The following is a 64315-nucleotide window of genomic DNA, read 5'->3' as shown; positions in this document are numbered from 1 at the left end:
TAGCCCCACAGTAACACTTTCGTGCCACTTTTATCCTGCCTTTGATCTAATATCATCGTGCACGTTACAGAAATTAATGATATCTTTATATCTTATACGAAAGAGTCACGTGAGAGGTTTGGGGAAACCCTCTTTCTAACACCTGGGCTAAGTCGACCACCGAGTATCACCCAGTTTACGAGTAATGACAATCTACAGTCTACATATTTATGCTAATGTAGCGTTTGGTTCTTCAATTAATCGTATTTTTTGTGGTGGAGTGGCTGCTGGTGTGCCAAAGACTTCGCTGTAGCTTGTGGCATTGTTGAGCTGGATCGCATTATGCTAAAGTGTGTTTCTAATGTTTCTAAAAGTGAAGGAAGGATATTGGAAACAGAAAGAAAGAGCACCACGGATTCCAGTAGTCTCCAAACTTACCTCTAAAATTAGGTCAACAGAAAAACAAGTCCACAAAATCACTGCAGCTATTCCTTCTTTTATATTCAATAGTGGTTTTATTTTACTACTTTATCTTTTTATTGTCATTATTATTTTAAATGTGTTGTGAATCCTTTGCAAAAAAAAAAAAAAAAGTATAGTCCTATGATGGATTTCAAGGTGCGTTGTCGTCATGCACCACAAGAGGGCGACTCAGCTGAGCCACAGATCAGCAGCAGCTCACTCAGTCTTGTGTGATGATCTTGAGCTTAAGACTGAAAGATGAGGTTTTTCTTCCTCCCACTTCACAGCGAGAAGTGCACTGTAAAAAGGATTGATTTTCACTGAATTCTGGTTTCATGTGCTGCTGATGCTACGGCACAATTTAGTGCTGTGCGCACTTGAAGAGGAGCTTCCTGAAAGGGGTTTAGACTATAAATGTGTTTTTGATGTCTAGTCCTGAATTTTATCTACCAAGCTGAACAGTCTCTTTAATTCATGACTCATTTTCTAGTGCAGCATTTGGCAGTTTCACACTTTGACTGCATTTTGAAATAGTGCATTTTGAAACACTTGTTTGGAAACCTGCCAGACACGTTGAGGTTTATTGAAGTTTAGATCACATTAATCCCATTAAGTGCCATCTGCTTCATCTTTTTTTTTTTTTTTTTTGTCAAGATCATACTAAATTTGGCGAGACCACTCCAAAACCACTAATGCACGTCTAAGGATTGTAATTGTGTTTGATGCCCACTGAGGTACTTAGCCTTTACATTTAAGGAAAACCAGTGTTGATGGATATTGATCCAAGAAAACGTGGCAACGAACGAGTTGGAGTCACCAAAAATTGGACAGCTTTATCTGCTTCAAACCTCTCCCAACCTTTTCTTCTACAATCTCCCTGACACTAGCATTTCTAATTTTTTCCCACTGATCATCAGCTCAGGGGACACAGAGGCTGATGTCCCTGAAACAGCAGCAGCAGCCACAAGGCGATTCAGTTACACTGTTGAGATGCGAATGCTCTTCGTTATTGATCTCGGGACACATCAATTTTCCCACTTCCTACATCCTCCTTTAAGATCACCCCTGAATCGTCTCTATCTAACCCCCTTCTCACGACTTTGACAGCGCTCTTCTCCATCAATACTAGCGTCTTTGATATTGCATTCGTGTGATGGTCATGCTTGAGCCAGGATTTACAACCTATAATCACTACAGTGTCAGTAGAGCCGCTATAGAAGTGCAAGTAATCACCACGGGTCCTGCCATTCCTGCACATGTTAAATAAATGTTAATAATTAGCTCGTTTCAACCTTGTTGTTGATGCTGTCATCACTGTTCTAACGGTGTAACATAGATGTTCTACAACACGCAGAGGAAACAGCCATAAATAGAAAAATGCCCTCTGAATGTGAACTCTATTCGTGCTGTAACTGATATATGTTTACAAGGCCTTTGGTAGGATACATTCTTTTTGCATGTATCACGTTTCCGTCTTATTGCTGGTCGGCAAAAGGAAACATTATGTCAGCCGGCAAGGTCACAATTATAATATAATCTTGATGAAGAGGGCTTGCTGCATGGTAAAAGGCGTTAGTTGAGGGCAGCAACACCCCGGCAACACAGTGTTATTTATTTATTTATGTAATTGTATGTAATTTATTTATCTCTTCTTCTTTTAGTCAAAACCAGACCAAGGGAAACTTAATTTAACTGCACAATAAGCACAAATTATACTACAGTGAGCATTTAAACATCGCAAATAGCAGTTCAAGACACCCTTCATCCTCCCACCAAATGACCTATTTTGTCAAGGAGTGCAGTGTGGCAGGCAGGAGTAGGACCCAAAATGCAGGCGTTCAGACTCAAGGTGTTAACTCAAAGTCACAGCTTTATTGGCTGGCAGGAAAAAACATACAAACTAAACTCACAGGGAGATCCACACAGCAAGAGGGACGACGCGACACTGACTCAGAGAAACACAGGGTTTAAATACACTGGGAAGTAACGAGGGGAATGAGACACAGAAGGAGAGCACAGCTGGGAGAAATCAGAACTGACGAGACAAGGGAGCAAAGTAGGATACACTCACATGAGACACAGACCTTCAAAGTAAAACAGGAAGACGCAAACTAGACTAGGGGAGACAGAGCAACTAAGAAACACAGACAATACCAACAACAAAGAGACACAGAGGGCAGCTACTAAATACTCAGAGAACTAAACAGAATACAAGAAAACCAAACTAAGACACTAAAGAATAAGCTGGGACAACAAAGAGAACTAAGAACATAATACAAAAAACTCAGAGGCACAAGAAACTCAAAACACTGGGTCACTGACCCAGGACCGTGACATAATGGAAGAGCAAATAATAATTATATGGTCAATAATAATTGACCATATAATTTTGATGTTTTTGTAACCCAGCTGGAGGCCAAATTAAGCATGTTTTATCAAAACAAATCCAGTTATTAAGACAATAATGAGCAAAGTGTGTGTCCTTCCTTTTATGCACGTTCATACCTTCCTATTGGTTTTTACCTATGTGAGAAAAACTTTGGCTTGTCGCAACCAGTCTACCAAATACTTGAACATCCAAATACTAAGAGTATCTTTTAGTGCATTGAGAATTAATGCTGCTTAAATATGTGAGTAATAGTAAAATTCATTTGTACTGAAGAGGACCCAGCACCAAGTTACGAGTCAAAGAACAGCATTTTCTGTCTTTCACAGACAAAGGATGTCACTTGGTCTTCAAGTAGTGACTATAAAAACATTCCAATGATGACACTGTGCCCACATATAATCATGAAGTCCACCCACGCTTTACATATTTTCCCTTTTATGCAATTTAAAAGACTGCAGTGGGTGGGTGTAGTTTTGGCCTCAGCCACAAGAGAGGTGGAGCACTCATCCTGTATTGCTGACACACAAGTGGACAAGCGAAGCTGGTCCTGGACTGTGAACTGTGCTGGAAAGAAACTTTGAGTTAATGAGCAGAAGCTTTATGATGTGCAGTGTGTGCAAATAAAGTCGGGCGTTTGCGTAGCATTGACAAAAGCCACAAACGCATAACCAAGTTTGGGTTTTTTGGACAATTCTTTTCACTGCGAGCTGTGCAAAGTGATTTATTAAGTTCCTCTCCTAATTGGGTTAGTGATTAATGACTTCCACTACACTTCCACTACTGAACAGGATTTTCAGTTTCATCTTGTCTGAATCCCTGTGTGAAAGAAAACGCCGGAGTTCGCTGAGCATCACTATAACTGAATGCTGAACAAGACAAAACCGCACCCAACTCTCACTGAAAGCACCAACCGTCACAGTCACACCCTTAACTGTGAATAACTTTTGGCCATTCTACGACTTAAATATTTTGATGCTTGATCATTAAATAGATTAGTTACATAAAAGATTAATTATACAGTTGTCTTGAAGGACCACAACTTTTTTCCCTCCTCTACAGTTAGAAATATTTTTTTTTAAATGATCTCCAATGATGTAATGGTCTCAGATTCACTCAGTCTTGTTTTTTCCTATAAACTTACTCTCTGCATTCATTCAGTGAAGCAGCGTGTAGGGATGGTACCTTGCTCAGGGGTAACTCAAAGCACCCCTGAGCAAAAGTAACTCAGGGTAGCACGTTTAGTGGGTTTGAACAACTGACCTTCTGATCATGCCTACTGAGCTTTCCCCTCCCAAAACAGCTTGTGGCCCGTACGGGGATCGAACCCGCGACCTTGGCGTTATTAGCACCACGCTCTAACCAACTGAGCTAACGGGCCTACCTCGTATACCACCTCTTTGCCGGATATTAATATGTGCTGAACTTATTCTGGTCAAGTGTGAACATAATGGAAATGTTTTTTTGCCGTCCATGAATAGAATAAAATTATTCACATATTCTATCAATACTTGCCTTTTGTTCACAACCTGTGGGGAAAGCAGTGTTAAGGTTAATACTGCTCTGTCAAAAACATGGCATAAGATCTGAAAGAACGATGTAAACTGAGGGAATGGATTTGATTTCTTGCATACTGGTGTGGATATAAAATACAGATGTTGTGTTTAGACAAAGATAAGTCTAGTCGAGACAAGAGCCTCTCCTGTTGAGTCTAAAGACGGGATGACCCCTGTGTGATGTTTAACCACACTGATTTCTTATCTTTTTGCCGTTGAGGTGACACATTGTGCCTGATGTAACAGTTGGAGGCCCACTGTATACAGTTATGTCTCAGCATGCATTGGGAAACAGCCATACGGAGTCGGGAGAGTGGACGCCACATGTTTTTAACTGGCTGCCAAGTAGGGGATAGTACATCACCTGTGACTGGTTACAGATCTAAAAACAAGAATTATAGATGAGATTCAACGCAGAGGAGGAGGTGCTTTCACCCTTCACAAATCGTTTGCAAATATAAAACCGCAAAAAGTACACGCTGAAGACTGGAGCTGAGCCAGCGCTGTAAGAGAGCATACACTTTCCTCCTGACAGGCTGTCTTTAGGCTGTCATATAGATGGTGTGTGTGTGTGTGTGTGTATTTTTTTCTCCCTGGTTAACTTAATATCAAAGGTTCAAAGCAAAGAATAAAAACGGATCCTTTAGCGTTTAACGCACCATGCTGTGGTATTATTTCATGAAATAGAGAGGTTTTCTTACAAAAGTGTTCCCATATTTCAAATATATTTATGTGAAACAGATACTGTAAATTTCAACTGAATATTTCATCTCAGAATTTGTGGTCTGTTACAAGCAGAAATAAATGTTTTAAATATAAGGGTTCTTCTTCTCAGTAGCTTGGTAAAAAGACAGTATGCCCATTTCACTTCTGAGGTTTTACACATCAAGTAACAACCATAACACCCTCACTCCTTCCATAGGACTTATTAGGGTAAGTAGCAGCCAGCTGTTTATAATCAAATGCAATTAATTAACTGATAATGAGCAAGTGAGACCACTTCTATAAAAGTGGTCTAGACCATTCAGATGTTTCTTAATACAATGGCAAAGTGGAGGGACATTAACGATTGTAGGGTTGTAACATAATTTCCAACCAATTTAAAGTCTATTATTCTACAGTAAGAAAGATTATTCACAAGTGGAAAACGTTCAAGACAGCTGCCAATCTTTGCAGGAGTGCACGCCCCAAAAAATTCACCCCAAGGTCAAACTGAGTCAATCTTCAGAGAAACTGCAAACAATCCAAGAGCTACATTTTGGGCTCTACGGGCCTTTGTGAGGATGTCAAAGTTTACCACGGTACAATTAGAAAAAGACTGAACATGAGTGTCTTGTTTGTAAGGGTTGTCTGGAGGAAGCTTCTCTCTGAACAAGTTACAAGACTTTTGGACAGTGTCCTTTAGACCAGCGGTCTCCAACCTTTTTTGCGCTACGGACCGGTTTATGCCCGACAATATTTTCATGGACCGGCCTTTAAGGTGTTGCAGATAAATACAACAAAATAAAACTAGTACCGGAAAGAAGAAAATTTATTCATAACACACGTGAAAAGACCAAGGAAAACTGAGTAAATGATAAAAACGATAACAAAATAACGCTGAAAACCGATAAAAACCCTGAAAACTATACATTTCACACCTGAGCCTCAACTCTTGCGGCCCGGTACCAAACGACTCACGGACCGGTACCAGTCCGAGGCCCGGGGGTTGGGGACCGCTGCTTTAGACAGACAAGTCCAAAGTGGAGATTTTTGGCCATAATACACGGCACCAAATTTAGTGAAAGCCAAACAAAGCATATCAGCTCAAACAGCTCCAATTGTCAAGCATGGGGATAGAGGGGTGCTGATTTGGGCTTCTTTTGCAGACACAGGACTCGGGCACATTGCAGACATTGACCACGAACTCCTCTGTATACTAAAGTGTCCTAGAGCCAAATGTGAGGCCACTTGTCCAACAGCTAAAGCTTGGCTTAGGTAATGCAACAGAACCGTGACCCCAAGCACAGCAGCAAATCTCCAACAGAATGGCTGAAACAGAAAAGAATCAACTTTTGCAATGACTTAGTCAAAGTCCAGACCTCAACCTGATTGAAATGCTGTGCCAGAACCTTAAGAGACCTGTGCATAAACAAATGCCCTGAAAAAACTCTTGCAGAAAATCTTATTATGTCCTGATATTTAAGACCTTCAAACTGACAGAGGGTGTAATTTCTTTTTGCTGTGACTGTATGTATTTTGAAAAAAACAAAACAACAGCAGTACCAGATCTTGCACTCATTTACAGGCTGTTTTATGCATTTTAAGACACATGGCTGATGTTTTTAACAGTTCTTTTTCCCTCTGAGCAGTGCTAAGTGATTTACTTAGGCATACATTTTCTCCTCTTCTAATTACAGCGAGTGTGTGATTAATGACTTCAGCTGCATTTTTATCCACAGAGCACGACGAATCCTACTTTCTCCTGTTACTTCCTTTTTGTCTGAGTGTATGTTTGTGAAAGAAACTGTCCCCCTGGGAAATGTGCTTCAGTGACTCATGTTTACAGTGCATTTTTACAAAGCCAGATTTTTCTTTCTCATCTCAAGGCCAATTCATTGGAAACACACCAGCGTTGTCCAAAATCAAAGCAGAGAGTCAAAATGCAAGACTTTTCATCTTAGAGTTTCCTGCTCATCTGTTGTGCTTGGACGTTCAAAGCCGTGTTTTCAGCCATATACATTCCATAGTGAAGGAACAGGAAAGATGACCTGCCGCCAGCGACTCACACAAGATGCCAAGTTGGAGGCAGACATGAAAAGAAAGCTGAACTTGATTTAGCAGCAAACAAGTTTACAATACCTGAACAGTTTCCAAGGAACACATAAAAATAAAGCAGGACGTAAAGGCTCATTAACAAAGTAGCTCCTGATTAACTTGTTGATGATTAACTGTTAAATTGCACAAAGACATATTACGAAACACTGAACAAGTATCAGCTGCAAATTTGAGCTAATCTTTTGTTCTCATAATGACTTGTGCATATGAATGTAGTTGTGCATCCGACTAATTAGCCACGCAAGAGTTGGTATAAATGGACTGGCATAAAGTTTCATACAGGCATCGACTCAACAGTTCACCCTTCAGGATGAACTGTTGATCCCTTAACTTTTGATCTACAGCCAAAATGGCACTATGTGTAATTTGTACATGCTGGATTTGCGACCTGCAGATCGTATGAAGAGTTACATGTGAAATGTGAGCTTGTTTTGTCACCTGTGAATGGGGCAGAATAGGACAAACAATGAAACGGATGGATTTAGCCCAAGCCAACCTTTTTGTGATCACCCAAGTAGCTTTGTGCCTAAATGCAACCAAACAAAACATAAACTGTGGATAACAGAAAACCTGAAAAGCAACAACACATAAGTCTTTTCATATTAGAGAGGTTTCCTTATTGTAAGCCATGGGACAACATATCTCATAGCATATTTTCAGATAATACCTCTGAGAAAGAATTTATATTGTGCACAGTTCTGATTATAGAAACAGCCACATGACAAGTTAGAAAGGTAAAGAGAGAAGGTCAAAACCTTGCTTTTCCCTCACTTCCACACAACTTTACAATCACACCATGAAGTGGGTGTAAATGTCAGATTGTAGTATAGAGAAGGTTGCAGAAATGGTCAGATCCCCTAATGAGAGATTTGGAAGGTGCACTGTGAGGGCCGGGTTATGTCTTTCTTTTTTTTATTTATTTTTTTAATCTATTTTAGCATTACAGTGTAATCATGCTGTTTTTGTCCTGTGTCATAAATTGCTAATAAAAAACACAAAAGTCTTCCTCATCCATTGCATGTGTGGACATTAAGACCGTGTCCTTTTTTCTAACTTTATACAATAAAACTGGTGTTGCAGGGCTGGTCTGCCTCATTAAAAAATCTCTTCTAATGAGAAACAGTATAGATCAATGTTTATGTGTTTTCTAAAGAATTACTTTATTAGAAGTTGTTCTTTTTAAACCAGAATACTAATGCGGAAAAGATTGCATGGTGTATTTACCCCAAATACAACTGCACCCCAGGTCTCCAGAGGTTAACCCTTTTTCTGCGTGTGATAAGATGGTGTATTGCCTGAACCAAAACAGAAGGAAATCCTGTGGTTACTGGATAAGCACTGTTCAACTGAATAAATCATCAGCATTAATTAGTTAGAATGAGTGACTACAACTTTTTGGCTGGATGTTGCTATTTTTAACATTTCCCAGAAAAAGTGCCCCAATGGTGCCCTCATTCTTATAAGTCTGATTCACATGTGCTGGTTGACCATATCTTGCCAGAAAGCCTCTATTTCGTGACAGAGTGGATGAATTTCCAGGCAGCCGGACGATGCAGCAGAGGTGTAGTAAAACATCCGAGTGAGTGTCATATTGCTTCTGAGATGGTTCACCATATTTACAGTGACCCAACACACACTCGGCCACCAAATACCAGTCGTTTCATACTTGATAAACCTCACCGAGACGAACTGTACGGAGAATAGTGTTATTGAGCAGGTGCGACGTTCCCGGGCGGTCGTATAAAACGTGGCCTGTCTGTGCCCTCTGTCTTGACATGGCTGGTGGTCGGGTTGTGTTCACATTCAGATTCACCTGCAGATCCCCTGCTGTCATCGCGTGGGGAGGCAGTAGCATGAAAGTACCAAGTTGTAAAACATGTGACCCCTAAGTACAAATGGCCCCAGTGTAACAGGAACCAGACGCTGCGAGCGCAGGATCACAGGCTCAGAAAACGAACACATCCGTGCAAAGATGGCCGTCTTAACGAGTCGTTTCCTCTCATTTAGTATGAATTTTTTAATCGTCGAGCCCTAGCAGTACAGTGGTGCAGTGTTTGCCTCACAGAGAGTCCTGGGTTTTAATCTGCTGACCAGTTGGGACCTGTGACAGACTAGTAAGGTCTTCTGGGTGTACAGTGCCTCTTGCCTCATGACAGCTGGGATAGGCTTCAGCCCAACTGTGACCCTGACTTGAAAAAGTGAAATTAAATGTATGGAAGAATGTATAGCTATATGTACCTATAGCCATACTCTTTTCATACCCAGCAGCATTACTAATTAACCTAAATGTATAGTCACCCAGTTGTTTTGTCTCTTTTAATTAAAAACCATCTCTTGCTGTCTTTTTAAATCTGCCCTGCATTAATAAATGTGGTATAAATATTCAAACTAAGCTTTCATAATTCAAAACATTTATTTCATTTTTAACATTTAATATCTTTACTGTCTTACAATAAAGATAGACTTTAAAAAAATCACAAATACAATCATTTTCTTTCATTAAATTTTTAGCCTGCATTCGTGTTTTTCTGGAAACGAGGTTGCATACCGAATATTTGCCCCCCTTCACCAATAATTCACTGTAATATCTAGCATGATGATTTTGTGTTTAGGGCTTTAACCACTGTAAAACTTGACTGCGAGAAAAAGAAGAGTGAGATGAATTTAGCCATGCATAAGAGGGGTAATGCTATTTTATTATACTCATCTCCTGCCTTTTATTACTCCACATGGGTACTTAAAATTTAATTGTCATGTTTTATTGTTTATGAGATGCTGCTTTGATCATTTTGCTAGTCCTGAAAACAACATGAAAGTCTAGTTTTCTTAAACACTCTTGAATGGCTCGTATTAGCACAAATTCTTTACTTGTCACTCTCTCATCTCCCTCGTAGGAAGTGAAAGATTGTGTCAGATAAGATCTTTCTCTGATCCACTGTAAAAGGAGTAGTAGTTCTTATCTGGCTGCTTTTCTCAATGGCTTCATGGTGACGCTTCAGCTAACCACTATTATCCTCCAAATGGATGAGCTGTTTCACTCAAGGTGATGGTGATGGAATATTGATGGCATTGTTAAACCTTCTCTGCACCTTGAGATTGCATCGAGCACCGCCGTACGTAAGACTGCCGTTTCCTCTGAATCGATCAGAAATGTAATTATCATGGTGCACAAATTGATGTCTATGAATAAGGGAGGATGATGTCCTTTTTGTGTGCCTTTATGCGCAACCTGGGATCATAAAGGCCACCGATGGTCTTCTGATTTCTTAAGCATCTGGGAGAAAGTAGACGTCACATGAAAGGAGACGGAAGCGGTCGAGAAATCTGAAAAAGAAAAATCTGAAAAGAAGTGCTAGGAGCAAAGCGAAGGATAGATGTGTTGGCAAAAAGGGATTAGTTGACTGAGAGCAATCCAAGGACGTGCATTGACAGCAGGGCACCAAAAAGAGACTAATGTGATTAGCTGGGTGGAAGATATTGAATAGCAATAACACAAAACCTGATCCTCTTCCTCTACCTTCCTCCAATCCTTTACATCTAGAATTTGATCTTCCACAGCAGCTCAATACTATGAAATAATATTGAGTAATGAAAGTTTTAATTACTTAATCCGTTTTTGTGCGCGCGGATCTGGGTGTGCATTTTGTTTTTACGTCCTAATATGATTCAACCACTGCGTGCAAGAACAGCAGCAAGGCTGATAGAGGCGTTTGTGTTTCTCTGCTTGTGTGTGTTAGGTGTGTGGTAGCCTTGCATTTCAGCCCCATCATGCTTTCTGTTTCACTGGCAGTGATCAAAGGCCTTGTGTTCTCAAGTCGTGTCCCTTCAAACGGCATACATGGCTGGTTGCTAATGTGCTGGAAATCCTCGGCACAGAGACAAAATAAACTCATGTGTGCATGTGCATGTGTGTGCGCGCACGTGCATGCATGTGTGTCTGTAATGTATATGTCCATTTGTCATAATTCACAGCTCTGAACATTAAATCTGTATTCATTGGCGTGGTTTTCTTTCCTCTCCCTGTTTTTTCCATTATTTCATTTCCTTGTATCCTTCTTTTCACATTACACATTACAATAACCTCCTAACTTTACTATATGTTTTTTTGTTATTCAAGCCATACACCTCAGGCTTTCTCCACTCAGCCAACCATTTTATTGCCTAAAAAAAAAGACCAATGGCTGAACTGTCAAATAGCTGCACATGATTAATACTGTTTAAAATCCAGACTAAATTCATGGATCCTGCCATTTATAAAATAACCCCTATTAATGTGTTCGTGTGTCACAGCGAATAAGCACATCGGTATATTTGTGCTCTTGATAAATGGTTTCTGAAAAATGTTTCTTGTGACGCCTAAAATGATGTAAATATGATGTAACTTATTATGACTCACAACCACCCGCAGTCTGGATAGCTGCAGGCCAGGCTACACAAAACCACCCACAGCAGTTATTCTGAATGAAATACTTCCACATGGTTTCTTTCCAAGACCATAAAGAAAAGATTAAAGATCAGAAATCAACATCCAGTAAAAAAATGATTGTTTTCACTCATGAAAGCTGAAAAATGTCAGGAGAATCTGGTCAAGAGTTTTTCACAGCATGGACACAATATGCTTCAGACACGTTGTCACTAATGAAAACTGCAGTGGAGAAAAGAAACGACACCTTCTTCTAGGTTTTACATATCAGGATTGTTTTTAATCTTCTGTTAATTACCAAGTAAATACAACGGCATATGACATATTACACCGTGGTATTATTTATCTGACAAAAACCAAGCCCAAATGCTGAAGCTGTGCAGGGAAGACTAAGTGCTACTAGGAATTAAAAGGATACGTAGCGGCTAGGTACTAATAATCACATACACTTGATTAGTTGATTATCAGCAAGTGTGAATACCTCTGTATTCAGGTGTGTGTTAACACACTGCTAACGAAGAAACAATTCAGTATTGTCTTCCTCATCAATCTGGGAAGGGTTATAAGGCCACCTCCAAACAATTTGAAGTCAATTCTGGAGTCAAAAGTAAATAAACTGAATCAGTGTTGTAAAGAAAAGTGGACTAAAACTTCTCAATAAACATGAGAGAGATGGATAAACTCATACTGAGAATAATTTCCTCGAGTTATTGCTGCAAAAGGAGGTTCTGCAAACTTTTGAATCATGGGGTTTCCTTAGCTGTTTACCCACCACTTTTGCATTTTGCCTTAGTTGTTGCTATATAAAAAAATAACTCTGTGCGTCAAGTGTTGTTGTTTCTCCCAGCTTAAACTTACCTAATTCTAAGACCTGGTAAAGACAAGATGATTTTTTTTATTATGTTTTGATGCATAAAACATTAAAATATAGAAAGAGTGTGTATTCTTTGTCATGTGAGTCTGTGTCTACATATGTTAACAAGAGGGCGCTACCATCATGTCCTTGAAAGTAAAAATGAGCCTAAAATAGGTTAAAGTTGAGATTCATAATTTAAAGCTGTGACTTCTTGCACACCATTTCTTGAAGTAGCAAAGACAAAGAGAAAGTTGTAGCTTATGGTTAGGTAAGCTTAAGCTAAATTGAATTTACATTACAGGGTCTCTGCTCACTGCATTGGTGCCAGCCTCTTCCTGTATGTACATCCTTTTAGGCATGATGTACTTTGAGCTAAATTGCATTAACGTGATCACGATGATAACAGTAATGTTCTGGTGTTTGATGGGTAATGTTTACATTTTCAGCATCTTGAGTTGCTGATACTTAAAGATGAGAGTGATGGGAATGGCACTGGTTAACATTTGGGCATAAATTAAAGAATTTGGGTAAACTGAAATTTTGACCCAGTGATGGCGTCAGAAGAAAAAGTAAAAAGTGTTATTAGAGTTCACAGTTCATGGATAGTTACAGCAGTGTGTTTTGTCTATGAACTGTGAGTGTCTGTACAAAGTTTCATGGTAAATTACCATATCATCCAGTGGAGTCTCCAAGTTAAAAAACACTGGCCCAAAGACACACATGATGCTCAAAAGCTATTAAATAAAAAACGTTTTCATATGTATTTGGACTCCAAACTGCATTTCTATAGGAGTCAAGCTCCAGTGTTACACTGCAATCCTGCACACAGATAGTGGTTAAGTTATAAGAGAGCCATGATATATATCTTATTTAAGTGCTACTGACATGTTCCAGTAATAAAGTGCTGTGGAAGCATTTTGCCTGGCCAGAGTGGGAAGATAATGTCTAAAGGTGAAATCCACTTCAGGGTCAGACCACAAACCCAGTATGCCACCGCTGATTGATTTACAGGGAGCTATTCTCTCATTTCGCTCTCCGTAATAGGTCCTGTAATAGTCACTTGCAAAGCAGTTCTAAATTTTTAACATACAATTGTGTTACTTTATTGGTCTCCAGTCACGGGGTTAATGATTTAACGAGTGAGACTTTGTGAGAAACAGACACAAATTCAAAATGGAATGGGAATTTACTCAACTGGCGTGCAGTTATTTTCCTTAATTGTTTCCTGAACTTTGCCCTTGAGGTTTTCCCTGACCCGGCATATCCTGATGGGGCAAAATGACAGACATGAATTTAGGAAGATGGAATGGGGAGGCCTGGGTGTGAGTGTGTAAATGCGGCTGTTCTGGTCTGGGCCAGGTGGCAGCAAAGCCAAAAGTACCTCATTTACTTCTGACACAAACTCCTCCATCATCTCCATGTTTGAAGCCTGGATATATTCATAGTACTCCTGAACATTTTCAGTGAAATTCCCACAAGCTAAATGACATTTTAAAGAGGACTTAATGAGCACAGGGGTTCCCACATTAATGTGTTTTATTGGTTAAACTAGTTTTGAAACAGCTGAAGACTTTTGAGAAATGTTGTCGTGTGTCTGCAACAAAAACAAAGACAGTATTTGATTATCACACATCCCTTTATTCTCCATCCCAAGTCAACCCAATACTCCTCTCACTGCCTCTGTCACAACCTTTTCATCAAAGCTCTTAGCTTCTAAAGCATCCTGTATCAGGAAAGCAGTAAACAGTTATTTTAATGCATCATCGATTTTCACCAGAAGTATAGCAGAATTACAACTAAAGGAATGCTGTAAGTTAAAAATATGAATGTTATTTAGTATTTCTTTCTGCCTTTAAAAAACATTAAATTTTATATTTTGGCATTAAAATATCAATTACAGAGCTTGCATGTACTGGGGTATTAACGTTTTTTTATCCTGTTAACTTAGGGCAAGTCAATTGGGTGTTGGTCTAATAAATTTGTTAAGCTCTGTAATGAGAAAAAATAAAGAGGACAGTATTTATTTCCCTTATATATTTTACATTTGTTGAGGATTCAGAGCCATGACACTACTTATAATACATATAGAGCAAACTGCATATTTAGATATAAAAGTTCCTAGAGGTTTGATATGAAAGAGTTGTGCACTTGAGAGTTGAAGCCCTGTCAGACAAATCTAAAAACAGAGAATTTGAACTTTATCTATCCAACTTAATCAAGCAAAGGGTCAAATGGACTATCCAAAGTCCAGTGTCTGTAGATGTTCTGAATGGTCATTCTTGAAGATGGTGTTATCATCCAATTCCATAACCCTGTCCATGAAAATCAGAAATCGTACCTTTAAGTTTGGTTGATCTTGCCTTCAAGGTCATTTCTGTGAGCTGCACTGCTTCCAGCACAGCTGCTATTATTTTTAGATGGTTCTACAAAAGTCACATTCTGGATTTCTTCCAGTGGTAATGCCCTACAGTGGCCCTGAGAGGCCAAACGGACTGCAACTTAAGAAAACACCAGCAATAAGAAAAACACTGCAAAAGCACACAAAACACAACGGAAATTGGGAAAAACGAAAACAGAAATAGGAAAAAACAGATTTCCAAACGTGCAAGGGAAGTGTTTCTGGGGAGACAATAACCCGACGGACCAGTTGGAGGAACCAAAACATGCTAGGTAAGTGTGTTTTAATCTCATTATTCATATAATACTGATGATGGATTTTTAGGCTAATAGTTAGGCTAACACACTTACCTCTCATCTTTTCTTTCTTCACAAAACCGATAGACCCTTCACTTCTTTTAAGCGTCTCCTAGCGCGATTAAGTTACTGCAACTGGTCCGTCAGGTTATTGTCTCCCCAGAAACACTTCCCTTGCACGTTTGGAAATCTGTTTTTTCCTATTTCTGTTTTCGTTTTTTCTATTTCTGTTTCCTTTTTTTACTATTTCCATTGTGTCCTGTTTGCTTTTGCAGCGTTTTTATTATTGCTGGTGTTTTCTTAAGTTGCAGTCCATTTGGCCTCTCAGGGCCACCGTAGAATGCTATTCGAATTTCATTTTGGTAAAGAGAGAGAAGTTGAACCCGACAAAAATTAAATAGTGTGTGTGGTCAGCTATTGCATGGTGTGGTCTGAAACCTCAGTGCATTGTAATTTAGGCAACACTGACAAAGCAACAGTTTGGGTCATTTATGTAGCAGAAAGGTCTTCTTCACACACGTCAGCACATTACAACTCCACATTGACAGTCTGACCCCAGTGAGCAGATTTACAATGTGTAACCCTGTGACTGTTAGGAAGAAAATGTCTGACCATGCTGTTTATGCCTCCTTATGCCCAGTTTACTTTAACCTAAATTCTGATTCCAGGCACGATAATGCTACAGTCACACGAGGGGAAATGGGGGTTTGAGACCACACCAGAATTACTGCAATAAACAATAAATTTGCAGTCTTGTTTGTCTTTGGAATAGTTGCTTTGAAGATTGGGACCAGGTTCAACTGCAGTACGGCTGAGAATAATGGGAATGTCATTTGTTTTGGCAGATTAGATTAACAATTTCACTTGATTCTGCCATTGCAGAAAAAGTAATACTTTTCACGTTTACCAACAACAGGACCTCACTAACAAACAGGTAACATCACAGTGGCTACACCAGTCTTTTATACACAGTCTAGGATTTCTTGGTACTACAGTCAAAAGTTATAAAATCTTTCCGTTAAAAATTCCCAAAAGATTGGTGGCAAGTGAAATCGATCACGAAAACGTGGATAGCATGTTCCACTCCACCATCTGGCCTTTCTGTGTTGAGTTTGCATCTTCTCTCTAGCTCCATCCAACAGTCCAAAAGAGTTAGTGGGTTGAGTCTATGCGCGGCCCATAGGTGTTAATGTGTTAAGGGTTGTCTGTCTCTCTCTGTTACTCTTGCAACAGATTGGCCATCTGTCCACAGTGTACCCTGCTTCTCGCCCTGTGGTAGCAGGGATACTCTAGCCTGATAAGGATAGGTGGTAGAGAACAGATGGATGGAATGAGGATTCACAGAAAGTTACTACTGCAAGTCTATGACTGTGCTTTGCTAGAAATCATGAGTCACAACCATTGCTGGTTAACACTAAAATCTAACATTAGCCAAAGTATTTTTTTAAATTGCCGTGAACAGCCCCAAAAGAAAAAAAAACATAATTTAGTGGCATAACTGTGGAATTTAAAGAGAAAAAACAGAAAGAGAAAGTTACTATTTAAAATAATCCCTTAAATACCCTGTATGTCTCTGTAGAAAAGCCTTTGTTAATCACAGCCTTGATAGAATTAAGTGTCATCCTGTCGGATTAATGCTAAACTCACCATTTAGCTGTAGCACGCACGAACATGACCTGGCCTAATAGCAGCTGTTTCTGTGCTGTACTAGCTATGTAAGCCTAAAGCACTTGTGAGATCATCATGCAGACTTTCTTTAAAAAGGTAGAAAGTTTCAGTACTCCCGCTGAGGTGCACTGGTGGACACTGCGCCATGTCCCAGACATCACCCCCAGGGGAAGTCAGTGTATCAGAGCATGAAAAGAAGTGGAGGACGGATGATTTCTTTACTCCAGGTCTAAATCATTCCTCTTTTCCTTCTTCTCTAGACCCGTTCCCAGCATCTACCCTGCTGTCCCTCTGCCCGGCTTTCTCTTTCCACCTGGAAAAATAGCAGGCAGTGAAACGTGACACGGGGCAGCGGCTGGGGGGGGGGGGGGGGTCGTGCCGGTCGCTGTGCTGTCCCACTAATGGAGATGGATGTGGGCTCAGAATTGTCTCCTCAACAGCCTCCACAACGAAGAGAGAGAGGGGGGGGATCCATTTCTACTGCACTTCCTCCTGGGCTACAGAACTCCCTTAATGAGAGGGGAGGGCTGAACACTCACGACTTGATTTGAGAGAAGGAAGGGGAGACCATGAGATGGAGACCTGCAGAGAGAATGAGACGGCCGAGAGAAAAGACATGTGGAGAGATAGAAAAGGGAGAATAGGCTGAGAGAAAATGGGCAGCGGGAGAATAGAGTAGAGGAATGACATGTTGACAACAGAGGAAGATAGATGATAAGACAGGAGGGAGAGAGGATTGAAGGACTAATGATATTCGAAAAGGTATAATGCAAAGAGAGAAAATGCCAAGATGAAGACTGACAGAGATAAATAGACCATGATTGCCGACAAATCACTTCTTTGCTATTATGCCTCCTGTAACTCCATCCTCGAAAAGTCTCCATCCCTGTCCTGGATCCCCACATTTAGATTTCTTTGTCTTTTTTCATAGCTATCATAATAAGTACAAGTTTGAGTGCAGAGCTGAGGCTGGCCTGAGGAAAATCCATAACAAAATAAAATTGTGGATGATAGGAGAGTGAGTGATGCTGCAATCGGAGAACAAGCCCAGTAACAAGCACTGAAAAAACGTACTACACAGGAGTTCCACGACAGTTGTGTGTCTTTATGCACAAAAACCTTTACGCGAGTAAACGGCCATGACCATACACACAACTGTGCAGGTCATAGTGTGTTTAAAACCTTGCATCCAGAGGTTAATACCTGTCATCTTCCTGGAGACCAACATATATTCTGCAATGTCTCTCAAATCAATCTTTTTTCTCAAATGCAGTCATGATAAATATTTTGTAGTCTGGACCCCGTTGCTACACTGAATGCTCTGCATATGCCGACCATCCGTGGATCCATCAGGCATGAGAGCACCTCATAAGAGGTGTGCATGTGCCAAAAGTTCAAACAGACCCGTCTTCTCTTTTTCTTTTTTTTCACATAAGGTGTGTGCAGTCCAAATACAGAAAGTGTGCTGCAGGTGTAACCACTAAAGAGATACATTTTGCCCCACATTCAGCATAGCCACTGTGATATAAGGCTTGTTTTTCCCAGTATATATGTGCCACTTTCTCAGTAGCCAGTTTCACTGATTACAGAGTTGGAGCATCTGTTGCCAAATCATGGGTGCACAGCTTCAGTCCATTTAGCCTGGAGGCCAGCTGATAATTCCACTGCTTTCATCGTGACTGAGGTATCTCAATAACTGAAGACATTTTCCATCCCCAAAGGATGAATCCCAAATTCTTTGCTGATCCTGTAATTTTTCTTCTAGGGCCACAGTGGGGTCAGCATGTGCGGTTAGTGTGAAATGCCTCAAAAGTTATTGGATACTATCCCGTCCTGTAATTGAATTTGAGCTTTGGTCCACATGATCACATCCCTACATATGGCTTATCGTCTAGTTTCACATTCAAGTGAAAATGTTGGTTTGTTTCGACACTTTGCTAGTTTATGATCAAATAGCAGCAAAACTAGGGCTCTTCCCACCAGCCTTAGGTTACTAATATGAACTCACAGACTAGCTGATATGGCTGTGGACTTTTTTTTCTTGTCACTCAAAATAGGAAAGTGAGTCACCATGATCACTTTTGTCCTTACTGATTTTTCATCACTTGTTTTTTATCCTTTTTACAATAGGCTCACACAAAGACACCACAGGTAGGGGTTTAAATTTGTATCCCATGTCTCATCTAAATCCATGAATCCGTGCCCTGGCATCACATAGCTTTCTGCGCAGTAACATTGTAATAAGGCAAAAGTATAAAGCATTACCATGCCATGAAGGCAGCAGGTGTCTTATCTCTCACTACCATGTGGAGACACCTATTTGCAAAGTTGAATAATGCATGTTTAATAAAGAGAATGGAAACACAGTGATGTTGCTTGGGAAGAATGACCACACCAGACTTCAGATGTCAGATGTATCGCTGTTTCATATTTGCATCTAGGTTCAGAATACACATCCGTAATCTTTACCTACATCAAAAATTGCTACCCGCCTCCTGGTGTTGGCATACATGTATATTTGGAACAATCTGAGAGTTGGCCTTGAAAGCAGTGGACTTTCACAGCATTACTTTGCCAGAGCCCTATCAGCCTCTGCATTCTGTCTGTGTGTGACTCACTTGAAAGCCCTTGATAAAGACTGGAGGGGGGGGAAAGACTTTAAATGTAAGCTTTGCAATTTCTCTATTTTCTCTGCAAAGAAAGTAAGCAGGATTGACTTCCTGTTTGTTAACCATTGTGAGATTCTTGGATTTTGGAGTGTTTGAATATAAACTGGGTGAAGTAGACGTGGAGACACCTGCATAAGCAAACGCAGCAAATCTAAATCTTTGAAGGCTTTAACGATTCTGCAAGAAGCTATATTCTTTATTTAGACGTACAATCTTCTCTGCTTTCACCTACAACGCTGCAGAGATTCCTCCCTAAGTTGTGCTCTTATAGTATTATAATAAAAAGAGAAAGATATTTGGACAACATTAGGTTGTGATTATCAAGATCTTCAACTGTCATAATTATTTATTTAAAATGCGCTCACTTGTGGCATTGTCTACTAGACACATTTTTAAAGATGCCTGCTATAAATCTACAATCTGAACACTGTCACTTTATTATATAGAAGTTGGAATATTGTTTTAAGTAAGTAAAGGTATACTTAAGAAACAGCATCTTCATTTTTCCTTGATTTTATGACAATTTTCAATGTTTTTCTAACCATTTTTAACCTTTGATCTTTTTTTCTGGAGGTGTAGTCATCAGTGTGTTACATCAGATGTAATGAATGATGACAGAAACTATTTGTATAATCCATTTCTAATATTTTCCATGAAAAAAAAGTTAAATGAGTGAGAGGAACATAGTTTACCCAACCCTCCCTTATACAATAGCTCCATCTTGTGGATAAAAACCATAAAATCTGCTTTAGTTTTTCTTGTTATTTACAGAAACCTCCCAAAAACTGCTTCTGAATTTTTATTTCACTCGATAAAATACCAATTTCTCTCTTCCATTCTCTGCTTTTATTATTGATCTTTGTTTCTGTTATTACTGAGACCCCTTTATTAGCGTGTATTATTACGGCCCTGTTTGATTTCGTACGCAAGTTGCTGTATGATCCTCCAGATTTGCTCCACGCGCTGTCTCTGTTCTGCCAGATCCCTCTTTATCTCCTCAAGCAGCTCCAGCTTTGAAAGTTTCCTGTGAATGGATGTAAACACTTCCTCTCCAGCTTCCCCAACAGCGTTATCCTGCTCGGGCACGTCGTGGCTCAGTTCAGGCGGCTGACATGATCTCATGGCTTCTTCCCACACAATCTCAAAGTACAAGTCAACGAAGGCTTCCAGTTCCTCCAGGCTGCTGTTACCCCACTGATCAATGAATGTCTGCAGGCCTCCAGACTCAGAGACCCTCCTAAGAGTCCGCTCTATCAGTGCAGGATGGCAGAGTGATTGCACACTGATCAAATCTTGTTCTACACGTGCCTCGTTCTGTGTCTGAGATGAAACCAGATGCGTTGTTTCAAGTCTGCGTGGGATGGGATCCATGTGACCCTCCCTGTTCACTCTCAGGTGGTTGTGAGGAGCTGGAAATGGGACATGCTGAGTCACTTTTGGCAACCTCAGTACTTGTTTGCCAGAAAGCAGAGAGAATATATAGGACATGGAGTGATATTGGTCCACAATGACGCATTCAGCCAACTCTATGGTTCTTCCTGCTGGTAACGCTACTAACTGAGAACACTCTTCTGAGAGGTTTGGTGATCGATAGGGGAGAGATTCAGGCACTGTGAAGGAAATAATAACACTTGATGTGATTTCCTGTGAGCAACAAAAAGTCTACACTATTAAGACTATTATTTATTAACAGTATAAAACACATAGACCACATACTAAATGAATCTTTCTTTGTGTTTTCCTCTGTGATGTTTATTATGTGCACTTTTTTTACTTTCACTATTTAAATTAGCTCATACTGCTCTCTTATTTTCATTTTGTTAATAGTATTTAAACCCATTGGCAAATTCAAAAGACATATAAAAGAACGTCTTGATGCATTCTCAATCATCCAGGAAAATAAATCTCCAAAAGTTGATTCTGTTCATCTGGACGTAGCGTTTTCTGGGAGAAACGTTTCGTCACTCATCCAAGTGACTTCTTCAGTCTCAGCTGACTGCAGCGGCGAAGCGGATGGCACAACACAGAAGAGCTACCTCGTCAGGCCAGGACTCTGCAGTCTATTTACACCTACAGGCTAGTGGACACTCTTTCAAGGATGAGGATGTACACATCCTGGACAGGGAAGAACGCTGGTTTGAGCGTGGAGTCAAGGAGGCCATTTACGTGAAAAGGGAAAGACCTTCTCTGAATCGAGGAGGGGGCCTAAGGGTACATCTTTCGCCATCTTACAATGCTGTGATTGCAGCCATTCCCCAACTCTCTGTGAATGGTACTCATGGCCATTGATCAGTGGGTTTTGGTCAGTGGTTGTTGATCAATGGTCATGAGAATTTGCATAATTATGATTAAGGAACTGACCTCTCAGCCCATTGTTCCTTCAGTGGACTGGTTTCAGTCATTATGCAAATGTACTGTTCATAAAAAAAGAAATAGTTTCATTAGGTTTACTCACAGTTATTGGACTGCTCAGGTCTGCTACGCATGAAATCCTCTGGTCCCCCTTTGCACAGTGGCTCTGTGCCTATCTGCTGCTCTTGAGCTGAAGCAAAACCTTTCCACATGTGATCACCTCTGTGAAGAAGAGCCTGCCTCTCATCAACCAGCATCTCCTCCATCACATCAATTAGCTCTTTAACCTGAGCTCCATCTCCCCAGTTCTTATTGTCTAAAACATGATATCTGTTCCCACACTTCTCAACAAGCCATTGCAGTGGCTCTCCTTCGCTTTCAATGTGCTGCTCGATGCTTGTGTCACCCAGCATGTCACCATAGCTGAACAGGACCATACATCTGCTCCATAACTGCTCTCCGCCTGCCTCCAGGTCTTTTTGCAAGGTTTTCCTCCAGGTATCTTTGAACGACGAGCTAAGATTGACAACCAGAAGTATAGCACAGGATGCCTTCAAGAAGTCCGACGTCACAGAGAGGCAGCCTGGTGTGTCTACTACCACCACCATCTTGCCACAGATATTTCCCTTCCTTTCGGTGCAGGAAGTAGTTTGAGCAGCCGTGTCAAAGCAGTCTCTGCTGAGGATGGTGTTTCCACAGGAGCTTTTGCCTATTTTTGGGCCACCAATGAGCACGACTCTCAGCTCTGTCAAAGGGTCGAGGTTCTCTGGCAAACAGAAGTGTTATATACTTATTTATTTCTAAAAATCTAAACAGAAAGCAACCACACTGCTAAATTAAATATTGTTAAAATGAGTAAAACAAGATCTTGTTGACTTTGTTAATTATCCAACTCACCCAGCTGAGCTCTTGCCATCTGCCTTTGTTTCTTCTTCTTCATCAGCCTTTCTCTGGCTCTCTCTTTCTCTCTTTGCATCGTCCCCTCCAGCTGGTCCAACACTTTCCTCTCTAGTTTATAATAGCAGCCGTTGTCACTGCTAGTGATGATTTTCTCAATCTTTGCAATCAACTCCCTCACTTGAAATTCCTTATCTTTCATTTTACTGTTCAGAACATGATACTTGTTGCCACATCTGTCAACAATCCACCGCAGAGCTTCTCCCTCACTCTCAATGTACTGCTCAATAGGCGTGTCCGCGAGCCAGTCCCCAAAACTAAACAGCAGGATAACGTGACTCCAGATGTGTTCACCGATCATATCTAGATGCTCCTGTGCTGCTCTTCTGCAGGTCTCTGTGAATGCTCTGTCCACACGGATCACCAGCAGAAATACGTGAGGTCCCGGAGGACAAAAATATGAACTCAGCGCCAATTCCCCCCGATCAAAGTTGGAGCTCTCATCACAGAAGTAGTTCATCCACCACCCTGGTGTGTCCACCACAGTTACCAGTCTCCCAAGCACCATTTCTTGTCCAGCCTGGCAACGAACTGTCCTAATGGGTTTAGGGTTGTTCTCTCTTGCCAGGATTGTGTTGAGTGCTGAAGTCTTCCCAGAACCCTTAGCTCCAAGGAGCACAATCCTGATGTTAGTAACTCCCTTTGACTTATCTGAGAGAAGTGAAGAAGAACAAGGGTTGGTTAAGTAGATTGTGTTTATATTGACACAATAAACACACCTACACAGACACATGTTTAAGTGTATGTTCCAGATGACATTTGGGGTGGCGATGGTCGGCAAAGAAGCAGTCAAAGTAAGTGGAAGTTTCTTGGACCAACACGTTCTCACTCCCAAAGCGTAACATTTTACGCTAGGTGACAAATCGTCAACATATTACGTTTTCGGCTACCCACCACGTTCCTAAATGACGACCTCGGAAAAATGAGGAAATATGAGAACCGTCTGGACTCAATCTACACATGTGCGCTCTTTTTCTTCAAATCGCTTAGAAACACGCTATTTAACGTCATTAAAGTCCTGGTTAAGGTCACGAATAAGGTTATGGTTAGGGCTAGGGATAAGGTTAGGTTTAGGGCTGGAATAGAGGGCTAGAACGTCTATTACCGCGGGAGCGTCATTGCACTGGATTTCAGCCATAACCCGCCGCGTACCATAAGAACGCCGGAGGTCTCCTTTTGCGTTCCACAGGAACGCAGTGGGACGTGACAAAACGTCGGCATGTTACGCCTTGGACATATACTTTGTAGCCAACACTGTTTTCTGCTGTAAGCAGCTACGGATTGAGCTTTCTGAACTTTCTAGTTTCATCACAGGATATATAAAGGACCTCTTTCTTAAAGCTCTCAGCTGTTTTGGAAGATTACTGATACTATTACAGTTTTTTTCCTAATTACGAAAACACTTACTCCCACTGTCTAAATCATATTCTGTGTACACTAATAGCTCGCTATGACTCACTGGGCAAAGGGATTCACTCGTGATGCACAATGCATAATGTGAGGCAGAAGAGAAACACAACTATCACTAAAATAAATGTTCACACTTGCTACTGATACAGTTTAACAGTTGAGTGTGAGGCCAGAAAAGGGAAGTTAAGGGTTGATGCCAACTATGGTTAGTAATGAACAACAGGGTTATAGGTTTCAGGTGGTCAGCTGGAGCCTTTCTGTGTGGAGCTTGCACCGTCTGAACACCATGGCTTCCTCCCACAGACAAAAGATATGCTGCAAAGTTAACTCGTGATTCTAAATTTGCCGTAGGGAAATTTTTATTTCGTGTGTTGTAACTTTTGTACAAGCGGAAGACAGCACACGAATTTGGAAAGACCTCGGTTACGGGTAGTGAACACTGTGTTCTGTTTTTTTAGTGTGTAATCACTCCTCAGCACTTATGATTTTAGCTGGTTGTGTGCATAATCTGACTGCACTGTGTGATTTTAAGCACAGACAAACAGTTTTATTGAGAATGAGATTTTGAGGGTTATATAGGTTGCATCACAATTTAACAAACAAATAGAGGTAATTTGGAGTTGTTCAGTTGGAGAAATTACATCTGTGCATGGTGAGGGTTTGTTTTTTTGTTTGTTTTTTTAAACTTCTGCTTCTTGTGGTTTTGAGTTTTGCAAAATGGTTACATGACATCTGCCAGTTGCGTCAGGGGAAAAACTGCCCGAAGGGTTTTCCAAAACACACAGTTTCAGTAAACTGGGTTGCATGTTACTGTCAGGGTCTAGGTTTTGTGTTTTTGAGTTTTGGATTCTTGTTTAATATATTTAATTTTGTGTTTCTGTTTGGTCTTTTTTTTAATCTAGTGTTTGAAGATTTTTTTTTGCACTTCTGTTTTATTATTCTTTGTCATTACCTAATGTTCTGTTACACAATGACTTTTAGTCTCGGAATTTAGTTCCCACTTTGATTTCATTGTTATCCCTTCTGCTACACCTGCAGTGATTCCCTTATTATCTGGTTTCAGTATTAATTCCTTTTCTCTCCTGTCTTCCCTTTTCACTGTCATCTTGTTTAATGAGTCTTTTTGTCTCTGTGTTAGTACTTTGTCTTTTCATTACTTCCTCTTTCACTGACGATTATTCTTACTTTCTGTTTTCCATCTTTTAAGATTTCAACAAATGTGTTAATAACTTTCACACATATATACCTACATACACATCAACTCACTTTGTATCAGAGATCTGTGTTTTTTCATTTTCTTTAACCTCAGCCGAGTCCTCTCCTCCATCTCTCTCTTTTCTTCCTCATTCACCCATAAAAAATGTTCCTGCATTTCAAACACACTGTTTCCATTTTCTGTGACAAGTTTCTGTATCTTTTCCAGCAGCACTGTGCGTTGAGAGTTATCACTCGGGACAACACTGTGACACCTCTGGCTGCACTTTTCACTGAGCCAGCAGAGGGCCTTTCCCCCACTTTCTACATACTCTTCTGAATTTGTGTCTTTGTACTTCTCAGCACAGGTGAAGACAACCATGCAGTGACTCCACACCGCGTCACCCAGCAGGGCCATGTGTTCCTCCAAAGCCTTCCGATGCTTTTCTGACAAGACAGAGGTTGCCTTAATTATTATAAGGAACACATGTGGGCCTGGTGAGCAGAGAGCAACGCTGGTTATGAGCTCCCTCTTCACCAGCTTAGGTGTGTTCTGAGCACTGGAGTCACACCACCAGCCAGGAGTGTTCACAACTGTGACCCGCAGTTCGGACACTTTCCCAATCCTCCTGGAGCATAAAGTCCTCTCTTCTGTGCCAAACTCTTCTTTACCCAGGATTAAGTTTCCTACAGCATTCTTTCCAGAGTCTCTGCCACCAAGAAGGACAATCTTTAACTGTGATGTACACCAACCATCCACTAAAGAAGAAAAATAGAAATACACATTAAGGAAAAGAGGCAAGAATGAAAAGCTAATCCCAAAATCTTCTTTTTTACTTGTTGATGAATTCCCATCCATGACATAAAATATCGAAAAGACTGAAATCAGAAATGCATGTATCTCAAACAACAAGAACAAGGCAGACTAATTTAAAAGTATTTTTGTATATGAGATCCCAAAACATGTTTTCACCCTGATAAAGATAGATCATTTCAGACTCTACAACTAATTAGCTCCTTCTTGATAACTGTGCGGGAGTAAATTGTGATATAACGCATCCATTTTCTCTGTGATAGGGCCTTAAAGCCAAGCTTTATTATGGGCGCGGCCACTTTGAATCACACATGGGTGCAGCTTCTCCTGATTCAGCATTGCACTAAAAGACGCTTTAAAGACACTTCTTCCAAACAAAAAAAGAGAGAAATTAGCCAAGGATAAATGAAACAGCTATTAGAACATGAGGCAAGTATAAAAAAATGAGTAAATATGAAGCATGAAAGATTTATTAAAACTTATATACCTTATGGCTGACTATGGTTTTTTTTTTATCATGGCTTAATAGAAACATTTCAACACTGTATTACATAACAGCATTAAACTCCATGCTACTTATCAATGAAACTATAGTGAACAAACGTGAACAAAACAATGTGGAAACATCACTAATCAATCCATTGTGACCAATTTCTTTGTTAATGAAACATTAAGAAATCATTTCATGACACTAATAATACAGAGTCTTTGGGTTTCAGACATAATTGTGTACGTTTTGTGGTGAATAAGGAGAATCATATATTAACACTTACATGTTGACAGATTGCTAGTTGCCATCTCCAAATCTGTGCTGTCTATACGCCTGTAATGTATAAAACAATCATCATTTTCTCACATGTCCACTCCATGTTTCCAGCCTCTGTGCGAAAAATGCAGACACTGAAGGAGTCATGGTAGTGTGTAGAGTCTGAAGGTCATCTGCAGTCAGCAGACACGCCTGCCATAAACACTAATAACCATTTATCATTTACTCCACACAAACAGAAGCTGTATTTTTTTCATAATACTCAGAGAGGTTTGGGGGTTAAAACATTTAATAAGTAATTTTGCAATCATGGGACATTACATTGTAAAAATAAAAAATAAAATAAAAAACTAACACCATAATCACACTCATTTTTTGGGATCCTGTAGTGTCGCCATGTAACTAAATGCCTTTATTCAAATTAACTGCAAATTTTAGGTTTTCCTGTTTCCTGCTTCTATTTATTATTTTATTCGCCTGGTGAGCGAATAAAATCAAATAAAATGTGCCGCCAAACCATGAAACAATAGCTAAAACTCTAATTAGCTTTCAAATAATTAATGTGTAACACTAACGTTGCACTTTTTTTATTTTCTTTTTTTCTGCACTTTAACAATGATATTTACATGCAGTACTTCCGGTTAAACCATTCAAAATAACCTAATTAGTTAAAGTTTAATGTTTTTAAAAAATAATTTAACATTTATTTCTTTTTAAAGAAAGAAATGTATTGTGTAGCTCTGTGCTCGGAATTCTCTCGACAGATCAGGTTTTCCTCGGTTTGTGGGCGAAATAAGCTCCGCCCCTCTTCCGGTTTGGTTTTACACAATCGGTGGTTACCAAAGCAGGCGATCAGAGCTCTGTGGTCATTAGAGGATCAGCGACGATGGGGGTCACAGTCAAAGTGGAATATTGGTATTTATCTTTCATATTACGTACTTTCTTTATATTTTCAGTTAACTTTTTGTCTGTTGTCAGTTTAAACACAGTTTCACTTTTGGCTAGCTCATAGCTAAGCTAGGTGCCTGCGCAGGCAGCAGCCTGAGCCAAGAGTAAGGAGCGCTGATTCTGCTTTTGCTAGTATGATTTTCTTACGCACCTGTGTTTTTATTTAATTTAGTGGTGGATGAGGTTACGAGCCCCGCTATCGTGAGCTCGCCCATGTTGTCAAGGGTGAGTTTAGCGATGCGGACGTGACAGGTTTCGTGGGAAGAAGCAGTAAGTCATCGTTGATCGCTGGAGCTGGAACTCATGGTTTGTTTCATATCAGATGAAACAAACCACAAGTTCATAGCTCCAGCCTTAAATTCCACCCCTCCCTTTATTGTGAGCTTAGATCATCAAAGCGCCATTCTCACGTCCTATTTCTGCTGCTCTTGGTATTATAGGTAGCTTTGAGATTGAAATCAATGGGCAGCTGGTCTTCTCCAAGCTTGAAACTGGTGGATTCCCGTATGAGGATGACGTAAGTACTGTGCATACAATTTTCCTATCATATGTCAATTAGAAAAGAATGGCCCTTTATTGTCATTGTACACTTATACTGTGTGTTTCTTGGCACAGGTCATGAACGCGATTCAAAATGCTTATGATGGCAAACCTTTGCAGAAGATCACCAAAAGCCGCGCTCCATGCGTCATCATGTAAACCTCCCTACTGCTACACAACCGTGCAGCTGGGGTTTACACACCCAGAAGAGAAGCACTAGCAGTAAACCAAACTCTGCCTCATGGCTCCTCTCTCTGTTCCCATAGTGGTCCTCCAGGGTGTTAATGATTACCGTTGCTTCAACTATTAAAGGTTATGGTATGATGTATCTGTCCCTGGAGTTCCCTCATCATAGGAGCAAAGACGGGGAGATGATGTTGCAGATGATATGGAGGGAGTTCACCTTTTTGTCCTATTGCCTGTCATTTTCTACCCGACTAGTTGTGTTTTGTTTCTCACTGTAGGTTTGTTTGGGGGTTTTTTTTGTTGGAACAATACAAATGGAAACACATTATCTTTGCACCACACTGTGCATAATCATTTGTCACTAAAGCATTTTTATGATATTTCATCATTTTCATAAAGTAGTAATTCACTCTGCTGGTTTTGAATAGATTTGCATTGTCATATTTGTGGCTTGGTGGATGCAAAGGGAGTCTTGACTTTTTTTCTTCTTTTTTTTAAATCCATATCAAATTTGAAAGGAGTACAACATTAAAACGATTGGACGTAATGATGCTATTGTCTGCAGCACCTGAGCTTAGCCAAGTTTCTGCTCTAATTTGTTTCGGTTAAGTACTTTCGCATGCAATGTGTGTTTCTAAAGGCCGTCACCAGCTGGTCTATGAAGCTCACATACTAGATGCTAGCTCATATTCCATAAATCCTTTTGCATTGTTTTCTGATATTAAAACTGGAGCAAGAAATAAAGGCAATTGTTCTTTAAGTACTGCGTGTGTCACTTTTTCACAATTAAAGGTGTCTTATTATCTTTACCAGGTGTTTTTCATTGCATGCAAAACAGCTTTTCCTCTGTGGGCCGAGGCTGTCAACCTCTAGGGAGGATTGCACACCAACTGCCAACTATTTTACAGCACGACTTCAGCAGGTTTTTCCTGTTTTGTCTCTGTCCTCTGACACAAATGGGTGGAGGGCCATACTTATTTAGGGTACGTCACATAAATCACTGACCCTGTTCTCCAGGTTTCTACTTCCTATTGTTATGCATGCTAATTGTTTTGGGTTTTTTTTAATTTTCTCTCACCTCAATAGGAAAATGAAATAACTACTTATTTAACACAAACGGACAGATCAGATGGAACCTGCCATTGGTGGGTTTCTTGGCACAACATTTAACACAGAAATGTGGCATAAAGATACTGAAGCAGAGCTAGAGACAAAAAATAAATAAAACTTCGTTCTAAAGTTGTTTGCCATACTTTTTGCACTAAGGGGCGCCAAACTCAACAAAAACTACCATCACAAGTATTTTGCCTCCAGCATACCCTCTGTCAAAGAGTGTCACCCTGAAGTCAAATGCGAGAGAATTCAAAAAAGGAAACTGCTTGTCTGAAAAAGTTTTGCAACCTTTGAGGTTTTGCTTCTTTCTTTTTTTTTAGCTATAAACTATGTTTTTATACATAAAAAGGCGATGCTATTAAACAAGGCTCTGAATGCATTTTCAGGTTGCATGTATGCACTGAGGACACTGTCCATTCATAAGCTTATGAAGACTCACACAGTCTTAACAAATATGCTGAAAGTTAATGTTGGGCCTCATTATTTGTGGATTGGTAGATTTAGCAAACTTTAGAAGGCAAATATTAAAAGGTCACTACTGTAATTATGAATCGAATCATAAATGTGATTAGGCTTTTATTTTGAAAAGAAATGCATTGAAATATTTTACTGCTTTTTAATAAGAAATGGTGTTCTGTGTAATCAAGTGTTGCATAGTTTGTCTAGGTGTGTCTTTGGTGTTTGGCTCTGGCCTGCAATGATAACTCCCATCAGCCTGCTTGTTGTAATCCTGATAGAGCTCATCTCTGCTGCCTTAGTGCTCCAATAAGGGAACTGAAAATGTGCAGTGCCTCTAAAGAGTATTTGAGTGTCACCTTCCATATACTTTAGTCAGATGTCTTGACTCAGGTGACACCATTTAACCAATTATGTGACTACAAAAACCAGATGGCACGCTAGATGAATATTTTTCATATTTACTGTACACATAAATATGTTGTAAGACAGCTCACTCACACATAACTGCAAACAGGTTTTTCAACATTTTGTGTTGTGTTTCAGCAAACGTTCCCCTTCTCTTTTTTCTTTCTCTTTTATCTTTCATTTTCAGACTAAGAAGTCTAAAAGTCTGCTTTGAGTTATAGATTTTCAAACTGCTATAACGAGGCTCTCCTCCAAGTCTGTACAATCTTTTATTTCACATATTTTTATGCCACCACAAATGGAAGGTTTTTCATGCTGCTGTCACATTTTCCTGAAGTTCCCTAAATGTTTATGAAAGTGTGTTTTTGGACACACATTCATAATCAAATAGGCTATATGAAGCCTGGGAGTGTCTGTATACTGTATGCGTAGAAACATGGCCACCGCAGATATCTTCTACAATTGCTGATAACAGTGCCACAGTGTCTTTGGCTGGGGCCCACTTCCCTCACTTAAACTCGTGGTGATCGGGCCTTTCAGACTGTGGCACCACGGTTGTGGAATTCTCTCCCACTGTCTCTTCGCTGCACGGACTCCATTGATTCTTTTAAGAAACAGCTGAAGACATTTTTATTTAGAAAAGCATTTGATTAATTTCTTCTTATACTGTTTTTATAGTTTTATTGTTTTATTTACTGTTATATTGTTTTTATATTCCCATTTCCTGTGTTGTAAAGCACTTTGTGATTTTTATCTGTGAAAAGCGCTATATAAATAAATTTTACTTACTTACTTACTTACTCACTGTGGAGTATATTTATGTATTTACTCTCATAGACAATTATTATTCCTTTAATGCCAGGTCATCAACCAGGAGTTCACAACCCACTGGCCATGGTGCCAAGAGCACCTATAAAATCATAATCATGCATAATCATAGTTCCATATATAAGCATGAAGGCAATTTAAGCCCGTAAAACAAACACATTGTTGCTAGTAGTTCTGCCAGTGTTTCTAAACTCTCCTTTAAAATCAGTCACTTCTCACTTCACAAAAATGTTCCAGCTACTGTTTACTGTCTGGCTAGCTAGCTGGTGGGTATGAAGACATATTTGATGAGCTCACACTGTCAGCTTAAGGGGACTCCTTGAAAACTTGAAAAAAAACCCTCTAATGTACGCCAAGTTTGATTTTTAAAAAATCAAAGTAGAGCAGATAGATACACTAATTAGACATATGATTATTTTGAGCCCCTGACTTTGATGCAGCTTCAGATGACTTTGACTTTAGTTCTAATTAATAATCTTGGTAGTTTCAGTATGTTAGCATTGCCACTGTGCCCCTGTTAGCACACTGACATGTGTCTATCTTAAAGGACTGCATCCAAGTAGAGTCACAAATGACAAACACGGTTTTTCTGTTTCTACTGTTTAGATATGTTACAGTGATTTCTTTATGAGTGCATTTTACTATTTTCACATCTTTCTGACTTGGAGTCCTGTGCAGCTCAAACGGTGCTGTCATTAAAGCCAAAGGGAGCAGACCAATGCTAAGATTTTTTTAAATTCACAGAATAAACTTTTCATTCAAATGTTTAAGCTGATTATTCTAATAAACATTTCCCTCCTGCCTGGCAGCTCCAAATTCATCATCTTTTGTCCAATATATCCCACCTCTTCACGTGTCTAAAACATCTCAGTCTCCTGTCTTTTTATTAGTTCCATCATCTCCAAACTATTTGTCATAGAAGGTCTCACTACCATCGTGTAAACTCTCCCTCTTGGTGCTATGCTTCATTCACAAATCACCCCGACACTCGTCTCCACCCACTCCACCCTGCATGAACTCTCTTCTTCTTTTGTCAACTGTGCATTGCCAATGATTGTTGACCCCAAGCATTTAGTTTCATCTAGTTTCACCAACTCTGCTCCTTGCATCTTCACTGTGATACCAGCGTCCCTCTCATTCACACACATTTTCTGTCTTGCTTTTACTGAATTTCATTCCTTTTCTTTCCAGACCATACCTCCAACTCTTCAGCCTCTCTTCCACCTGCTCCCAACTCTCACTACAGATCATAATGTTGTCTGCAACCATCACAGTGCACTGAGACTTGCCGGACCTCCTCTGTCAGCCTATTCATCACCAAAGAACAAGGGGCTCAGAGTTGATCACTGATGTAATCCCAGCCTATCCGTCACTCCCACTGCACACCTCACCACTATCTCTCTGTCCTCTTACATGTCCTGCGTAACCCTCACATACTTCTCTGCCACTCCTGACTTCCTCATGTATCTGTAAATTCATATATATACACGTATATATAAATTTACATATATTTTCAGCGGTAGTCTCAGAACTTCAGACCCCGCTATTGGTACAGGCTGTTTATTATTTATAGTTTTTTTGTATGTACACTACCAGTCAAAAGTTTGGACACATCGTCTCATTTAATGGTTTTTCTTTATTTTTACTACTTTATACTATCTTATATTTTTACATTGTAAACGTACTGAAGACATCAAATATACGATGCAAGATATGTGGAATTACGTAGCAAAGAAAAAAATTTATAAATAACTCTAAACATGTTTTACATTTTATATTCCTGAAAGTCACCATCCCTTTACTTTGTTTACAGCGCTGCAAACCCTTGGCCTTCTCTCAATGAGCTTCGTGATGTAGTCACCTGAAATGATTTTCACTTCACAGGTGGGCTTTGTCAGGGCTCATTTGTGGAATTTCTTGCCTTCTTAATGGGGTTGGAACCATCAGTTGTGTCGTCAGGTTGGTACACAGCTGACAGCCTATTTAACAACTGTTAGAATTCATATTATGGCAAGAACCAATCAGCTAACTAAAGAGAAATGACAGTCCATCATTACTTTAACTCAGATTAGAGCCCAGATAAATGCCACACAGAGTTCCAGCAGCAGACACATCTCTACGTCAACTGTTCAGAGGAGAGCAAAGAGATTTGTTTGGGCCAAGAAACAGAAGGAATGGACATTGGACCAGTAGAAATCTGTGCTTTGGTCTGATGAGTCCAAATATGAGATCTTGGGTTCCACCTGCCCTGTCAGAAAAGGTGAACGGATGGTCTCTACATGCATGGTTCCCACCATGAAGCATGAAGGAGGCGATGTGATGATTTGGGGGTGTTTTGCTGTTGACACTGTTGGGGATTTATTGAAAATTGAAGACACACTGAACCAGCATGGCTACCACAGCATCCTCTAGCAACATGCCATCCCATCCGGTTTGCATTTAATTGGACCATCATTTATTTTTCAACAGGACAATGACCCCAAACACATCTTCAGGCTGTGTAAGGGCTATTTGACCAAGAAGGAGAGTCATGGAGCGCTGCGCCAGATGGCCTCGCCTCAATGGTCACCTGACTTAAACCCTGTTGAGATGGCAAAGGGAAAAAGAGTGCTCAGCATCTCAGGGAACTCCTTCAAGACTGTCGGAAAACAGCAACTACCTCATGAAGCTCATCGAGAGAATGCCAAGAGTGTGCAAAGCAGTACTCCAAGCAAAGAATGGCTACTTCTAAAATATAAAACATGTTTTGAATCATTTCACACTTTTTTATTTACTGCTTAATTCCATAAGTGTTCATTCATAGTTTCATAGTGATATCAATGGACACCACTATCTTTGCCAGTTACCAGGCCGCCAGATAGTTAATATACATGTATTTATGAGTAATACAACATTTAAACAAAGCTACATAAAGCACATTATGTGTTATACATGTTTTCAGAATTTTTTTCATTTTTAATTTTTTTCATTTTACTTTACACAAGCTGGTAAATTTCTCTGAAACACACATTCACGTTTTTATTTTGATCAGAGGTCATACAAATGGCCCTTCACCTCAAAAAGATTGGAAATCTCTGGCTAATGGCATAACATCTTACACCAACATCTGCAAGATAAGTCGCTAACAGCACATTCTCCACCAACCACAGTGTCAATGCCAAACTTTGCAGTTTTAAAGACTGTGATCTTGATCCAAGATCTGTCATAATAAGGCTGTGTGATGGGTGGATGAATTTCAGACCCAATATTTGGACACAGGAGACAGGAATGACACCAAGGCTAGCTTTAATGCTAATAGTTCGGGCCATAAACAAAGTCCAGAACTCAGATGATGTTGAATTTCAGACACGCAGCCTTGAGTTAAGGCTTGAGCTGTGCAGGACCCAATGAAAGATGCACAGGACACATGGGATGACTGGGGGCATGGCAGCTGAGAGTCAGTGTCTTGGATGGCCCTTCATAAAGCAATCTCTGAGACTGTCTCCCTCAGATGCTAACGCAGCTTGTACAGACTGAAGAGCACAAAATAGCACAAGTCTTTCTTACACTACAGCATTCAGTCTCAATGCAGAAAAAGAACACATAGTTATATTGCTCTCCCTTTCAGAAACAGAACACAATTTGTAAATCTGCAGACTCAGAAAGAGAAAACACCACTTTATTATTGGCCTGCTAAGAAACTGGAAAGAGCCTTATGATTGGAATTTGCTGTCTCAGGGAAAACACACGGGATTAATCAGTTTTACTCACACTGAACGCAGGCTCAGGGGGGCTGGCGTTGGCAGATGCTGGCAGGGATGCTGGCTTGGGCCCAGGTCACATATCTTAATACAGAACTGATACTGAAGCCTTCAAAAATGCATTTAGTTTATCAGTGATGGCAATCATGTGTTCTGTGGCTTTAAGCCAACAGGAGTGCTTTTAAGATTGCCTGTATGGTTGGTTTTACACCAGAAGACTTGTGAACAGGAAAACGGTCAGTTTACTTTGTGTGTTGACTGATAACTGCACTTGTTTTTGGACTTGCAGTGCAGTAAATTCTCATTAGCAGTGCTCTTCCACAAGCTGTTATCACATGTTTTGAAAAAAAAAAATTATGTTGCTCTTATTGTTTTTGTGTCTTTATTCATCTGTTTTACACTTTTTCTCAGTCTAGCCACATCCATGTGTAGCTTATCTATCACCAGCTAACAGCCTCCACCGCCAGGCAACTGCTGAGGATGTCTCACCCTGTTGATACCACATGACATGTTCGAGGGACAAACCAGGTGAGCTTGAAGGCTGTAACCGAAAAAAAGTTGAGTTTAATGTGTTCCCATCACATCACATCACTCACCCAACCCCTAATTTGAGGGAATCCCCAGTACGTAAACAAACTGACGTAGTGAGATGCTCTGCTCTTGATACTGTACATTGCCCCCTTCTTTACCCTCTTTGGCCCATGTGTGCTCCTTTGACAAGCTGAAGTACAGCTTGCTGTTTCATGCTGTCCCTGTCCAGACTTGGTTCATGCTGAGAGGGCGGATCGTCCAAATTAGGGTTGGGATATCCCTATATCAAGGTGTCTAAGGCTGATAGCCATGTTTGTCTCTATCACCCCCCACCCATTCCTTGCCAGGTTGCCCCAACAGCCAACCAGAGGACCAGGAGGGTACTGCACCTCTTACGGTTGACGTAGTTTCATATGGGTGTTCCCGCTACTCTACTTTTCTTGCTGTATTTGTCTTTTCGCTTGTTCTGGCTCATTTTGTCGCCGGGCTTGTCGAAGCTGACAGAACGGCTCGGCCTGTGATCAGCCTATTTCCTGTGCTGGAAACCAGGTAGGAGTACCTGTGTACAGGTAGGAGTGTTACCTCCTGTTGTAGAGTTCAGACACACTTTTTAGCATTAATGATCCACAGGGAAGGGGTCAAACAGGATGAATATCAGAATGTACTCCAGTAGGAATGTAGAGTCAAGCTATTTATGTTTCTGACATGTTTGTAAGAAGTTTAGAGTGAAATTAATTCATTTGCTTGAATAATTTTCTGGTAATTTTGTTAAAGAAAACATTTGTTGTTTATATTTGTTGCTTTACTTTTCAGCTTTTTGTTGTTAATTTGAATGCATGATAGAACATGCTTGAAATGTTTAGATTTTTATTATTGTTTAAAATTTGCTTATTACTTATTATTACTGCTTATTACTGCTTATTCTGACTATATGTTTAATAATCTGCATATTTTCAAAAATATCTTTATCAGCAAATGACAACGCCTTCTTAAGACTTAAACTAACTAATGTAATTTGTTCCAAGAAATGCAAAGTTAATATTCTGATCAGATATAGAGTAGATGTGTAATATGAAGGCTTTATTTTTCTACTTTTTTAGGTGTCCAACAACAAATATTTTCAGTTGCCATTTATACCAAAAGTGCAAGACTTGTACGTTTGTTTGAAAACTTGAAATACACTTCACTCAAATAATTTACAGTTAGATATTATAATAACTACTATGATATCTACATTTTTCTATAATTTATGGTTCAATACCAAATAGTCCAAAATTTGAAAATTATTACTGTAGTGCTGTTGAGGATAAGAGATGTGTCTCGTTGAAGGGTGTAACTCAGAGATAAGACTCTGTAGGGCCTTTTTTTCAGCTGTAACGTAGTTCATATTCTTAACGGCCGGTTGATTATCTGCCCTCAGCTGCAACTCTGCTGACGAACGGGGATGATTTATGATGGATTCCTCATTGAAACTCCCTAAAAAAGATCAAAGCAGGTTTTACTGTGATCATTTAGGGAATCAAAGTATGCCAGAAATTCCAACAGATAAAACACCTGTCTTACGCTTAGTCCATAGTGAGGTGTTGTTATTTCTTATTAGTTATCCCATGTGTTTTTTATGTATATGTTCATTCATCCTCTGCCTTAGGGAATGCATGAAAGTATCTGAAAACTTGGAGGACAGATAAGCCGACATCCATGGAAAACAACTTAGCTTTTGAGGAGGTTGTTTGTTTTGTGATTTTACATCCATCCATTCATCCATCTAAAATCTATGTCACTTTTTTTTAAATCCATTTTCATCCAGCTGTTTCAATGACTTCTTTTACAACTTTGCTCATATCTAGGGCAGTGACATGTCGTATGAAGACAATGGCTCAGCCTTCCCTTCTCCAGTGATGCTGTGAGTTCCTCCTGGCGTCGTTAAGCAAAACTGCAGTCCATGTTTATGTTGAAATTGTGGTGTCTCTGATAAGATAAGTGGGTCCTTCCCTACCCTCAACTGAGAATGAGCATGCTCTTGCCCCAACAACTTCCTCCATGACTGTATTTAGGTCAAGTTCTAATCAAACTATTTTGTCTGTTGTTAAGTTTCCATCACAAAGTCAGGCTATGAGGCTTTTAGGCTCTTTTGGCTAATTGTTTTGGTTTTCAGATACAGCAATAGCAGTAGTCAGCTGCATTAAGTGAAAACACCCACATTTACTTGATCGCAGTTTAGCAACAGAATAGCACATAAACTTAATGATGCTTATCAGATGGTCAGAAAAATATCAAAAAGAGACATTTGTATATTGCGAGATACCTTCTGGGTGTAATACATGGGCAGCTGCTTACATTATAGTGCCTGCCTAACAGCGTGTTGGGCTGCTCTCAATAGCCATAGTTTACGATTATGTTTAATTTAAGTCATGTAGGAAAGAGAGGTCTGGGTGCCTCTTACAAAAGCTCACACACTGACAAATGTTTAATTATCATGAATTCCGGGTAGCAGAGGTAGTTTAAGTTTATAGGTCAGCCATGAGATACACAGCCAATCATCGTTACGCTACAAAGCAGCTAACAAATTAGTTGAGCAAGCCTGCCATCTTGTGGCCATTTTCAGAATGACACCAATGACAGACTAACTGTGTGAGTGGTTTGATTGATTTAATCAAGGAAAGATATTTGTTTTGCTAAATGCAATCACTGACTTCAAAGTTAATTTCTCTAAAAACACAGATAAGGCAATGTAATTTTTTTTAAAATTTATATTTAATCACTTTCTAAAATGTAAGATCAACTGCTTGCTTGTCTTTACGACTTGCCTGTAAGACTTGATGTGATGTCAGAAGGTGTTTTTGAGCAGAATTCATGATGATCCCTGATCTTAAATAGTGTTTTCCTTTGGTGCTATCACTAGGACCATACCAGGTCAGAGTGATGACTATGACCTTGAGAGGGGGAGGGAGGAGGTGGAAGAGGATGAGCCATCTCCGAATTCCATCGTCATTCCCACCAATTCAGAGGGTAAAGTCTTCTTAAAGTCTGTGTTTTCTCTGTGTTGTGGTTTGATTTTATATACCTACGTACAAATCACACCTCTGTCTTTTTATTTCAGCTTTTCTGAACCTGAATACCAATGCCACAACAAGAGGGGATGCCCAAGTTAGTTTACAGTTTTTAGTGTTTCAAATCCATTATTAAAATTCACCAATGAAATTAACTAATCACACTGAATTATCATAGGCCTATGTGGAGCTGAATGAGCTTGAGGGAAACATCTGGCAGGAGACTGGCCGCTGGGTGGGCTACGAGGAGAACTTTAACCAGGCCACAGGAAAATGGGGTCCTTCTCATGTCTCCTATCTCACTTTTACCAGCCTGCTCCACGTCCGCAAGGCCATGAGTACAGGTGAGTATGGAGCTTAACGTGTACACAAATCAGTGTTTATATCTGAATAAAATCAAACTTTAAAACCTGTTTTACATTTCCCCAGGTGCTATTATCCTTGACATGAATGCCAGCAATCTTTCCGCTGTGGTTGAGAAAATGGTTGATGAACTGCTGAACAAGGATGCGATCCGTTCCAGTGATCACAGTGACCTGATGAGAGTTCTCCTGATGAAACGCAGGTAACCCATACAACATATTTCTTTTGCAAGATGCCAAATTCTTAAACATGACTGCTCATTCGATTTGTCCTTCCAGTCAAACTGAGGGACCTGTGGTCACTCCCTTTGGTGATATTCAGATGCAGACCTTTTCTGTCACGAAAAAGGTACAAATTTGGGGGGAAGTTATGCAGATTATTATATGTGTATTTATTTATTTATTGTCAGTGAAGCAGAGTTTACATGTTTTACTACTTTACTTGTTCTCTCTGCAGCGAGACAGCTCTGACAATGTAGAGGCTTCAATTGTCCTCTCAGGTATGCCTAACTTTTTCTGATTTCCCATTCATTTATCTTCAGTTTTTGTACCTAGTTCTGGAACAGATATATCAAAATGTGCGTGTTTCCCACAGGTAAACTGGACTTCCTGCAGAAACCAGCGGTGGCCTTCGTCAGGCTGAGTGACTCTGTAGTGATGGAGTCTGTCCTGGAGTCTTCTATCCCCGTTCGCTTCATATTTCTGTTGATGGGCCCCAGCGACAGTGGAATCAACTACAGCGAAAGCGGTCGTGCCATGGGTGCTCTGCTGGCCGACTGGGTGAGCAAGAAATTGCGCAGTTTAATCAAAATAAAGGACACCTCATTTGTTTGGTTTCGGGTGAATAAAAACTTATATCTGTCTCTATGTCAGGTGTTCTGCCTGGAAGCTCACTTGGCTCAGACTTCAAAGGAGATCACAGATGCCATCGCTGACTTCATGGACTGCAGCATTGTGATTCCTCCCACTCAGATCCAAGATAAGGCAATGCTGGAGCCGGTGATTGACTTCCAGAAAAAACTGTTGACTGACAGACTCCGTTCCACTGACCCCCGTCTTACCTTTGGAGAAAGGGTGAAAGGTCAGCATACAACTAAAATAAGAAGCTCCTGTTTGGCCTTTAAAAAGAGAAATCTACAACACCTACAACACCAAAATGAGCCAATGAGGTTTGGGGAGTAATATGAAACTCCTTTAGATTTAATTTATTGTACACAGTAACAGAAAAAGAAAAAATGGACACAAAAAAAAACTAAAAGAATCTCATGCATAAGGAAGAACTGAAGGATTTTGGCAGTAAATAAAATGTATTTAATTTGTTTGTTTCTCTAGCTCTGCAACCTCCACCGGGGCCGAAGGAGGATCCTCTGGCCCGAACGGGCTATCCTTTTGGTGGCATGGTGAAGGATATCAAGCGCCGTTACCGCCACTACATCAGCGACTTCACAGATGCTGTGAACCCTCAGGTTCTTGCCGCCGTCATCTTTATTTACTTCGCTGCCCTTTCTCCAGCCATCACCTTCGGAGGGCTTCTAGGTAAAAGAGAGCGACACAGAGAGAAATGTGTGATTTTGCGTTCTTAACTCGTTTTAGAAATGTGCTTTGTTTCATTAATATTCATCCTTATTGTGTGCACCCAGCTGACAAAACGGAAAAAATGATGGGCGTGTCAGAGCTTATGATCTCCACTGCCGTCCAGGGTGTCTTCTTCTGTTTAATTGCCGCCCAGCCGGTCCTTGTCATCGGCTTTTCCGGACCATTGCTGGTGTTTGAGGAAGCTTTTTTCGTCGTATGTAAAAGTTGTTGCATATTAGAACTCAAAAACTCAAGTTTCTTAAAGGCTACTTTTAAAACTTCCTTTCCTTTTTTTAACAGTTCTGCAAGATGCAGGGTATTGAGTACATCGTAGGCCGCATATGGGTGGGTATGTGGCTGATAGTGATCGTGGTTCTCATCGTGGCAATGGAGGGCAGTTTCCTGGTCCGATACATTTCCCGCTTCACCCAAGAAATCTTCTCCATCCTCATCTCTCTCATCTTCATCTACGAGACCTTCAACAAGCTCTTTAAGGTTTAATTTGATTTCTCTAACTGTCTTATTTGCTTTATCTTCTCGTACTTTCTCATAATTTCGTTGTACATGTACAATGACTATAAAGGTCTATTCTTTTCTATTCCTTCTCTTTTTCAGATCTTCAAAACCCATCCTTTGGTCCTGAACTATGATTATCTGAATGATACACTGGACAATCCTTTCCACCCAATCATGAAGGACCATGTTGAGGTCCATCCAGATGGAAATGTAACAGTTCATACGGTTGAATTTGAAAGGCCATACCCCAACACTGCCCTGCTCTCTATGTGCCTGATGTTTGGCTGCTTCTTCATTGCATACTTCTTCCGTCAATTTAAGAATGGCCATTTCCTTCCTGGCTGGGTAAGATCAAGTCTTGAACAGAGAAGTATTCCGACTCAACACTTTATTTAGATGCTGAGAATCTGACCTTTTTGTGTCCTTTGCTCTCTTTCTTACTAGCTCCGTCGTTTGATTGGAGATTTCGGAGTCCCCATTGCTATTTTCTTCATGATTGCAGTAGATATCAGCATTGAAGATGCTTACACTCAGGTGAGTGTTGTGGAAATGAGCATATAAAAATAGTTATTTAAAAAGTATCCATGCCTTTGTGTGCAAATAATCACAAAGACACTAATATTTAAATCATTTAGTGAATATTATCAACAGCTCTTTACAGACATTTTTCCTGTTTTGTCTCAAATGTACGGAAATATTTGTTGTTGGTCCAAAAGGTCAGATATGGAAAATGTTATCTCTGTATCTGAAACGCAGTGAGAAATCTCGGCACTATTTTGGATAGTGATCCCAATTTTGCTAATCATACTAATGATAAGGTCAGCTCTAACACTTGTAAAATATGTCAAATGTTCAAAATTCTTATCTCAGAATGACTCTGTGAAACTGGTCCTTGTATTTATGTCAAGCAGGTTACACAACATTAATACACTATTTGCAAGATTATCCAGATGATCAGTAGGACTTCAGCTTGTTCAGATAGCAGCAACCAAATCTATTATATATCTGTGAAAATTTGAACATATTACCCCAGTATTAAAGTCACTTCATTGTCCGCCAAATACATATCTGACACTCAGTGTTGCTAACCCAGCTACACCTATGTGGTGATCAGGTGCAGATCTTTTAAACATTCCCTAAATTAGATGGAAATGTGCCTTTCTTGAGATCAGTTAGAGCTGTGTCTACATTCAAAGACAAATCAAAACCCTTTCTAATGTCACATGTTTAGCATTCTTAAACTTATCTTTTTTAAACTAACCCTTAGAGAGAAAGCAAGATAACTTGCCCCCTCCACGTCTGTCCCATTAGCATGCATTTTCTGAATCCAACCAGTTCTCAAAATGTATGATGGAAGTCCAAAGAATCTACCTTTAACTGTTTTTCTAATCAGCATCATCACTCTGTCTTCTCATAGAAACTGGTTGTGCCAAAAGGTATTGAAGTGACTAACCCCAATGCGAGGGGTTGGTTTATCAATCCCATGGGAGAAAAGAAGCCTTTCCCTGGCTGGATGATAGGTGCCAGCTGTATACCTGCAGTGCTTGTCTTTATCCTCATCTTCCTTGAGTCCCAAATTACTACGTGAGTGACACTTTAAACGAATACGGTATTCGTTTGTGTGATTTCAACTACTTAAAAAGAAAATATTTAAGAAATCTCTGTTTTCAATGTTCTCTGTGAATCCCAGGCTGATTGTGAGCAAACCGGAAAGGAAAATGGTAAAAGGGTCGGGTTTCCACTGGGACCTTCTCATCCTGGTCACCATGGGAGGAATCTCATCTATCTTTGGAGTCCCTTGGCTGAGTGCTGCCACTGTGCGATCTGTCACCCACGCCAATGCTCTCACTGTCATGTCTAAGGGCCCCAAACCAGAGATCGAGAAAGTGATTGAGCAGAGGGTCAGCGGCATCATTGTGGCCATCATGATTGGTAGGTGCTGCCATCTACAGCAATGATGCAGGCACTTTAGAGTCAGAGTAAATAACCATTTTACCTCTCATGCCAATTTTCAGGAGTTTCTATTTACATGGAGCCTATTCTGAAGATGATTCCAATGACTGCCTTGTTTGGCATCTTCCTCTATATGGGTATCACTTCTCTAAATGGAATCCAGATGTGGGACAGGATCCTTCTGCTCATTACTCCCAAGAAATACCATCCCCCTGATGCCTATGCCACCAGGGTATCTATTCAGCACAATACAGTTTATTTTACACTTATCAGCTAAACACAAATAATTTGTATGCAGTACACCTTCATGTTTTGAAGCTAACTCACTGTGTTAGACAGTTTTCCTCAGAGCACAAAAAGTATTTAGTATTGTTTACAATTTTTAATCTATTTGCTATTTTTTGCACGTCTTTGTAGCTTTGTGCCTCACATTTGTGTCTTCTGTTGTATATCTTTGTGATCATTTTTTACCTTGCTTTCATTTTTACTCACTTTTCCAGACCTGTTAACGGTACTTTCAAAAACAGCCGATGGTTCACAGCTCCTTGCATTAGATTATGTATCCCATCCTGCTTTTTCTTATACATCCAAGTCTAATGGTGTAATAATTACCATATAGCTTGTCAATTAGTGCATTTCTCACTCTTATTTTTGTCATTTGTACAGGTGAGTACCATGCGAATGCATCTGTTCACTCTGATCCAGCTCGTGTGCCTGGGCGTACTTTGGGCGGTGAAGATGAGCAGCTTCTCTCTGGCTCTGCCTTTTGTTCTAATACTTACCGTTCCTCTGCGCATGTTCATGACTGGCAGGCTCTTCTCTGCCATGGAAATGAAATGTGTAAGTGCTTATCTATATTTTTCAAATGTAGCTCTTCGTGTCATTTCATATGTACATTTCCTCGTTGTAACCTGATCTGCATGTGTTGCAGCTGGACGCTGATGACGCCAAAGTGACTTTTGAGGAGGATGAGTAGGATGGATCCATACTGCCACAAACATCACCATACCATTCATAGTCACATTTTATTTAGTGATGGCACTTCTTTGCAGATTCAAATTGTTCCATTATTGTTTGTCTTTAAAGGGCATTACCTGACATTTATTAATATATGACTTCTGCATCTAAATTTGTGTTTGCAACCATAACAGACAACCAAAATGTATTCAATTTCATCATCGAGACCTATCAGGTATTACTAATTAATATTTTGAGGTTTTAGGATTTCAAAAATGTTTTTTTAAGGTATAAGTGGCTGTTTATGTACTTAGATACAGAGTGGCATTTTCTCTCAGGGAAAAATGAATGAATGAATTTTGAAAATAAGAGATATTTTCCCCTGAGATGTTAGATAGATCCATTTATATATAATAGTGTTATTTTCTTTTAGTGCTCAATTACAGCATGGCTTTAATATTACAACAATGCAGTTAAATTGTAGTTCTGCCCATGTTATAATAATGTAATTTCACCTTACTTTAAGCTAAGGAAAGCGGATGACAGCTCTTCAGATGCGCACAAAATAATTAATTTTGTGAGACTATAATGTGCCTTTTGTCCATAGTGTATCAGATTATTCAGAAAAGTGTGAAGTTGTTTCTGAAGTTTTCCCAGTTACTTTGTGTATTCTTTATGCAACAGTTTAGACTTTTTTTGTTCAGTTGGCCTATATAGAATATAAATGCACTGCTTGTGTGTAAGTGTTTAAATGCTTTGTGATTTTAAATGAGATGTGCAGTGCAGGTAGATAGTTGACGCTGAGATATTATTGTTTGTATTGATTGTTATACTGATGACATAATCGGGTAAAACTCTGTATACATTTTCCTTGTCGTGCATTTTATGTTGCCTATCACATTTGTGTGCAAAACACTGTACATGCTTTGGATTTAATTTTATTAAAAAATAAAGACAACCTTAAAACGCATGTTTTCGTGAACGCATTAAGTAACACAATATGTCACATCACATGTCAACAGTTTGTCATTATTTTTACCCTGCAAGAAAGAGGAGAGGACGTGAGGAGCATGTCTGCCACTCAGCTTTATGCTGCCTTCAATGATGTCAGGAAACTTCAATGTCCTGCTGCTCTGGAAGACAAGGGGGGCCTATTCTTACTTATTCTTAGCCTGAACTATGATAATAACACAGAGGGGATCATTAAACGGAATACTGTTTTCTTTCTCAGACTAGTAAACATGTTTAGCTGAATGACATGCCACATAATATATAGATACACAACATACAAAACCGTGAAGTTGTAAAATACGCCCTTTGTTAAGTATTTTTTATTTCATGATCTCACTTTTTAATAATGTTTCTAATATTCAGTCAAGACAAACATAGTTGGATTTTCCTATTCCTTAAATAGTGCAACTGCTTTGAGGCAAACTGAACTGCGACACAAATAGTTAAAATCCTTTGGGGAAAATGATCACGGCAGGAAAGGGGGAAATTGCTCGTTCTAGGCAAGGGCGTAGATTTGGCATGGACGAAAGGGACATGTCCCCACCAATATCCAGCGATTATTCAATTGTCCCCACAAATAATTTAATCTCTTCGAGTAAAGAAAAACAAACCCGATAAAAAGAAAAAAAAACAATCCGTCAACGTCTCATTCACCCAGCGGTGCAGAAAGAGTTAAATTACGTTCTTTACTGGAGTCCTACCTCATGTGACAAATATGGGCAATCTGATTGGCTGTGCCTTTCAGGGAGCTCTGTTTAGTTTTAGCAGCTGCAAGCCTGAGCTGCGAGGACCTGCAAGGAGGAGGATGGCAGCAAAAAGGAAGAACCTAGATATAAAAAAGTATTTCGGAAACTAACTGCACAACAGGCAGCACTATTAGTTATCTCAGTCTCAGAGTAGCATTTCTAATTTTGATTGAAACTGTCAGAGAAAACGGCAGCCTCGAGCAAGCCCGGATATTAGTTTACAGAGGCTGTTAGAATTATATGTCTAACGTTAAAATGTTGGTGACAGAATAATTTCTTCCTAATGGCACTGACATATTCATAGGGTTAATTTTTAAGACAAAATATCATGAGGTAGTCGTGATTTTGCAAATATTCCACCTTGTAGTGCAGTTTGCACAAATCGACAGAAACACTGAAGCAGCTGCACATTTTATTCTTGTTGTCATGTATGTCCTATTTGTCAGGTTATAGAGAGTAATGGTGATACAAGAATCACAGGTGAAATTGGATGATGACTTGGTGGTTCATGACTGTATTTGAAGCACATGTGTGACTGCATGTATTTGGAATGTCTCACTGTTATTCATCAGGTGACAGAGGCAGCTCTGCCATGTTGTAGCTCGGACAGAGGTGAAGAGGCAAAGTCACAGGTGACTGACTGATGATTTGGTGCTGTAGATTAACTAGTATTTATTATCATGACAATTGTTAGGCTGCTGATGTAAATTGATTCATTCGTGTATATTTGACAAAGAATCTGAATTGACATGTCTCACTTTTTATATGGCACGAATCCATGTGTTATTTTATCAGGTAGCAATATGTCCTAGTGCAGTCAGAGGGGAAGAGCCAGGGCCAAAGGTGAGGCACATCAAGCACACAATAATAATTTTAATCTGAGGATAAAATGCATGTACTGAGGCTGAAAGAAGCTTCAGTGCTCTCAGAAGACTAAAAAGATGGCTAAGGTTAACAATGACTCAAATGAGATTAAACAATGCTGCTGTATGTTCACCAGGAGAGACTGGACAGTATAGATGTAAAACAAATATGCCAGCAGTTTATCTCAGTTAACGAGAGGAGCAGGCATGTGTTTGGCTCCTTCACATAGTCCACATTGAGTTGTTGTGTGGGTCACCAGTAGTCCATGTCTGTTGCTGTAACAGTAGTTCATGTTTAGAATAAAAACTCCCAGCTCACTGATTTGATCGGGGCAATATTGTGCCTAAAATGTTGCATAATTTTGCTGAGAGATCTTTTGTGGTAATCTTAGATGAGTAGTTTTATGGACAAAAACCACCAGGTCATTCAGTGTTCCCTTGGTGCTAATGTGTTAGAGATGTTGGTGTACTATAACTGAACTAATGTTGTTAAGTCCTTAAAGTCATATTCTTTTATTGTCATGACTGTATTTTTATGTTTGTATGATACCTGATTTGTGTGGAATATGGCTGAAGTAAACTAAAGCCTAAAATACTTAGTCATTTGTTTAATAGTAATTTAACATTATATAATTCACATATGAAACTATGAACTGTAATTTTAAATGGTTTAAAAGCATGCTGAATAGCATATGTAGGCAAGTACATTTCTCCTTTTTTTTTTTATCAAGAAGCAAAGACAAAAAGGAAAAAAAAGAAACAGGGCAGGATTCAGTGGTTGAATCATCCATCCTCACCAATGCCAAAACCAAATCTACGCCCTTGGTTCTGAGTCTTACATTTTAAAAACATTCATTACACACTGCTAAGTCCCCTGCCTCTTTACAATGAGTTTTGTTTGTTTGTTTTCTATAGGTAATGTGACATTTCGTGAAGTTAAGATCAGCTCTATATGACTTATTCATTCAAGCATGTCTTCATTTGTCTGAACATGCAAAGATACCCGTTTTTCCTACACCATGGGAACGCAACACGGTTTAACAAGGCCGAGGGCCTGAAAGTCATTTGTTTTCCCTGAATCGGACTGCCTGGATTGGATGGCCGGGGGTTCCGCCCACAAACACACAAGGTGGAGTTGAAAAGCAAAACATGCTGGACCAAAATGAAGCTGTCAAACAGCCGCTTACAATATACAAAAAAGAGGTTGGGAGCAGCGAGAAACAGCGCGGTTTCTGCTTTATAGACCATTTTAATATTTATATTTTAAGTGGAAATCTGGCGTTTCTAAGTAAAATTTGTGAAGTTTCGGTTTTAAGTTGATATAAAAAAAATCTGAGGGAAAAACGTGAGTTGATTGACTTGCATGAATTTTACAATCACCTGTAAAACGTTGGCTTTCATTGCACTCTCGGTGACCCGATAAAGTATTCGGTGGGTTCAAACTTCGCTGCAGATGTGACGGGGTCGGCCTGCGGGAGTAAAAATAATCGCCCTCGGTTGTATTCAAACTGAGAGATCGGAAAAAATGTGGAGGTCTCGGCGTAGCGAAATGGTTGGATGGAGAGAGAAGAGCTGCTGCGCGCTGAGTGGAGGGAGACGGCGAGTGAGATGGAGGCGGGGGGGAAGGACCATCTCTGCGGGGACTGGAGCCCAGGACCGACGGCGCAGTGCTGGCTATCGTTCAACCCTCCCCTTCTTCCTCCACAGCGACACCGAGGCTCACGCTGAGAGACAGGTAAGCCAACACAACAGCCGATCGGTTTCAATATACAATGCGCGTACGTGATAAACAAACCGCGAAAAAGCCACCAAAACGCGATAAATATACATTTAATGCATGTTTTTGTTTTCTCGTAAAGCGCCTCGGTCGGCAGCTTCTTTGTAGTAGCGAAATAAACCGACGGTGGTAGGGTACAGACGACGGCGGCCATACCCGAATTTCTTGTCCCAAACAGCGGGGAAGGAACTGGATGTAAGACCCCGGGGTAAACGTGATAAATTTATTTTCAAAATAACACGAAAAGGAGCTCTTTTGAGCTAACCACTTCATCGAAACTCGCCTGCTTCTGCTATACAGGGAGTATTTGCGTAGGAGAATAAACGGTGGTTTCCGCGCCGAGACCTCCATGCGGCTGTTGGCGGAACAGCCAGCCGCCTCTCTCGGTTAGCCATCAGGGATCTCAGTTTAATATCTCACCGTGCAGAGACTCGCCCTCTCTCTCCCCCTCTCTCTCACTGGCTAGCCCAGAACCTCCGACGACCGAGCTCGGAGAACCCGCCTTCTTGCCCTCGCTTAAACGCTTTTGGATCGAGGGAAGGGAGTCTGCGACGCCCTGGCTTTAGTTTTAAGCTCCGTTTCTCTGTGTTTGCAGTGCGCCATTGGACCTTGTCACGGTAGGTTTTCTTGTAGAGCAGAGCTGAAGCATGGCGGACCTGGAGCTGTTTGTCGCGCCAGAGAAGCTACTCAGCCGCGGTTTGTTAACATGTTTCCTCGGAGCTTTAGCTAACCATTTTAAATGCCGTTTAATGCTACAATACTGCAACCGGAACTGTAAGCAGCTACGGTTAAAACTGAATTCTGGTTTTAAAACAACAACAACAAAAAAAAAATCAGTTTGACGCGATAACGTTTGCCCGTTAAAAAACATTTTCCATTTTCTTCTTTCTTCCTGCGCCTCCGCAAGTCTTTCCAGCCACCACGATATTTAAGGGCATTTTTACAATTTGTTACTAATCCATCTCCGCTGTCCACCATTTAAATTAGCTGCTTTTTATTAAAGGCAGCTAAATAAAAACCGTTACGTGATTTAGATGTTTGGTTGTAAACAGCAGCTAATGTTAATGTGGTCCAGGTCTACTCTGCAGGACACGAAATTGTTCTTAGATGCCAAAAAGCCTAAAGCCTTGTATTAAATAACCTTTAAAAAGGCATAGCTAATAATATTTAAAAGAAAATGTCCCAATTTTAGCCGCATTCGATGTGTCAAATCGTCCTTGCTCGTGTAATGCCTCAACACTCAAATTTATATCACGCATATTGTCATAATAATGAAATTTAAGGTAGATTTTATGTTTCAAGCGTTTCTTATATACAATGTGGAGGTTATTTAGTTATATAAATGGTGAAATCGATCGTTTAAATGTAGCTAGGTCACACGGTGGACACCACATTGAGCTGGGGCCATCAAGGACAAGATGAACAACGAGCAGCCGCCATCATTGGAACACAGCTCGGTTACGCCTCGCTGAAGAATGCTCTGGATTTTGCTAGCAAATCCCACTCTGAAACGCCTGAAACGTGAATAAAAACGACCTGCAGATAACCATAAAACACATTTATTTACTGTAAACGAATGTTATTTTCGATTTCATCGCTCCGGTCTCAGTTAACACTACGAGGAGAAGATTATAGGTTTTGCGTGGCGGAGCTAGATCAGCGCCCAACGGTGATGAGGCGCCTCTGTCGAGTGGCGCATTTGGCTGCAGTGCTTCCAAGCTACCATTCCCCTTTCTCGGAGACCGAAAGCAGATCCCTCGTCCGTGGTCAGCTGGTCGCCTACAGCTGCCCGTCCGTCCACGTCCATTCGCTTCCTCCTTCCGTGGATCCTCCCCAACCTCAGCTCCGACAGAAAATCCTCCATTACTGAGCGGACCAGGCGAGAAAATGGTCGCTCCTGTGTGTCCACGATACTTTTGTTGTGGAATAAGGACAGTACTAATACGCCAAATTCCGGTTGGCAAAATTTGCTCGACGGAGACTCCTGTTGTCGTAGCTAGATGTGCTAGTTGAAGCCCTCCGCAGTGTTATTTGAGATTTGAAGCCGTCACAAGCAATAGCCTATGTCTCACCATGTAGCGTAAACGTTTAAGGGGCGGTGTAATGAACATAAACCATTATGTCGAGCCAAATTTAAATTTAAGGACTTTGACTCGTCATTATTACTTTTCTATGAAGAATTAGCCACTTTAATTGGTAATTAAGCCCATTTATACAAATAAGACAAAATAACATTAACCAGTTCGTGATCTTTAAAAAATAGTAATTAAAGGTAATATACACGAATATGTATATTATAAACTGCTGATTGGTTCTTGATTGAAGTCAATATATAAAAGATCTGCTTTTAAATAATCTTATGGGATTTTTTTTTTTTGCAGATCCAAGACAGAATATTTGCAAATGAATGGAGAAATGGAGGCAACGACACAAGACCAAGGTAGGTTTTTTGCTAAATCAAGTTTTTCTGAACAGAGTTGATATTTAGATTAATCATGGCAAGGCAGCACTTTACATAACCTTGTATATTAAGACCATAGTATTAAACTTGATTAATGTAGTAGTTCTTCTAAGAATTACAGCAATTAAAACTGAATGTTTGATTCCGATTAGATTAGATTAGTATATATGGTTTACCAACTTAAAGCCAATAGTAAGAATAGAATAGTAATTTTATTTTTTTTCTTGTCAGAATATAATTTGAAAGACATTTTGGGAAGATCTGTTTTTTTTCCTTTGTGATTTTTATGTCTTTTTTCTCTCTCTCTCTTTTAACATTTTCACAGTATGGGCTCAGGATGACCTTTTAAGACTGCTGGAGGCCATGAAAGTGGCTCTTCCACAGAAAGACCTGACTAAATACAAAACCTCAGAGTCCCACCTGGACTGGCAGAAAGTTGCTTTCAATTCCTACACAGCTGAGATGTGCAAGCAGAAATGGCAGGAGGTGTCGAAAGAGGCGAGTTGATTTGTATCGATTTTTCTCCAAGTCAGATTGTTCTGTTAAGTCAAGTCTTCTGAGTTTCTCCGTTTTGTTTTTCTGCCAAACACAGATCCGTAAATTCAGGACGCTGACAGAATTGATAGTTGATGCTCAAGACTACATAAAGAACCCATACAAGGGCAAGAAAATAAAGGTGAATTCAAGTCAACGTTCACGTGATTTTTATGGCCTACCAGTTGTGTTAGTGGAGTCCAAGGCTTAAGTAATTCCGTCCTCTTTCCCTCCCACAAATGCAGAAACACCCAGATTTCCCCAAGAAGCCCTTGACTCCATACTTCCGTTTCTTTATGGAGAAGAGGGCCAAGTATGCAAAGCTGCACCCTGAGATGAGCAACCTGGACCTCACTAAAATCCTCTCTAAGAAGTATCGGGAGCTGCCTGATAAAAAGAAGGTCAGTCAAAGACGAACACCACCACTGTTTTGACCATCATGTTTTTTCTCCCCCAAAAAAATATCCTTGGAAAAATAACGTTTCTTTTCATAACTACAGAAAAAATATGTTGACGACTTCTTACGAGATAAGGAAACATTTGTTCAAAGTATGATGAAGTTCAGGTGAGATGATTCACTACTTTATTTTTTTAAACTAGTCATAACACATAAGCCTAAAATGCATAATACCTGTGTTTAATACATTTTTTATGATGTCTAAACAGGGAAGAGCATCCAGACCTGGTGGAGAGCATGGCCAAAAAAGGCTCAAATGTACCAGAAAAGCCCAAGACGCCCCAACAGTTGTGGTACAACCACGAAAAGAAGGCCTTCCTCAAGCTGCACCCTGATGTGAGTTGCAAACAGAATGCAACTATTAGCCGCTTTCAGAGATTTTAACTTTTTCTGTGTCTCACCCAGGCGACCACCAAAGACATTAAAGATAGTCTTGGCAAACAGTGGACGCAGCTTTCTGACAAAAAGAGGCTCAAATGGATCACCAAGTCGCTGGAACAGCAGAAGCAGTATGAGGTGAGACAAGAATCAGTGTGTGGTTGCCTTAGATGACAAAAGATGACAAAAGAAAATAATTTTTAACTGTGAGGATTTTTTTGCGGTCTTCCAGGAGACGATGCGTGAATACATCCAACAGCATCCGGAGTTAAATATGACGCAGGAAGACATCGTAAAGTCCACCCTGACCAAGGCAGAGAGGCACCTGAAGGACAAATCTGACGGCCGTCCTGACAAACCTCCTCCGTGAGTCACGGCTACAAATACTCTCCTGACACGTCTGAGGGAGGGGATTTTTGTAGGTCACTGCCCTTGCGAGATATTTGGTTTTAACACGTGGTGTTCAAATGCTTTCAGAAACGGTTACTCGATGTTCTGTGCGGAGCTAATGTCGAGCATGAAGGACGTTCCCAGCACAGAGCGTATGGTGATGTGTAGCCAGCGGTGGAAGCTGCTAAAGCAGGGTGAAAAGGACGCCTACCAAAAACGCTGCGAACAGGTGACTTGAGAATCATGAATAACTGAGAGGAAAAAGTCAATAAATAAAGCAAGTTTATCTAAATTGTTACATTTTTTTGTCTTTTTTTTCTTTCAGAGGAAAAAAGAGTATGAAATTGAGATGAACAGATTTCTCAGTGTAAGTCTCAAACATCGTTTACATGTTTTGTTTTTACTGGAAGTGTTTCTTACGTGTGGTTTGTTTGCTGTGCATCTGTAGAGTATATCAGAGGAGGAGCAGCAGCGGGTCTTGGGTGAGGCGAAGACTGGTTTTAAGAAAAGCACCGGAGCCAATAGTCCTGCATCTAAAAAGAAAAACTCTAAAGCAAACGTATGTCCCAGAATACAGCAACTTTTTCTGTTTTTGATAATGATGCAGTCATTTAAGAAAAACACAACTTGTCAGTGTAGCAATGCAATGTGTGCTCGAGTCAGATTTTGTTCCGTGTTATTTTCTGATATATAGTGTAGCTGTTTACATGTTCACCTAACACGCAAAGGTATAAAGGCAAGGAAAATATGTTTGTGCGAAACTATTCAGACAGAGAGCCAATCGGTTTGTTTTTCAGAGGTACAGAAAGAGAAAACTGCAGCGTAACGCAATAACTTTTTAATAAGAAATTTAAATTTAGGTGTGCTTTACAGTTAGATTTCTATTTACATAGATGCTTTCATGTATTATTCTGATATTCTCACGTGGAACGTGCAGGCAAATCCAGAAAAACCCAAAAGACCCATTTCAGCCATGTTCATATTTGCTGAGGAGAAACGTCCCAAACTGCAGCAAGAGCGACCAGACCTTGCTGACAGTGAGATCACAAGACTTCTTGCTCGCATGTGGAACGAGCTGCCAGATAAGAAGAAGGTAACGTGTTAGTTTATGGAGCAGAAATGCCGCATTGGTAGACTTTCAAGTTCAAAGGTTATTCTGAAAGTGGGCTTTTTCAATAATTTTGTGATGTGCTGGATTTCTCTAATGATTTAGGAGAAGTTTAAGCGCTTAGAATCGGTGTTGAAGGCAGAATCGGAGAAGAAGGAAAAAGAGGACCGCAGTCGACTCCCAGATCCGCCCAAAAATGCACAAGACATCTGGCAGCAGAGTGTTATAGGCGACTACCTCGCCAGATTTAAGGTATCCACAAACTAGCTGTTGTATTTTAGCCCACATTATTCAGTATAATAGCAAATCTTTTTGTGAATAGAAATTTACTTAATAATCATGCTGATGTTAACAATGAGCTACAGATGTGTAATGCTGTTGATGACCGAGTGCTGGAAACACAGATAACATACCCAGAAATGGATTTAATGCCTGTATGTGGTTTGCAGAACGACCGGCCAAAGGCACAGAAAGCAATGGAAGCAACCTGGAGCACCATGGAGAAAAAAGAGAAGATTATGTGGATCAAAAAGGCAGCAGAGGACCAGAAAAGATATGAGGTTAGGACGCAGTCTCAATAAAATCTCCTATTTCTCTATATGACACCAGTGAGAGCTAAATGTTGATTTACCTGTCCTCAACAGAGAGAAGTAAGTGAGATGCGCTCGCCTGCTGCCGCCATTGCCTCAGGGAAGAAAATGAAGTTTGAGGGTGAACCCAAGAAACCGCCATCGTAAGTTTGCGACATTCAGCTCATCTGTGCTGCCTGATTTAGCCGATTCGAAGGCCTGACTTTTTTTTTAACTTTTACTTTGACTCTAGAAATGGATATCAGAAGTTCTCTCAGGAGATGCTGTCCAATGGAGAGCTGAATCACCTCCCAATGAAAGAGCGGATGGCTGAGATCGGCAGCCGCTGGCAGAGGTTACCACTGAAGGACAAGGACCGCTACAAGAAGATTGCTGAGGAGAAGCAAAGGCAGTACAAAGTCCAACTGGAACAGTGGCTCGCTGTAAGAAGAATTTAATGGATTTTGGGGGGGGGGGTTGGTGGGGTGGGAGGCAAGATGTTTTTGAGACATTTGGAAAAATCAATTTCCGTCTTTCCACAGAGTTTGTCTTCGCAAGAGAGAAACACTTACAAAGAATACAATTCACAAGTAAGGAATGTTTTTGATTTGTAACAGCTAGCATTTACAAACAGCTGAAATTGCAAGATCTGTTTTTGATATATTTTAATGATCGATTATTTCCCAAATCATTCAGAAAAGAAGAACTACAGCAAAACCAGGAGGCCCCAAGGCAAAGGCCAAGAAATCTGTGAGTACAGACTTGTTTCTTTGTTTGCTGTCTTGGAGCTGAGTTGAGCAGAAACTTTAATTTTTTTATAGTCATGTTATTAGCATCATCTGAAACGGGGGATCACTTGTTGCAGGACACGGAGGAGGACGAGGATGACGACGATGATGAGGAGGATGACGACGACGATGAGCAGGAGAAAGCTTCCAGTGAAGGCGACTCTTCCAGTGAGGAGGACGATGATGAGGACGATGATGACGTGAGTGTTTTCTCTGCTCAGATACATGAGATAGTTGCAACCAGTGGTTTTTGAGTTTTTGCTGAAAATGCGTGTATACGTTTCTTTTTGTTTAAAGAAGGAGGACGATGACGACGACGATGAAGACGACGAAGAGGACGACGAAGCAGACGACAAGGAGAACAAGTCGGAGGACAGCAGCAGTGAGTCGAACTCACAGGGGTCGTCAGACTCTGATTCAGACTGAAACGCGCCATCACTGACAAACTGAGCAGCGCTGAGCTGAGCCAAGAGTCCAGGGAGCTCTGCCACTGTGCCAACCCTGCTCTCCTCCCACCACCAGAGGGAGCCCCTGCATTGCCTCATCCATTTCACACTCACCCACTTTATGTTGCTGCGCTGGCGATCTGTACAGAAGGAGAGACCCTGCCCCTATCTGGAAATCGGTTCAATTCCATCCCCAGCGCAGTAGTCATCTCACAGCACGGGCCACTGACAGTATGCCAAAAACAGCATCCCACTGGTTTGGTGATGTCATGAACATTTCTGCACTGGTTTCAATCTTGACTTGCAGCTTCAGTGGTTTAAGGTTAGAGTTTTAATGTGTTGGGTAATCGATTACCCGCTCAGTCTTTTATTTTTGTTATTCCGATGATTAGTTAAGGACAGGTGGCTTGAGTTGTGAACAGGCTGAGCCAAAGAACACAGTACGGTGGATCACCTGAAGGCGGGCAGGGGGGAGGGTATGCGGGGTACTGGAAAATTGCACTCTACAAAAACTTTTCATTTAATCTTTTTTTTTTTTTTTTTCTTCACAACATTGTTGTGCTGTCCTCGACTTACGATGTAGATTTTATGATTTGGTTCTTAAAGAGGTGGTATTTTTTTCAGGAAAAACAAAAAAAAAATCAAGCCATTATGAATGTCTTTTTTTTGTCGCTGGAAAATTTGAGAGTTTGTTACATACCCATGTTTTTTCATTTGAAATTTACACTGCCTATAAAGTATTCAATCCTTGGATTTTTCATGTTTTATTGCTTTTCAACATTACAAAGATTCAATTGGACCTTTTTCACACACATCGGGATGTAAGGAAGCATAGCAACATTTATTGGAAGTTAACAGACTGCATCTTTTGGGGCGTGTTGTAAAGCTTTTCAATACAGAACTGACATTGACTTCATCTAAGCCTTGGCGTGATGGAATATTCCCTCAGCTAGATTCTGTCTAGATAAAACACAAGACTGCGATTGCATGCTGGTGCTTTTCATGTCTACCTAGCTGTTTGGGCTTCCAGATTTAGAACGTAGTGTCAAACTGTGTAGACAGTTTAGTTTTATATTGGGACTTAATTTAGATTGGTTTATATGGATTGTTTTAACTTGGCCGTAAAAGAGTTATAAAGCCGGATTAGCCGTTATGGTTCCAGTATAAAACATAAAGGTCCAATGGGGGTTGAATACTTTCCAGGACATTGCACATTGCCATGTGTCTGTCACTGAAAAATCTCATTTATCCAAACTGACATGTTGTAGTCGATCAGTCTTAACAGTTCTTACTCAGTTAATTGAGCAGGTTGTAATTATTAATTGCAACACTTGTCCATATTTAAAGCTCAGTCTGACTCTGTTTTTAAAAGCAACGTTAAATATGCTTCTTTTCTTTTTCTTCAGAACTGTTGCTTTCCATTTCATTTACAGTTCAATTGCGATTTGCTACCAGGTTTGTTTTAATTGTGAGCAGTTGTGTTTCGATCTATCTGGACTCGTCGTGGGTGTTGAGCTGAATGGACTCGTCCATTTTTATTTCCGAGTTTTAATAGTATTGACTGTAATCCACATGGGTTCTGTTCTGATGCTTATCCCAAAAAAAGCGTGCACTTATTGTAAATCTGTCCCTCTGTGTGAGTTTGTGTGCATGCATGCACAGAACTTTGTATATATGAGGGCGTTTGCGTGTTTCTTTGCTTTAATGTGTGTTGTTTTTTGCCGTTTAGTTGCATACCATGACGTGACAGCAGTGTGCATGTATGTGCCTGTGCGGGGACATCATACCAACACCATGAATGTAGATATTGTTAAATCTTTTATTTTATTTTATTTTTTTCTCCAAAGGTCTTTGCGGTCATGTCATTGAAAACCTAAAAATGGGCTTATGTGACTGTGTTTTTGGGTCTCCAGACAGATTAAGTACATGGCAACTATTAATAATCTGTTAATAATGGTTTTATTTTGACCATTTTGAATCTCATCACAGACTGAAATAAAACCAGCGTGGACTATTTAAATAACTGGGGGAGGGAAAAGCAAAGCATTTCCTTTTTGAATGACGAAAGTTTGTAAAAGGGAATTAGGAAACTGAGTTGCCAGTGGACTTGGGGTTAAAAAAGACAAAAAAAAAAAAGCAACTGTAATTTTCTGTAAATACTGTTTTTGTATCAAGTGCTTATTGTTTTGTTAGTACTTTTATTTTGGCAAGCCCTCATCTGTGGTTTCAAAGGCCAGTGAGTCTTTCACTCACGGGGGAGAATTTTTGGTTATATTCGCCTGTTTTAGTTGTTTCTTCTCTCCCTTATGTTGGTTTATAGAGATATCTAAAACAGCAAAGCTTTACAAGTTTGTACTGCTGACAAATTGACAGAATTTGATGTTTTATATAGCTGAGGGTGTTCTTATGTCCTTGTAGTTCAAGTATTTGGGCAAATAAATGACCTTTAACAGTTAAAAGTGTGGATTTATTTAATATGTTGACAGCACACAAATCAGTACTTGGTTACAGTTTTAAGAATTGTTATATATGGACCTGAATACATTTTAACCAAACAGGATCCAGGGCATGGATCACACGAAGCAAAAAATGCTGAAGAAAAGTTTTTGTTGCACTGAAAGTTTTTACCTGTAGCAGTTTTGATTGGGAGGAATGGATACAGCATAGCATCGTGATATTTTGCATGCCAGTATATCAACATTCTGGAAACCCTGCAGACAAGAGGGCTCATCTCTCTTGCATGAAATCGACTCCAAAAAACATCCAAGAGCGGACGCTTAGACTTGACGAAGCTACCTCCTACTTCAAGGAAAGCTAATGGCTCAGTCGCATAAGTAAAATAGGACCTCTACAAGAAAAAGTGTGGCTGCCTTTTGATTGTATTGAATTTTTTCATATTCTGCAACTGATTGCAATTTGTTCAGATGTCAGAGTGTTGCACACTTACAAACATTGCACAGGTCATCTGACAGGTGGCAACATTTCTGCAAACAGTTACAATCTGACTTGTAAAAAGGTGAAAAATTGCAAAATGTTAAAAATGGCAAAAAATATTGGATGTAGAGTGAAGTATTGTGATAATATCATATCATGGGGTGGCCAGTGATTCCCAAATGTAGTTCTGCTACACATGACTAAACTGAAGCAATACTCAAACCTTGATGTGATGTTGTAAAGCAGGATCCCCCACAAGGAACTCATCATGTCAGATGTTGCTCTGGTATCAATATCAAGTTCCACAAAATGGAAAAATGATCTCTAGTGAATCCCTGACTTTAACCAAATCCAACACATAAAAGATAACCTGGAGGGCCAACTCTTCACCTAGCATAGCTGGGATGGAGAAAATCCAAAATCTTGTGGGTTTTAAAAGTAGCTGGAGCTAGAGTCCAATGATCCTATGCCGGTGTAATGTTAAGGTGTCCACATACTTTCTGTCATTTAACAAAGTTCAAGTGATGACCTCATTCAGCCCGCCCAGGCTCTACAAACAGATTGTAGATAAAGAGCGAAAATCTAGCGTTCATTTATGGATGTCTGAGCTGAAAGAAACCTCGCTGTGAAAGCGGAAACACCCGAACTGTACTTTCAAAGTAAAGGTATAAACGCGCTCTTCAATACCTCACTAATCTCCCCACAGTTTTTTCTGTTTTGTTTTGTTTTGGGGTTTTTGTATTTTTTTATGCAGGGTGCCATATAACCAGAAAGTCACTAAGTTTCTTCTGTACTCAATTTTTAAACACAGTTTTAAACATAATTTTATGTAATTTATTAGGGCCTTCGATTTTTTTTGTTTTGTTTTGTTTTCTTAGATCCGTTTAAGGTGTTTAAGTATAGCTGGTCTAGGTGGCGCTAATTTTGTCTGCTGCTGGCCCAGGGGCCAGAATCAGCCCTACGAAAATTACAGTCTGGCCCACTGGACTGCTTTGGAATATGTGATAGAGGGCATAAATGTCAGACTGTACATTTTATTTTCATAGCTTTTACCGTTTTCCCCTACTTATAAAGCTGTCCCTTAAGCCAAAATAATTAAATAATATATGAACAATAAAGTTTTTCTTCACAATTTACTGTCAATTTCTAGTTCAAATTGGCTGTCTGTGCCCTGTGATGTTAAATGAGCTCGACAGCTTATAAAATAAATATGAAAATTCATTCTGGCAAGTAGCTAGCTGTTAAAGATATGTGGCTAAATAAAAATGTTAACAATTGTTTTTAAAATGTTGTTCTTGTTCTAGTTAGAAATTAAAAGATTAGATTTTAAAAAATTAAGATACATTTCCTCATCTTGCTTGTTAATAAAAAATGCACATTAATATAGCAAATAGTGACAGAAAAATTAAATGAGTCATGATGTGTATTGGTATTTTTGAATGTAGCAACATTACTTTACATTACATTACCTTACATTACATTATTGTATATATTTTACAAGCATTTGAATGATTAAATTAGCTTAATCTCTATCCTTTTTAACGACATGGACTGTATTCTTGTTTTGTTTTTTGGGTTTTTTTGTCGAGTTCCAGCAACTCGCTTCACATTTGCAGGTTAAGCTTTTATTTTTATTGCTACAACCGGAAGTTAGCTGGTTTATATGCTTTGTCGGCCTCCTCGCTCGTACCGTCAGTTTTGCTAACCGACACCTGCGACAACAAACACTTTTATCGAGCTTTTTGTTTTGCCCGTGTTATTAAAATGGCTGTAGCTGAAGACCGGGCCTCCTGCTAACGCGTTTTATTTGGATGGACTCGGTCATGTTGCCTCCTTCAGAGAAACTGCCCGGTTCAGGCTGAGTTTTCGGCATGACAGGGTAAGAGGAAACAGTTTGAAATTAAAACACACCTAACGTCGCTACACTGTTTCTTAGTATTTGAATGCCACAAAGGCCTTTCCTTCAGTTCATATTAATAGAGCAGTGGGGCCAGCAGATATAAACCATGAAAGGTGATATTAACCGGAGTTAATTTGCTAAGGAACTGTCACTACCTGCGTTTAGGTTCTACTAACGTTAGCTAGTCGTTCGTGAGGTAGTTTAAATGAATGTGTTTTTGTAAAATGTAGCTATTTTTGAGCTTACGTGTTGGATACATAGGTATCTTGTTTATCTCAATCAACCACATGTAATGTTAAAGCTGGTTAGAGTACATAGTTAAAACCACATTTCTCTCTGTGTGTGTGATGTCCAGTAATGTGAAAATCAGGATGTTGCTGTAGCTGATATGTGCTGATATGTTCAGTTCAGGCTTGGGGTTACAGTGGTCAGATTGTACCGCTAATTATCATATGTTTACATGAAACTTCTGTGGTGATCTTGGACATGACCAGCGATTATTTCTTCTTTTCAACAGGATGAAGATAGACCTGGAACAAGTGCTAATACATATTTTTAAAGTATGTTATTTGCGACTGGTATCTTGAATCTGTGTGCCTTACATCTGTTGCCTTTCAAGCATGCTGTGATTTCACTTCCATCCTATCTCTTTTAAGTCCTCAGATATCAATCTTATTACCTTGCTGTCAAGACTTCCAATAGAGATTTTCAAATGAAAATGGAGGATATGCCCCTCTCAGGCCCAGACAACACCAGGCTGGAGGTGAGGTATTACCTGTGCATACCGGTACCCATGCATTTATTATAATAATAATAATAATAATAATGGATTGCATTTATATAGCGCTTTTCGGGACCCCTCAAAGTGCTTTACAATTCCACTATTCATTCACTCTCACATTCATACACTGGTGGAGGCAAGCTACAGTTGTAGCCACAGCTACTGACAGAGTCTGCCCCAGGGGCAGATACCTAACATTGGGTTTGTCTTTGGTGTTACACTATGTTTTTGTTGTTGTAGGCCCTGGCCCATGACATCTACTCTGAGCTGGTGGAAGATGCCTGTTTGGGCCTGTGTTTTGAGGTGCATCGAGCTGTTAAACAGGGCTATTTCTTCTTGGATGAAACGGACCAAGAGAGCATGAAGGAGTTTGGTTGGTGCCGTTGGATCTGGTTTCTATTCTGTCTGTCTTCAATGTGTTTGCTTACTGGTTTTTTTTGTTTGTTTGGGTTTTTTTCCCCTCCAGAAATTGTGGATCAACCAGGAGTGGACATATTTGGGCAGGTGTACAATCAGTGGAAGAACAAAGAGTGTGAGTGTCCCAACTGTAAAAGATTAATAGCAGCTTCTCGCTTTGCTCCACATTTGGAGAAATGCCTTGGCATGGGACGCAACAGCAGCCGCATCGCCAACCGCAGGTCGGTCAGTGAAGGTCATAAAGCAGAAATTCCTGCAGTGATCCAAAGTTATACATGAAATTCTAATTCAATTATTTGATCTTCTTTTAACAGGCTAGCCAGCAGTAATAATATGAGCAAATCAGAGAGTGATCAGGAAGACAATGATGACCTTAATGATAATGACTGGTCGTATGGGGCTGAAAAAAAAAGTGAGCACTTGAGTGATTGCATTGTACTGAGAGATGAAAGAAATCTCCAGGTGGTTACTTAAAATAAACATTTCTTATTTCCTTTTTACAGCCAAGAAGAGAAAGTCAGATAAGGTATGTTTTTTTTTTTTTAAATTACACATTGTTAGTATAAATGAATTTTTCATGTGTATCATAAGGTTATTTAAAATCTTAACATTTTTGTTTGTGCAGAGTCAAAATTCCCCAAGAAGATCCAAATCCCTGAAACATAAAAACGGTGAGTCTATCGGGGTTTTTTGTTGTGTTGTTTTTTCAAGTTCATAGCTCAGAGTTGTAGGAAACAATTCAAAGTGAAATGCAAATATTTTTCTTTTAGATGATGATGGAATTTATAGTTCAATTTTGATTTGCTTTTAGCGTTCTCAATCTGTTACATGAACAGTGTGTTTGTGCGTATGCATTCCAGGTGAGCTTGGAAGTGGCGTCGGTGCCGAATCTTACAAGGTGACAAATCCTCCTGTGATCAAATTGATTGCTAGGCTATAAAGTATTGTAAATTCTATACTCATAAAGGTTTATGTTTTGTTTTTAAATTCAGTACAACTATAATACTGGCATCAATTATGAAACCTTGGGCCCCGATGAAGTCAGATCCCTTCTAACGACGGTGAGCAATTTTCATGAATCTGCCCAAGCATGTCATTTTTTTAATGTTCCAACTACTGATTTAATTATATAAGTGTGAATCATTAAAGTATTGTGTGTTTCTACAGCAATGCGGGGTGATATCTGAGCACACAAAGAAGATGTGTACCAGGTAATTACTGCCTAAGCCTCTGACACAAAGATTAACTTGTAATTAAATCTTTTCTGTTTTGAGAAAACAGCCAGCTGCTTTTGTTAGCTCCCTGCAGCATAGTTTCTGGTAACATAACACCTGGATTCATGTTGATTTAACCATCTAATTGAATCTAAATTCTGAGGTCAGCGTCCTCATACCTTGAAATCTTAATTGCTTAGAACTGTTGTCTGCAACGGAAAGTCACGGCTGAAAATGAAATACATAAATATAAGGAAGTTGTTTTTTTTTTAATTAAATAAGAAAATTGTGTATGATCAAACTAACTCAAGGGAACACAAGTGGCAACTCATAATTGATCTCTTTTAGACCTGTTCTTTTTCTCCAAGGTGAAGAGCCAAATCTTTAAAGGTCTTAACAACAGACTTATAATAATGAGGAACCCATCAGTGACTAACCTCTAATAGTTTATAACTCATAACGGCCCATTATCAGTTGGTCTCTGACTGTGTCCCATCAGTCCGTCCCACCTTCCCTGCTGGCCTGCAGGCAGGGAGATGTGTAAAACTATGTGGTGGGTGTGGGCGGGCCATTAGTCAGGGATGTATAATGCCACCTTGTGTCCCACCAGGTCTCAGCGATGTCCCCAACACACGGACGAACAGAGGAGGGCCGTCAGGTTGTTCCTCCTGGGGCCGTCCGCGTGAGTGTACCCTGACCCGTTCCTCACCAAAACCACTACCTAGAGTGCACTTGACAAAAGTCATGTTTGAGTTGGCGTTGTTACCCTCATCGTGCAGGTGTTTGCTCAAACAGTTCACTGTTTGCTGATATGGTTGCCTTGGCAACTCTGGCAGAGGGACGCCTTTCTTGCCAGGAACGACTTTTATGCAAAAGCACTGCTGTAAATGACTTGTAAAGCCATTGTTAACAGAACTGAACGCTGCATGAGTTTTAAACACTGGGAAAGATCGATAGACTACATCAGGAAGTTTTTCTGGTCCTGTGAACCGGAACATGACACCAAAATCTGTGGTTGTAGCACCCTCACTTGTAACTATTTGTTATCATAAACACCACAGCCTATCGGCCTTGCTAAAAATAATAATAAACCCACTCCATACATCTTAGTCTGAAAGTATGGTTTAACGGCTGAGATGAGTAGACTGTGCTTAAAGAATTACCTTAAACAGAAATATCATCTTAGTTCATGTATAAAATATTTCATCTACAAAGTGACAGAAATGGTGAAAATGGTCGAGTATAATTTTCCAGGCCTTGTCTTTATGCACACGGTTCAGAAAATGAAGCTATTTATCTTGTTATTGATAGAGGCAATAATAAGCAGTTTTTGATGTTATTGTTTTTGCTTGAAATTTGATTCTTTTAACTCTCG

General features: G+C 40.0%; 5 protein-coding genes and 1 non-coding gene across 10 annotated transcripts in view; 4 read left to right on the top strand and 2 right to left on the bottom strand.

Moving 5' to 3' along the window:
- Positions 1-4134: 4134 nt before the first annotated feature.
- Positions 4135-4208, bottom strand: trnai-aau (transfer RNA isoleucine (anticodon AAU)). The gene has a single exon. It is a non-coding gene; the product is annotated as a tRNA-Ile (tRNA).
- Positions 4209-20239: 16031 nt separating this feature from the next.
- On the bottom strand, positions 20240-27128 carry LOC102798868 (uncharacterized). Of its 2 annotated transcripts, XM_006803006.3 has the most exons (5): positions 27011-27128; positions 25496-26182; positions 22760-23470; positions 21966-22628; positions 20240-21120 (listed from the first exon to the last, which is right to left on the bottom strand). In XM_006803006.3, exons 1-5 carry the CDS (start codon positions 27033-27035, stop codon positions 20399-20401), a joined length of 2808 nt encoding a protein of 935 aa, XP_006803069.3. In that variant the 5' UTR covers positions 27036-27128; the 3' UTR covers positions 20240-20398. The 2 variants fall into 2 exon arrangements, with proteins under 2 accessions (XP_006803069.3, XP_087696487.1); XM_087840361.1 differs by lacking the exon at positions 27011-27128 and having other exon boundaries at positions 25496-26282.
- Positions 27129-27794: 666 nt separating this feature from the next.
- On the top strand, positions 27795-29437 carry LOC102798572 (migration and invasion enhancer 1-like). Its single transcript, XM_006803005.3, has 4 exons — positions 27795-27918; positions 28124-28221; positions 28392-28468; positions 28567-29437. The coding sequence occupies exons 1-4, from the start codon at positions 27890-27892 to the stop codon at positions 28648-28650; spliced, it is 288 nt and encodes a 95-aa protein (XP_006803068.2). The 5' UTR covers positions 27795-27889; the 3' UTR covers positions 28651-29437.
- Positions 29438-36173: 6736 nt separating this feature from the next.
- Positions 36174-45136, top strand: slc4a1a (solute carrier family 4 member 1a (Diego blood group)). 2 transcript variants are annotated; one of them, XM_006803004.3, is made up of 21 exons: positions 36174-36302; positions 37402-37478; positions 37601-37656; positions 38656-38762; positions 38854-38900; positions 38982-39147; positions 39233-39368; positions 39445-39514; positions 39623-39665; positions 39761-39945; positions 40039-40246; positions 40498-40701; positions 40806-40954; positions 41041-41235; positions 41356-41601; positions 41701-41790; positions 42674-42840; positions 42947-43188; positions 43272-43441; positions 43876-44049; positions 44141-45136. In XM_006803004.3, the coding sequence occupies exons 2-21, from the start codon at positions 37452-37454 to the stop codon at positions 44183-44185; spliced, it is 2727 nt and encodes a 908-aa protein (XP_006803067.1). In that variant the 5' UTR covers positions 36174-36302; positions 37402-37451; the 3' UTR covers positions 44186-45136. The 2 variants fall into 2 exon arrangements, with proteins under 2 accessions (XP_006803067.1, XP_035768961.1); XM_035913068.2 differs by having other exon boundaries at positions 36192-36322.
- A 3794-nt stretch (positions 45137-48930) lies between these two features.
- ubtf (upstream binding transcription factor) lies at positions 48931-58153 on the top strand. Its single transcript, XM_006803001.3, has 21 exons — positions 48931-49180; positions 50945-51003; positions 51350-51522; positions 51617-51700; positions 51804-51959; positions 52059-52123; positions 52225-52351; positions 52421-52531; positions 52626-52759; positions 52871-53012; positions 53109-53150; positions 53232-53342; positions 53721-53876; positions 53997-54143; positions 54341-54451; positions 54536-54624; positions 54714-54903; positions 55003-55050; positions 55157-55210; positions 55326-55448; positions 55546-58153. Exons 2-21 carry the CDS (start codon positions 50967-50969, stop codon positions 55672-55674), a joined length of 2229 nt encoding a protein of 742 aa, XP_006803064.1. The 5' UTR covers positions 48931-49180; positions 50945-50966; the 3' UTR covers positions 55675-58153.
- A 2134-nt stretch (positions 58154-60287) lies between these two features.
- atxn7l3a (ataxin 7 like 3a) overlaps positions 60288-64315 on the top strand; it is a 9207-nt gene continuing 5179 nt past the window's right edge. The window contains exons 1-12 of one of the 3 annotated variants that reach the window (XM_087839991.1): positions 60288-60507; positions 61046-61088; positions 61220-61291; positions 61550-61682; positions 61776-61947; positions 62041-62138; positions 62230-62252; positions 62352-62397; positions 62587-62624; positions 62719-62787; positions 62894-62937; positions 63551-63622. In XM_087839991.1, the coding sequence (XP_087696117.1) occupies positions 60500-60507; positions 61046-61088; positions 61220-61291; positions 61550-61682; positions 61776-61947; positions 62041-62138; positions 62230-62252; positions 62352-62397; positions 62587-62624; positions 62719-62787; positions 62894-62937; positions 63551-63622 (818 nt within the window). In that variant the 5' untranslated portion in view covers positions 60288-60499. Of the gene's footprint in view, positions 60508-60584; positions 60642-61045; positions 61089-61184; positions 61292-61549; positions 61683-61775; positions 61948-62040; positions 62139-62229; positions 62253-62351; positions 62398-62586; positions 62625-62718; positions 62788-62893; positions 62938-63550; positions 63623-64315 lie in introns of those variants that run through there. The other 2 variants (XM_006802994.2, XM_006802995.3) reach the window with 2 other exon arrangements.

Source organism: Neolamprologus brichardi, chromosome 4, assembly GCF_056152115.1.
Source record: "Neolamprologus brichardi isolate AB-2024 chromosome 4, ASM5615211v1, whole genome shotgun sequence".
Lineage (NCBI taxonomy): Eukaryota > Metazoa > Chordata > Actinopteri > Cichliformes > Cichlidae > Neolamprologus > Neolamprologus brichardi.
The sequence above is the reverse complement of the archived record's forward strand: the minus strand, read 5'-3'. Positions and strand labels throughout refer to the sequence as shown.

Bases quoted from the DNA above. Each gene is read 5' to 3' on its own strand.
- LOC102798868 (XM_087840361.1), bottom strand. From the start codon at position 26,282: ATGGATGGGAATTCATCAACAAGTAAAAAAGAAGATTTTGGGATTAGC. The intron at 23,471-25,495 runs GTGAGTTGATGT...CACTTCTCTCAG, and splicing joins ACACAGATCTCTGATACAAA to ATAAGTCAAAGGGAGTTACT. The intron at 22,629-22,759 runs GTGAGTTGGATA...TCTGTTTGCCAG, and splicing joins GATGGCAAGAGCTCAGCTGG to AGAACCTCGACCCTTTGACA.
- slc4a1a (XM_006803004.3), top strand. From the start codon at position 37,452: ATGGAAAACAACTTAGCTTTTGAGGAG. The intron at 37,479-37,600 runs GTTGTTTGTTTT...GCTCATATCTAG, and splicing joins ACAACTTAGCTTTTGAGGAG to GGCAGTGACATGTCGTATGA. The intron at 39,515-39,622 runs GTACAAATTTGG...TTCTCTCTGCAG, and splicing joins CCTTTTCTGTCACGAAAAAG to CGAGACAGCTCTGACAATGT.
- ubtf (XM_006803001.3), top strand. From the start codon at position 50,967: ATGAATGGAGAAATGGAGGCAACGACACAAGACCAAG. The intron at 51,523-51,616 runs GCGAGTTGATTT...TGCCAAACACAG, and splicing joins GGCAGGAGGTGTCGAAAGAG to ATCCGTAAATTCAGGACGCT. The intron at 53,151-53,231 runs GTAAGTCTCAAA...GTGCATCTGTAG, and splicing joins AGATGAACAGATTTCTCAGT to AGTATATCAGAGGAGGAGCA.